The sequence below is a fragment of the Malus domestica genome, chromosome 13 (genome assembly GCF_042453785.1).
Source record: "Malus domestica chromosome 13, GDT2T_hap1".
Lineage (NCBI taxonomy): Eukaryota > Viridiplantae > Streptophyta > Magnoliopsida > Rosales > Rosaceae > Malus > Malus domestica.
The window spans coordinates 23,370,742-23,442,830 of record NC_091673.1 but is presented as its reverse complement, the minus strand read 5'-3'; the positions used below and the strand labels follow the sequence as shown (position 1 = coordinate 23,442,830).

The 72,089-nt window shown below is 37.4% G+C and overlaps 3 protein-coding genes across 5 annotated transcripts; 2 read left to right on the top strand and 1 right to left on the bottom strand.

Moving 5' to 3' along the window:
• Window positions 1-33,525: 33,525 nt before the first annotated feature.
• On the top strand, window positions 33,526-37,491 carry LOC114820530 (phospholipase A2-alpha-like). 2 transcript variants are annotated; one of them, XM_029091438.2, is made up of 4 exons: window positions 33,526-33,830; window positions 35,879-35,921; window positions 36,059-36,184; window positions 37,072-37,491. In XM_029091438.2, the coding sequence occupies exons 1-4, from the start codon at window positions 33,660-33,662 to the stop codon at window positions 37,245-37,247; spliced, it is 516 nt and encodes a 171-aa protein (XP_028947271.2). In that variant the 5' UTR covers window positions 33,526-33,659; the 3' UTR covers window positions 37,248-37,491. The 2 variants fall into 2 exon arrangements, with proteins under 2 accessions (XP_028947271.2, XP_028947272.1); XM_029091439.2 differs by lacking the exon at window positions 33,526-33,830 and adding an exon at window positions 35,423-35,757.
• On the bottom strand, window positions 37,407-40,577 carry LOC114820529 (F-box protein At5g07610-like). 2 transcript variants are annotated; one of them, XM_070810610.1, is made up of 3 exons: window positions 39,558-40,577; window positions 38,380-38,486; window positions 37,407-37,854 (listed from the first exon to the last, which is right to left on the bottom strand). In XM_070810610.1, exons 1-3 carry the CDS (start codon window positions 40,467-40,469, stop codon window positions 37,842-37,844), a joined length of 1,032 nt encoding a protein of 343 aa, XP_070666711.1. In that variant the 5' UTR covers window positions 40,470-40,577; the 3' UTR covers window positions 37,407-37,841. The 2 variants fall into 2 exon arrangements, with proteins under 2 accessions (XP_070666711.1, XP_028947270.2); XM_029091437.2 differs by lacking the exon at window positions 38,380-38,486.
• Window positions 40,578-53,245: 12,668 nt separating this feature from the next.
• LOC103414772 (F-box protein At5g07610-like) lies at window positions 53,246-54,836 on the top strand. Its single transcript, XM_008353144.4, has one exon. The coding sequence runs from the start codon at window positions 53,514-53,516 to the stop codon at window positions 54,669-54,671; it is 1,158 nt and encodes a 385-aa protein (XP_008351366.2). The 5' UTR covers window positions 53,246-53,513; the 3' UTR covers window positions 54,672-54,836.
• Window positions 54,837-72,089: the final 17,253 nt, after the last annotated feature.

Sequence of the window (72,089 nt, the reverse complement as noted above, 5' to 3'; positions counted from 1 at the left end):
TGAATCACCATTTAGTTGTAGCTAGCTATCTTCGAATTAATTGAAACCAAGACTACGTCAAAAATGGTTTCTTCAAAGTCAACCATCCTTTTGATTGTAGTTACCTTAAGCTACCATTTAGCTTATGAAGGTTTCATTATTTCGGTTCAAATGGTACTTTACCATTTCCTTGAGTATATATCATATATACACTCAATGTAGTCATAAGGATTTTCATTCTTATTTCTTTCGAATTAAGAGGTGCAACTCTATGACATAGTCAAAAAGTTCAAACCATTCAACTGAGACGGTTTATAAATCCTTTTCGACTACCTTGGAGCTTTTGGTATAGGAACTAGGTTGTTTATATTTGTTGTTTACTTTCTTGTCTCTTAAAGAACCATTCTTTGAGTTCTATCCCTCGTTCATTTGCTCTTAGGCAAATCACATTGTATGATTACAATGAACTACCCAACAAAACAACATTTGTTAATTGGTTTATAGAAGCGATATCCAAAAGTTAATTTAAGGATATCCCACAAGATTGTTATCAAACAAATATTGCTTATTAGCTCACAACCCCAAATCTTAACATGCTTGAGATTTGTCTTTCTTTCCAACTACATCTTATGGAGTCATGAAAAATTTGGAAGATCTTCTAATTGACAATCATATTGTTGTAGAAGTATATATCCTATATATGGGTAATAGATAACATCTAACGAACTAAATCTTATTCGAGTTCGTTCTTCTCCTTAATGGAGAAATTTATTATCTTATGATGCTTCTTTCCTTGATATTTTTCAAGGAGACTCATCTAAAGTGTTTCTTTTCCTTGGATCAAATCTAAGGAGGTAAATACTTTAGACGTCTTACTCATCAACTTACATTTCTTGAATTCTTTGAAAACTTTTGCAAAGTATTCGGACTTGTGTTTATTCAAAATAAACTATAGTCCAACCGAGAGTGATCTTCGGTGAATGTCATACAACATGAGTAGTATTATGTTTGTGGACAAGTGCCACTAACATCTAAGTGAATTAACCTCAACAACTTTGTGATTCTTTCTTCTTTCCAAAAGAATAAAGATTCGAACATTTCGCCTCTATACAATTTTAACAAGAAGGTATTGGATCCGGATCTAACGATCCAAAGCATCCATCTAAGACCAACTCTTAATTTATGTTTTAGAGGTATCACAACTTTAGTTGGGATTAGTCACTACCTTGCAACCTTTTGGGTTTTAAGCATCATTATATTCTAAACAGTTAACACTACCATATCATCTCTACTATAGAGACAATCAATTAGATTACTATAATCCAATCATTGATTAATAAAGAACAATGTTTTGTCAAACAAAACATTCATCCATCTCTACTATAGTGACGGAATTAAATTCCTTAAAATTGGAATGTAAAGACAATCTTTGGTTTTTCCAATTTCTTTGGTAGTTCATATGAGGAAGTAAGTACTATCTGCCTTCGCAGAAATCTATATTTTATTCACGTTCCGAATGTGAAGTACCTTTTCTTCTCTCATATATCTTCTACTTCTTATTAGTCACACTTTTACAACGATTGTAAAACATAGTTACTAATACGGAATCAAGCATTCAAGTAGAAGAACCAACTGTTTTGAACTATTCAAGAACAATTTACAACACCTTCGAAAGGTGTGTTCTTGACACTTGCAAGACATTTCTTACAAATACCCCTTCCAATGTCCATCCTTTCATAAAGAAAGTTTGTTCCCTTGGAGTTATTTTTATCTTCTTTATTTGACTTTCACCTTTGACTACATTAGTCATGGTCCCTAAACTCCCACTATCTCTCTTGAAACTTATTTCAATTGTGTTATACACATCAAACATTTTAGAGAGATTGTGTTTATTGTTCACTACATAGTTTCCAATAAACTTAGTGAACCATTAGGATAGGGACATAAAGGTGAAGTCCTAGCCTATTTTTCCGTCTCTAGAAGTGGTTTATCACTTCAACACTCAATGATTCAAAATCATCATAAGTCCATGTTGATGGACTATTTTTGTCAACCAACCATTATGTTCTAAACATAATTACAAACTTTCAAGAGTTGTTCAAGGCAACTCTCATTTCTTCATACAACAATTTGTAAGTGAAAAATCATGGCACATTAAGTGTCCATGCCTTTGTGCTTTCTTCTAAAGTTCCTTGTTCATTTAACAAAGAAACAAGCACTAGTGTTTGCATTGACTAAGGGTTGTTCAAAGCAACTCTTATTTCTTCATACAACGATTTGTAATTGAAGAATTATGACTTTAAAAGTGTTGTCCTCTTTATGATAGACTTTATCTAACATGTTCTTCCAATGATACATTATCAATAGGAAGATTGTGAGGATGAGACTACTTAGGTACATTTACAAGCCATTTAAAGACAATCTATGGTTTTGTAGTACCAAGTCCGGAAACTAAACTTTTGGCTTTTATTTGTCAAGTGTTGGATAGCGTTTGCAAATATATTGGTAAACAAACACATAACGAATATAAATTGATTGATTTTAAGCCATTTGATCCGGGTCTTTAAATCAAATAGCACCACCCACTATTTTTGGCAAATTCCATATCCCTCATTGGAATTCGAGAGTTTTGGAGGAAACTCTTAGTAGGGTATGGGAGACTCACTACTACCAAGCCCACCTCACAATGATATGATGTTGGCTAGCATTAATAATAATGAGAGAGTACGCTTACTCATTTGCATCTCTTGCAAGTACCCATCTTATTTGGCCTCTAGAGAATGTCACCTCACAATGATATGATGTTGGCTCCATTGCACTTAGTTAAGTCATTCCCACCATGCTTAGTTTGTGAAGGGGTTCAAGAATAGCCTTACAATGATATGATATCGGCCATCCTCGTTGCCTATACTCACCTCATCAAGTAACTCCTCCTGAGTATAAGCATGCACTTTGCACTCCCCCATGATAGGGTGAAGGCGGTGTACAAGTCATAAACGATTGGAGCTACCATGGTGGAAGGCCACGAAAGAGTGTTCAAAGCACTCTCACGCTTATCAACTTAATAATGGTTTGGTTGAGGGTTTTAGGTCTCATCACATATAAACATACATTTTAATCTTATTAAAACAATTTTGGTCCTATTACAACTATTGGTCCATTTGATTGTTTTAGTTGTATATAATACTCCCACTATGCTTATAAAACGGTTTTTAAAGCAAGAGTATATGATACTACTAACATAAGGTTTGCATTCATTGATGGACTATATAGTTGCCTTAGGGCCTTAGGATGACTATGAACCTTTTAATTAGATCCAACACGAGCCTTGTGTTGAATCTCGGTCTAGGGATGATGATTGATTTTAGTTACGCGTTTAATCATATTAAGGCGTGTTGTTCCTAGGGGCGTTGGACCCAACTACTCCAATTTCATGCATATCAAATAAAACAAGAAAAGGAGTACTTTAAAGTAAAGAAGAGCTTATGCTCTTTTACAACAATTGATCAAAATAAATTACTTTAAAGTAAAGAAGAGCTTATGCTCTTTTACAACATTTGATCAAATCAAATTACAACCAAAATCTAATCTACACATTCTCATGGTTCAAACAAATTTGAAACGGCCTTTCACATAGCTCAACTATCGTAGGCTTAGGTTCATAATCACCCTTTAATTAATTAACGCTTTAACTAATTACATTGAATGCAACATTTTCATTTGGTTTTTGTATCCATAAAATTGATTTAAATGGAGCTAAATGAAATGAAAATCCAATTCTCATTTAAAGAGACAAAACAATTTTGTTCTCAACCTAATTTGGGCCAATATGCAATTACCACAACCTTTGGGCTATATTGCAAAAACATAAACTTTTGGGGTCACTTTGTAAAAACACAAAAGTCCACTACTTCATGTAATTACAACTAGAACCCAAAATTTAAACAATGCAAAAACTTCATTAAAGGAGCAAAACAATTTTTCCTTTAGCGTTTTTGGACCTAAACGTAAAAACGTAAACTTTTGGGCCAAAGTGCAAATACACAAAAGTATCAAAACTTTATGTAATTACATAAAAGCCCCAAAAGTACTCCCATTGAGGGAGTTGCCGGTTTTGGAGAGGGAAATGAGTGATGTGTGTGTTGATTTGTGAGTTTTGACATAAAGCATGCAAGTGGTGCAAGTGGTGCAAGTGGTGTGTGTGAAAGGGAATTAATCCTTACACACCCACCAATAATTCTACCACCTTTCTAAACAAATATCTAATACATTTAAACATTAGAAAAACATAAAACATAAATTTTATGAAATAAATCAAAACTTTGAATCAAAACACCAAACTTTTTGTTATTGGCAAAAATGTCAAGAACAATGAAGAACATTCATGAAAAAACCCAAAAATTTCCATGAACATTTTTTACTCCAAAAACATCCCAAAACCATTCAAACTTTAGGGAAATAACATATAACCAAACTAGGGTACATAGGTGTTCCAAAAGTTACTTGAAAACACTTTTAACAAGTCAAACAAGAACCCAAAAATCCACCCTTTGGATTTGGCCGAAAATTCCCAAAAGCATGACACCAAATTTTAGCTCCAATATTCATGCTCATATGAACTACATCTACAACATTTGAGATGGCATATTTTCTAACAAAATTTACATTCAAAGAAACAAGAATAAAGCTTGTAACATATTACAACTTTTAAATCAAAACTATGAAATACAAAACCCAAAAGGATTCACCAACTACTAGACCTAGGCTTTGATACCACTTGAAGGATGATTTTGTGAAAACATGTTCATTTGAATAACATCTATAGCATGCATTTAACAATTAAAAGGCGGAATCATGCTTGCATGCATTCAAAAACAAAACATTACCCATGAAATTCAAAGCCTAGTAGATTGGTGAACCAAGACTCAACTCAAATCAAAGTGAGTTGAGAAATTTATACCTTTGTAGATTCCTCTTTGCATAAGCAAAGGCTAATCACCCAAGGAGAGGGCCTTCATTCCTTGCTTCTTAGATCCATGGATTTGGATGGAAGAATATGGTTCTCCAAGTTCCCAAAATTGAGAACCTCTAAGTGTCCACACCAAGGTTAGATTTAAGTAGAAATGAGTGACCTTGGAGTAGTAGGATTGCTAGCTAATCCCTCCAAGGGGGCCGGCCACTTTAGAGAGAAAGGAGAGCTTTGTGTTCTCTCCAATTTCCTAAAAGAAACCCTAAATGAATTTTAGGCTATAAAGTTCTTTATATAGTCACTTCTTTAGATGACCTAAAGAACCAAAAACCCTAATTCAACACACATGGCCGGACACATAAGGGATTTGGGCTTTTGGGCCTTTGTGAATCTTTATTCATTAAATTGTCATACAACTTAAGTCAATGGGCTTGACGTTCGAAGCCCATTGGGCCTTAAGGTCCAAAACTATCCCGAGGTCTTTAACGAACTTATTCGTTTGATTAATTAACATATTAATTAATCCTTGCCATAAATAATTAAACCATTTAATTATTCTTACTCATCTCCATTGTTTCTTCAATCTCCACCTTACACGGTGTACGATCCATTAGGTTCCTTTTAGCGAAGCAGTGGGCGATTAAAACTCTTTCAAATCGATTGTGAATTGAAACTTACTTTCAATTCTCCCTTTAGTGTTTATACACGTTTAGGGCTTCCACAAACCAAGAGTGACACCTAGCAGCATATCATGGTTACCCAAGCTAATCAGAAGAGGTAGAGAAACTATTCAGTTTAGGATTACAAATGCAATACGGTCTTTCTCTAATACAATACTCTTGACCACATTGTTTGGTTTGATAGTTTATTCATGTCTACTATCCAATGTGATTCGTGTGCTTATATGATTACCTTGAATGTGATTTGGAACGACTTTCCTAAATCTCATTCATACTCTGGCCAGAGATTCTAAATCATATCATAGAGTATTCTCCCCAAACGGTTTGAAGGTTAGAGATCCCTTGTTGTGCATTCACTTGCCTCCATAGCTAAGTGGCTTAACCCCAACTATGCCGTGGACACCCTCATGATGGAGTGACTTTGACATAATCAAAGATCAAGGACTTAACCACAAGACAACTATGATGCCTCAGGTCAAAGGACTACTTTGCATTATCCCAACCATGAGTTCTCATGTGACATGAATATGAGAACTCTTCGTTGATCGTGTTCAGTGAACTCATTCTCTATTGAGCACCTACGTACTTGTCTTGATGTCACACACACCAATGACTCGAGACTAGTCACTATCCCTGAGAGAAGACACAGCACGTACTGATCTTAACGGACTGTCAATGCCCAATTGGCAATCCTATGATCAGGAACGTTTAGGATGTGTCTACGAAAGAATGGTCTCATGAATCTAACTTCTTTAGATTGCATTCTCCCAATCACATATTCCTTGGACTTATCGTTTTGAGCATATAACATTTATATGAGACGGCTTAAACAATAATCTTTGCCCTTGATATTAAACTAGATTAGTTTAACATGTGAAATGTCCGTAAAGTATCATCATATGATTGGTTTTAGGGCACATTTCCAACAACTGCAAGACGAGTCGAATCCTGGCGCAATAAGGAGTCTCGGCGAGATTAATAACCCGGAAGTGAATCCGGCTCGATGAAAGGATAGGTTCAAAATCCTGATGGGAGCAAAAGTACTAGAGATGGTGTTTGATTAGAATAAGAAGTCCTAATCCGAGTAGGGTGTTAACTCGACCTAGAAGGTATCCGGTGCTATAAATAGAGAAGGCTGTGCATCGTTCAAGCCTTTCCAATTCAACATACAACTTTCCTGCGCAAACTCTCTCAACAACTTTGAGATTTTTTATTTTCTCTTTTCGTTGACACATTTTCCGTTGGCATCAGCAGCATTGTGAAAGCAACCGGTGATATCTTCAGTCGGCATAGATAGCTCTGTCGTCGTAGAATCAGCCGATCTCACAGCATCTTCCGTTGGCATCAACAGCACTGCGGCGAGGACAGTTGGTTACCAATCCAAGTCTCGGTCGAGAAGGATTTCTGAATCCTTATTGATTTAGGTCATCTCATTAGCCTTCTCAGCGAAGTGAGGTGTTACAGCTTACTGAGCTCGGCGCATTGCACGCCGAGTTATTTTATGATTGGATATTCTCAAGTGGGCTTTAGAGTTCGGCATTCAGACGGTCGAACCACATTCACTATTAAGACTTACATCCGCTTTGAGTATTTGTGCCCTTACACTTTGGTGTCGATTCAGCGTGAGTTTACTCTGACGAATACCATCACTGTCACCAAATCCGACAACGACGATTCGTGAACTTCGTAAGAATAGTAGCCTTGTTTTCAGGTTTGAGAACCCAAGAGGCCGAGACGTGTTCCTTCCTCGGTCGCAATCGCGAGACGCAGAAGTCAGTTGCGCACCCAACGCAACATCAACAAATTTTACTCCTCGGCTGAGCTCGGTCGACGAGTTGGCACGCCCCGCATTCACCGAAAGACGTAGTTAGCTCATAGATTACTCGGCCTGCGCGCCACGTAGGCTTGGTAGTTTTTAGGGTCAACAATACGATATATGTATCCGATCCCACACAATATCATCGTGCGAAATGCAACAAGTGATCAATTAGCACATTTTTATTATACCTTATTTTTTTTCTTTGGAGAAATTGTAGCAATGGTCTTTCAATTTTAATACAATTGGAGTAATGATTTCTCAATTAAAAATCTATGACCATTGGTCTCTTAGCTCATCAAAATGTGTAAATATAGTTTTTTTTCATCAACTCCGTTAGAACTTCTGTCAAAGTGAGTCACGCGCCATGCATGTGAGGCTAAATTAAGGGGCAAATATGAAAAACCAAATGAGAAAAATTGTGGTAATAGTCCCTCAACTTTAACCCAATTAAAGAAATGATCCCTCAATTTTAACCCATTTGGAGTGGGGGTCTTCAACTTTAACCTAATTGTAGTAATGGTCATTCCAACACAACTCATTTTGACAGAATTCTAACGGTGTTGAGGAAAATGACTTTAACTGCACGTTTTGATGAGTTAAGAGATCAAAAGTCATGAATTTTTAGTTAAAAGACCATTGCTCCAATTAGGTTAAGGTTGAGGGAGCATACCTTCCTTTGTTTTGTTGGCCATGCACAGGTGGAAACACCATTGTAAACATTGGAACAGGACCGGGTTTTTCACTACATAAACCCCATCCCACTCGGGATATCGACATGCCATTTTTCTCTCAAGTTAAGGTATAAGGTTTCTATCTCAATTAAGTGAATACATCAACCCTAGGATTAAAAATCTTAAAGGGAGTTGGTTTGTATGCTTAAAGTTCAAAAAGTCTTGTTTTCACCCAACAAACTCCAACACTTGGTCCTCAGAGGACTCTGACTCATCGAAGTTGAGATACTTGTATTAAAAATTGATTCTTTGATAATTCGATAATCTTTACAGACTCATACATGAGTTTGTTTTATACAAGAATAGGAAAATACGATCCTATATCTAAGCCTAGGAAAAAGTAGTTGCCTAGTTTACAATGCTACAAAAGGAAATATAATCTGTACAATCAATTAAGCATGATACATGGAGAATAAGAGATCAAATCTTTAGCTAACTTTACTCCCTTTTCTCAACAATCCTCCTCAAGTTGGAATGCATGTTAATGATTCCCAACTTGGCTTTAGTAAAAATATCAGCTGGCTGTTGTGAAGTTGATATGTGTGTATTTTGATCATGCCTTCTTGAATCTTCTCTTGAACCAAATGACAATCAATTTCTGTATGCTTTGTTCTCTCATGAAAAACTGGATTTGAAGTAATGTGTAGGGTAACTTGATTGTCACAATACAATTTGACAGGATGTGCATGCTTGATTCCCAAGTCTGCCAAAATGTATTTTAACCAAGTAATTTCACAACATGTCGCAACCATGGACCGATATTCTGCTTCTGCTAAAGATCGTGACACTATTGGTTGTTTCTTAGTTTTCCAAAACACTAATGACTTCCCAAGAAATATACAATATCTAGTGGTAGAGCGTCTAGTGTCTCGACACCTTGCCCAATTTGCATCATAAAAAGCATTCAACCATATTAAGCTTGTCGCTGAAAGAAATATACCTTGACTAGGCGAATGCTTAATGTAATGCAAAACTCTATGAGTTGCTTCCAGATGTGGTATCCTTGGCTTATCCATGAATTGGCTCAAGATATGCACAACATACGCTAAATCCAGTCTCATAATGGTTAGGTAGATTAAACTCCCAACAAGTCTTCGATATGATGATGGGTCATCAATGAAACTCCCATCATTTTTGCTAAGGGACACGTTTTGTTCCATGGGAAATGGTGTTGGTTTGGCACCAAGACAACCTGCATCCTCTAGAATCTCCAATGCATACTTCCTTTGTGAAAGTACACTGCCCTTGGTTGATCTAGCCACTTTAATGCCTAAGAAGTATTTTAGTTGACCAAGATCTTTTAATTTAAAATGCCGCTTAAAAAATAACTTCGTTGCTTCAATATCCTCCAAATTATTTCCTGCTAAAATGATATCATCTACATAAACGAGTACGGCAGTGAATGTACTACCTTGGGTACAGACGAATAATGAGTAATCGACTTTGGATTGTTGATACCCAGCTTGCTTGAGTGTTGTAGAAAGCTTCAAAAACCATTGTCGAGAGGCTTGCTTGAGACCGTATAGTGATTTGTGAAGCTTGCAGACACGTGTATCCCCCTTTTGTATGATCCTAGGTGGAAGGGCCATATAGACATCCTCATTGAGATCGCCATAAAGGAAAGCGTTATTGACATCTAATTGATGAAGATGCCAATTCTGAGTAGCAGCAGTGGCAAGTAAGATATGCACAATGACTAGTTTAGTAACAGGAGCAAATGTTTCATGATAATCTAGGCCCTCTATTTGACTGTAGCACTTGGCGACTAATCGAGCCTTATATCGTTCAACCATGCCATTGGGATTAAATTTGATTTTATACACTCACTTGCAGCCAACAAGTTTCTTTCCAGGAGGTAGAGGTTGAAGACACCAAGTTCCATTAGCTTCAAGGGCAGCTAGTTCTTGTTGCATTACAAGACGCCATTTAGAGTGTTGTATAGCCTGCAAAAAAGAGTTTGGCTCCTTCTCAATAGAGATGGAAGTGGTAAAAGCATGATGTGGAGGTGATATTTGATCATAAGATAGAACATCTAACAAAGGATAAGAAATACCTGTGGTGCGAACCAAAGCAGAGGTTGATGATGAGGGGAAACGAGAGGGAATGGACACTTCAACATGATATTCTGTAAGATAACTTGGAGGATGTGTAATTTATGTAGGCCACAATGGATGTGTTGGAGCTTCAATAGATGGAGGAGGTGATGGTGGTGTTACCTCAATGGGAGGAGACTCTGAGCCATTGTCGCCGAATGGAGACAAATGAGGAGTAGGGAGAACCGTATCATCAATGTATGTTGTGGTATCATAGGTAGTAGGTAAAACAATAGATGAATCCATGGTTGAAGGAGGATGAGGAAAAATGTGCTCATAAAAAATAACATCTCTAGAAACAAAAATGTTACCCGTATCGAGATCGTAAAGATGATATCCTTATTGGCCATAAGGGTAACCAAGAAAAATACATCGTAAGGCACAAGCATCGAATTTAGTGGGACGCTTGTCATGAGTGGATGCAAAACATAAACATCCAAAGACCCTCAAGTGATCATAGGCTGGTTGTTCGTGGTAGAGGAGTTCATATGGTGTTTTTCCTTGTAGCATTGGTGTAAGAGTACGGTTAATGAGATAAGTGGCAGTTAAAATGGCATCTCCCCAAAATTGTTTCAGCAAATGTGCTTGAAAAAGAAGAGCTCTAGCAACATTGAGAAGATGGTGATGCTTCTAGGAACACAATGTGTTTGGTGGATAATGCCCTTATTGGAATAATATTTGGCCATGGTAAACTCAGGACCATTATCACTGCGAAGCACTTTGATCTTAGCAAAAAATTGCGTTTCCACAAAATTAATGAAACTGGTTAGGTACTTGAATGTTTCAAATTTTTGGTGCATTAAGTAGACCCAAGTGCATCGAGTGAAATCATCAACTATTGTGAGAAAGTACCGAGCCCCATTATTTGTAGCAACATGATAACCACCCCAAATATCAACATGAATCATTTCAAAAGTTGCATGAGTTTTGATAGAACTGGTGAAAAAGGAAGAACGAGTATGTTTAGCTAAAGGGAAAATTGAACAACCATTAATCTCACAAAACTCAACGTTCTTAACATAATGTGAGATTAAATTTAAAATTTTATTTGAAAGGTGCCCAAGGAGTTGATGCCAAAGGCGAGAAAAAGAAAGACAAGTCTTGATTATGCCAACTGAATTACACATAGCCTTCTCTGTGATATTGAGGTAGTAGAGTCCTCCCTTCTCAGTTCCCGTCCCAATTATCATCCCCAAGCATTGGTCCTGTAATACACAGATATTCTTAGCAAATATAGCGATATAATCTGAATGATTTACAAGTGCGCTAATGAAGATCAAGTTCAATTGGAATGAGGGAACACAAAGAAAATTATGTAAGGTCAGATGATGGGAGAATTGAATGCTCCCCATATGTGTAATAGGAGCTACTGTGCCATCAGGAAGGCGCACACTTCGGTTCTTCACTAGTGAATAAGTGGTGAACAAGCTAGCTGAACATACAATATGATTTGTTGCTCCAAAGTCCAAAATCCAAGCTATATTTTTCCATAGTGCAATACCACGAAATGATTTACCTGAGAGATTACTGATGGTAGATGAACCACCAACCCAGTTAGCCATAGAAGGCGATTTATTGTTACCAAGCAAGGTCAACAAATTCTGGTATTAGTCTGGTGTTAAACTGATGGGACTAGACTGCAGTTGTGCTTCCTCCTTGGATTGAACATGATTGACTATGAAAGAGAATGAACATCGGTCCTGAACATCTCCTTTTTCTTTGGACTTCTTGAGCTTAGGACAATAATCGATCGTGTGTCACGCATGTTTATATGGTTTATATGCATACATACACATACACACACACACATACACAATATATTGGAGAGTATAATTTATATTTTAATAATTTTTATCCACAAATTATGGGTTTTTTTATTATTTAAAATCTCATTAATATAAACAACTATAAATTTCAATTTTTCATTTAAAAAAATATAGTAACCTACATAGAAATACATTATCACACTAATTTTAGGGACTTCGATAAAAAATTAAAAACCAACAAGGTTTCAGTCGAAGAATATTGGTAGTTAGGGACCAGATCCAAAGTGTCTCTTAAATATAATTTCCCATATTCTAATATGTAATTACTTGTTCAATATCTATGGAGTCTGTTTTAAAATCCATAGTTTCTGAGTTTCGGTTATTTTAACAGACAAGATCAATCTTTAAGCATAATTCCTTTTCAAAGAGAGAAGAATATTGGTCTGAAATTAGATCAATTATAAACCAACAAGAGAGCATCAGCGAGGGAGAGGGTGAGAGAGAGAATACGACAGAGAGGGAGGGAAAGCATGGAAGGGAGGTGCGGAGGAGTTGGAAGTGAAGTTGATGGGGATGACAGCGACAAGAGAGGGATGGGTTTGCCGATGGTCGGTTGGACTGGTGTTTTGTGTTTTGATTTATATTTTTAGTTTTCTTTTTGTCAAACCTGAAAATAATATCTTTAAATTTATGTTACTCCAATATATAATATATTGATGCACAAAATCAGTGAGGACTTTGGTACAACAGAAAGTGTCAAGTTTGTGACCTTCGCTAGATTGCTCCGGTCACTAGTGTGGATAAGTATGCAAATGGATAGAGACAGGGAAGCAAACACAAGATGTACGTGGTTCACCCAGATTGGCTACGTCCACGGAGTATAGGAGTTCTCATTAATTGTGAAGGGTTTACACAAGTACATAGGTTCAAGCTCTCCTTTAGTGAGTACTAGTGAATGATTTAGTACAAATGACATTAGGAAATATTTTGAGAGAATGATCTCTATTTATAGAAGAGAGTTTCTAGTTTCATTCTAACATTGACACATGTCGTGTTGTGATTGGCTTCTGATGTTGACACGTGTCGCACTATGATTGGCTTCTGATGTCGACACATGTCGCGCTGTGGTTGGCTTCCTGGTTGGAGGAAAACTCTTCTGGGTCCTTGACGGTATAACGTTGACCGGTGCTCAGTTGTTTTGAGATTGGTCAAGTATGGTACAAACAGTGCTTCCCTAAGTTCCCGAGTGAGGGAAGCTCCTCGGTTAGGGACTTGCAAGATCCAAGCCATTGAGTAATCACGAAACTTCTAAGTACCGAAGTGTGGTATTATTTTCACTTGCCTTATCTGTCTCATATGTAGATGTGGCATATTCTCTGGAAGTACTTTTCCTCTATCCAAGGGTGTTATCTTTAACCGATAAAGATGCACAAGGTAATGTATCAATTTTACTTGAAGCTTACTTGTAGTTTTGGGCTTGGTCAAGTGTGACCCTATAGTAGGAGTCCCCAAAGTCGCCGAGTTAGGAGATTTGCCGAAGGAGGTAACAGATAAGGTAAGCAATCAGACTTCCAAGCAAGCAACCTGGATCGGAGGTTCGACTTCGGCTTCCAGTTGATTGTTCTCCTTCTCCTTGTGTCGTAAACAGCAACAAGGATAAAGAGAAGTAAATGGATAAGAGATGATATGAGATACTTTTACTTTTGAAGAAGTAACTTTCCACAGGCTTATTCTTGAACTGGGCTGGATGATTTTATGGTTTCCTCTAGAGTCTAAGGCCGACTCAAGAATTTGAGGGTCAAAACAAGTCCATCAAATCTAGAGTACGTTCGACCCTGATGATATGGGATACTTTTGTTGTTGACAAAGTAGTGGATGTATCGGCACGTGTTCTGTTACGCTTGTCTCCATATGCTTCCTTGTATCCTTCTCACTTGCCTTATCCGTTCCTCAGGCAAATGTGGTATCTTCTCTGGAAGCATAAGATGTTGAAGATGAGTACTCGAGAGTAATGCCAGCTAAGTAATCAGGTAAGGGGTTCCAGGTAATCAGTTCCTGACTGGAAGCTTGATTCCAAGTGCTAACTAATTGCACTCTTTCTCCTTGTCTTACAGGTAAAAACAAGGCCAAAGGAAAAGACAGGAAAAAAGCATGATATGGGATACTCTTGCTTTTAACCCTGATGATATGAGATACTCTTACTCTGGTGTGGCTTGTTTGCAGAAGTATTATCGGGGGGAAAAAAAGCTGAGTATTTCGAGAGACTCTACTGAGAGTGCCCTCTCTGAAGTAAAGAAAAGTTGAGCATTTTTTTTTATTTGCAGGTCTTCTTGGCTGTGGAGGATGAAGGTCGACATATACAGGAATTGTCCCAACAACGAGTGGTAACGCTGTTCATTTACCTTTATCGGTCATAGCAATGTAGTGGGAGCTGTAAGATTCACGTGTTTTCACTTTGTCATAGCACTTTGAAAAAGTAGTCTGTGGTATCTAGAAAGCTGATGTTGCGTGTGAAGATTGCAGACAAGCTTTATCCAAGGAAATCTAGCTCTCGAAGTTCGGAGAGCAATGCCTCTTCGGTTTTCAAACAAGCAATCCTGTCGGGGATCTGGCTCTCGAGATTCGGAGAACGGTGCCTCTTCGATTTTTAAGAAAACAATCTTATTGGGAGTCTGGCTCTTGAGATTCAGATAGTGGTGCCTCTTTGATTTTTGAGCAAGTAATCATGTTGGGAGTCTGGCTCTCGAGATTCGGAGAGATGTGCCTCTTCGATTTTTGAGCAAGTAATCCTGTTGGGAGTTTGGCTATCGAGATTCGGAGGGTGGTGCCTCTTCGATTTTTGAGCAAGTAATCCTGTTGGGAGTCTGGCTCTCGAGATTCGGAGAGCTGTGCCTCTTTGATTTTAAGCAAGCAATCTTGTTGAGAGTGTTTTCTCGAATGTGAGTAAAGGTTGGGCATTTATGCCAATCTGCCTTGCCACGGAGCACGGAGGTTGACACACATAGGGACTTTCCAGTTATCAAGCAGTGCTGCTGTTCCTTTACCCTTATGGGTAATAGTCAGGTAACTGGACCTTCAAAATTTATGTGTCTAAACTTTGTCAGAGATCTTTGGCAAAGTTATCTGTGGTACCCGAGGAGCTAATGTTGCATGTGGGGATTGTCGACATATTTTACTCAGGAAAATCTGCTTCTCGAAATCTGAAAAGTGGTGCCTCTTCGATTTTTGAACTAACGACCCTGTTGCCTTTTCTTTTATAAGGGCACCAATTGTATGCAAGAAGTACGTTCAGAGAGTTATTGATTGTAGGAATTTTCCCCTTATTTTTGTACTTCAGAGATTTATTGCACCTCATTTCTCCTTCATCATTTCTGAGAATGTCTGGCTCATCCGACTGTCGTTTTGACTTGAACTTTGGTGAAGAGGTAGGCATGCCCTCTAAAGACAACATATGGCGCCCATCCTTCTTATCCCCTATTGGTCCTCTTACCGTTGGGGACTCTGTGATGAAGAATGATATGACCACTGCGGTGGTGGCTAGGATCCTTCTCACTCTCAAAGATAACAAACTACTCTCCAAACGGTCTGATGAGTTGGCTGTTAAGGATTCTCTGGCTCTCAGTGTTCAGTGTGCAGGTTCTATGTCTAATATGGCCCAATGCCTATTTGCTCGAACCCGCCAAGTTGAATCATTGACGGTTGAAGTGATAAGTCTCAAATAGGAGATCAGAGGGCTCAAGCATGAGAATAAACAGTTGCACAGGCTTGCACATGACTAAGCTACAAACATGAAAAGGAAGCTTAATCAACTGCAGGAATATTATGGTCAAATTTTACTTGATCATTAGAGGTTTATGAGTTTGTTCCAAAGGCATTTATTGCCTTCATCTTCTGAGGCTGTACCACGTACTGAAGCTTCAAATGATCAACCTTCGGTGCCTCCTCCTTCTGGGGTTCTGCCCAGTACTGAGTCTCTGAATGATCACCCTCCAGTGCCTTCTCTTTCTGGGGCTCTACCGACTGCTGAGACTTCTCCTTTGCGAAGGCTCCCTCTTGTTTGTTTATTTTGACTCATGTATATGTACATATTTGTAACTTATCGGAGATATCAATAAATAAGATTGCTTCATTTCAACATATTGAGTTAAATACACCAAAGCCTTCTTCACTAAGTTCTTTGAATCTTTTCTTTTGTTGAAGCTTGTATGTTGAAGCTTTGTGAGTGAAGCATGTAGGTTGAGGTAGTGTTCCCTTAATTTCCCGAGTGAGGAAAACTTCTCGGTTGGAGACTTGAAAAATCCAAGTCATTGAGTGGTCGTGAGACTTCCGAGTATCAAGGTGTAGTAGCATATGGTAGGAATCCCCCAAGTCTCTGATCAAGGGAGTTGACGAAGGAGGTGTCTTGCAAGTAGCCAAGTTTCCAAAGTAACAAAACTTCACTATTTTCCTTTCTAAGTGGTAGCCCAAAACTCCTCTTTCATATATATTTGTTATGAAAGTTGTTAGGACCAAAGAAAAGGAGGCCTAGGCATTTTTTTTTTTTTTTTTTTTTTTGAATTTTTGAATTTTTGAATTTTCGAATTTCCGAAAAAAAAATATATATATATATATATATATATATTAAACTTTATAGGTGAAGCATTGTAGGTGAAGCTTTGTTGGGTACCATGAATTGATTTTGCTTCACACTATTTTGATCAAGATAGTGTGAAGCTTTTGTGTTGAAGCTTTGTAGGTGAAGCTTTTGTGGGTGAAGGTTTTGTGGTGGGTGAAGCTTTTATAGGTGAAGCTTTTGTGGTGGGAGAAGCGTTTGTGGGTGAAGTTTTTGTTGGTGAAGCTTTTATGGGTGAAGATTTTGTAGGTGAAGCTTTTGTAGGTGAAGCTTCTGTGGTGGGTGAAGTTTTTGTGGTGGGTGAAGCTTTTGTGGGTGAAGCTTTTGTGGTGGGTGAAGCTTTTGTGGGTGAAGCTTTTGTTGATGAAGCTTTTATAGGTGAAGCTTTTGTAGGTGAAGCTTTGGAGTTGAAGTTTTGTAGGTGAAGCTTTTGAGTTGAAGCTTTTGTTGGGTACCATGAATTGATTTTGCTTCACACTATCTTGATCAAGATAGTGTGAAGTTTTCGAGAATTTGTAGTTGTCCTCCATTGATGAAGCTTTTGTTGGTGAAGCTTTTGTGGTCAAGATAGTGTGAAGCTTTTGTGTTGAAGCTTTGTAGGTGAAGCTTTTGTGGGTGAAGCTTTTGTGGTGGGTGAAGCTTTTATAGGTGAAGCTTTTGTGGTGGGAGAAGCGTTTGTGGGTGAAGTTTTTGTTGGTGAAGCTTTTATGGGTGAAGCTTTTGTAGGTGAAGCTTTTGTAGGTGAAGCTTCTGTGGTGGGTAAAGTTTTTGTGGTGGGTGAAGTTTTTGTGGTGGGTGAAGCTTTTGTGGGTGAAGCTTTTGTGGTGGGTGAAGCTTTTGTGGTGGGTGAAGCTTTTGTGGGTGAAGCTTTTGTTGATGAAGCTTTTATAGGTGAAGCTTTTGTAGGTGAAGCTTTGGAGTTGAAGTTTTGTAGGTGAAGCTTTGGAGTTGAAGCTTTTGTTGGGTACCATAAATTGATTTTGCTTCACACTATCTTGATCAAGATAGTGTGAAGTTTTCGAGAATTTGTAGTTGTCCTCCATTGATGAAGCTTTTGTTGGTGAAGCTTTTGTGGTGAAGCTTTATTGGGTACCACGAATTGATTTTGCTTCACACTATCTTGATCAAGATAATGTGAAGCTTTTGAGAATTTGTAGTTGTCCTCCATTGATGAAGCTTTGTTGAATTTCCCAATTTTTTTTTCTTTCTTTTTTTTTGTACGTAGTTCACCCAAATTGGCTATGTCCACGGAGTAGAAGAGTTCTCATTAATTTGTGAAGGGTTACACAAGTACATAGGTTCAAGCTCTCCTTTAGTGAGTACCAGTGAATGATTTAGTACAAATGACATTAGGAAATATTGTGAGAGAATGATCTTTATTTATAGAAGAGAGTTTCTAGTTTCATTATGACATTGACACATGTCATGTTGTGATTGGCTCCTGATGTTGACACGTGTTGCGCTATGATTGGTTTCTGATGTTGACACATGTTGCGCTATGATTGGCTTCTGATGTCGACACGTGTCACGCTGTGATTGGCTTCCTGGTTGGAGGGAAACTCTTCTAGGTCCTTGACGGTATAACATTGACTGGTGCTCAGTAGTTTCGGGATTGGTCAAGTATGGTACAAACATATTATAAATATGAGATTTACATTTAACGTTTAGGGTAAATTACATAAAATTATCTCAACTCAGATATGCACCTATGGATTCCCCCTCACCCTCCCCCCCGGTGAAACTTCCCAACACCCTCCTACCTTATCTCCACCGCGTCCCACCCAACCCTCTCTCCTTCGATCCTATACCCAAATCTTCAAGTCGGACTGCAACCATGAATTTCTTCAAGTCGGTCTTCTTCGGCGATCCCCTTCCCTCCGACGATCTGCACCCAAAAGCCCAGAACGATGGCGTCGACCAGAACCTAGGAGGTGGCTTTGCGCACCGTCAAGGATCTTCCTAGTTCGCTCGAGGTTGGTGTGTCGATGGCTCAGGATAAGAGATTAAGTAGCAGTGAGGTGGTGAAGATGGAGGAAGAGAGGCGGTGGTGGGGTGGTGAAGGAGGGTTTTTGGGGGGAGGGGGCACAAGTCGATGGGGAAGATCTATGGGTTTGGTTTTTTGGTGTTTTTTTGTTTTGTTTTTTAATTTTTTAATATTTAATTAAATTTTTTATAAAAATTAGGTCCCGTCTCAAGCCACGTCAGCATTTAACGGAGAAATTGACAGACAACTGACTGAAGGTATGGCATTGCAACAAATTCGAAGATAAGGTATGACATTGAAATTTTTTAAAGACAAGGTATGAAACTGTTACTGACCCAATAGTTGAGATAGTTTTATATAATTTACTCTAAAGTTTATCACGTAGAAAATTTTGAATGTATAAATAGTGTCACTCAACAAAGTTGAATGACCAATTAAGCTTCACACAAATTTTTTTGTTGAATAATTCTACGTTGATAAGAATAACGAAACTAAATTCATAAGAAAATTAAGCTTTCGGACCTGGATCTAAAAGATGATGAAAGAAGATTTCATGTATATGTTTGTCTAATGACCTACTCTCACGTGAATCCCTATTATTTCCTCAATCATTCAATTTTTATATCCCTTCTGCCTCAATTGCATATATTGTCAAACATGTAATGTTTGCCCGCGAAGCATATCCATGTTTATTTTGTTTCTTATCCACGCGCAAGTGTAACACATTCACTCAATTCACACAAAATGAAAGAGGATAAATAATGTGTTATACACATTGTTTGAGTAACAAATTTTGGACGACCTATCTAGCTCATCGTTTATGGTAGTCTTAAAACACCAGAGTTAAATGATCATTTTTTTTTTAAAGAAGTCGTTTATTTTTATTTTATACAAGCAATAGTGAGAGAAGGAAGATTCAAACTTGAGACCTCCTTAAGTGAAATGTAAATGTCTTAACCAATTAAATTTTAGGGTTAATCTCAGTTTACTACCTTGAAGTTCGGTGATTTTCAACATTTGGTACATGAAGTTTTTTTCATCCTAGAGTCATACCTCAAATCTTAATTTTGGTACAATTCATACATCCATTATGTTGAGTTTTGGTTTCAATATTTGTTGTATATCCAATTCTTATAGAGAGCCAAAAGAAAGCTACAATAGATTGTAGGATAACTACACAAACATAATCCCTAAAATCTGCCCTAACAAGTGGAAAAGCAAAAACCAAATTACAAGTAAAGAAGCTTTTACAAGTAACTAAGAAAGATTGATGTAAGGTGAATGACAAGCTATGGAAAGGTTGATGTAAGGTGAATGACAAGCTATGGAAAGGTTGATGTAAGGTGAATGACAAGCTATGGAAAGTGAGGTTGATGACTCATACCTTTAACTCCTTAAGAATCTTGGAGAGGACCTCCTTGTCACTCTACTGCACTTCCTCGCCCATTTGTGACTCTTGGGGAATTGGGGCAGATTTCTTGGTGGCAAGGGGCCCTAATTATAAAAAGAAAGGAGAGAAAAATTCAAAACTCTTAAGAATCAAAATTGAGAAAGAAGAAAACCAAGGCTGGGTCACTTACTGGCAGATTTTTGTTTCTTCCTGCCTGCTTCAGTGGTAAGGGTAGAGGATGACTTAGAAGCTTGGGAATTATGAAACATAGTCATCTTCTTTGTATAAGTAGCTTTTAGGGCAGGTAAGGCAAGCTGAGCTTGGGGTTTCTCCTCGGGCTTGAACTTCGACGACTCCACCACAGAGGGCCTTGCCCGACGAGGAGCCCTCATTTCTACTTCGGGCCCAACCTCAGTTTTTGACTCACTAAACAGCAGCTTCTTAGAGGACCAAGGCATCAACAACCTACTCTTCTTGCCCGACATCCATTTCCTCAATGTTGCCTTGGGCTGTAAAGATAGAAAATGAGTTAGCAAACCATAAACTATAAAGGTATGATGTAGAAAAGGAAAACAGAAGCAATGCGATTTACCTATAAGTAGAAGCTGGTTCTTTTGGTTAATAGTTTCCTTCTAGCTTTCGAATTCGTACTTTTTGGGGATAGACTTGAAGAAAACTTGCCCTAAGAGTCTATCATGGGCTTCCCTAATGTCTTCATCATATCTCTTTGACCACCTGGCCTTCCATCAACAGCAATTCTCAACTCTTGATAAGATTAATGACTACTCCCATTGATCAAAACTTTCAAGCACCCCCATTCGAGCAACATGTAACTTAAACTCTCCAATAGGTAAAGCTTTAGTTAAAGGATCAGCCAGCATCTGAGTTGTACTAATATGTTGTACCTTAATCACTCCCTTCTAACCTGTTCTTGGACTGTGAGAAATTTTACATCCATGAGCCTAGAAGCCGAAGTTCTTCTATTATTCTTTACAAAAAACACAGCTAAGTAATTATCACAATACATTCACACAGGTCTCTGTACTGAATTTATGATCTTTAAGTCTGACATAAAATTTCTCAACCAAGCAACTTGCTTCATTCCTTCAAGACAAGCCACTAACTCAGCCTCCATAGTCGAAGTGGCAATAACAGTTTGCTTTGCACTCTTCCAAGAAACTAGACCACCATTTAGCTTGAAGATATAACCACTTGTTGACTTCTTATCATCCACGTCACCAGGCAAATCCGAATTTGTATACCCTTCAAGTTCCAAAGTTCTGAAACGGCTGATGCAATTCTGATGGTGACGAGGTTAAATTATTTTTTGGTTTTAGCTAGCCTTGGTAGTTTGTTTTGTGTTTTAATAAATATCTTTGTGTTGGAGCTCAATACTTCATTTGTGAAGTTTTGCAGTTTCAAATTATAGTTTGAATTTTAAGATTGGATTTTTTTGATGCTTTGTAAACAGTTTGTCTATTTAAATCAGATCATTGTGAATTGTTCTTTTAATTAGCATTGGCTAATTTGCTTTCTTTTGTGATACATGGATCCTTTGAAATGTGGGAGCAATTTAGTGTTTGATCATGAGTTGCATTTGCAGATTGGGTACATGTGAGCTTTGAATTAATACTGCAATTTTGTTGTGTGGTTTATAATTCTTGGTTTCAGTATTTTGAAATGCAAAGGAACATTGGTCATGATGGTTAATTCTTGATTAATGTTATGTGATCACTTCTTAAGATTGGTGATATCATGTCTGAAATAAGTCTCATGTTTAAGTGGGAGAATGTAAGAATATGAACATGAGACGGAATGTTTTGGCATTGGTATTGGAGTCCAATTGGTATAAGAAAACCTTATAAGAGTTGATGAATTACTCCTTGTTAATGAAGGAGTTAGTTTCATGTTAAAACTGATATAGGAAATGTAAGCAGTTTCTTATATGGATTTTAATAGGGAATCCTTAATATAACATGAGAAGGGTTTTATACATATATATATATATATATATATATATATATATATATATATATATATATATATATATACAGGGAGCTTAAGGGGAGGAGGGATCCCCATTTTTTCAAAAAAAATGGGGATACGCTCCCCACCGTTAGATTGACTTTAATGAAATTGTGTGGTTGAGATTAAAACACAGGCCATAGAATCTCAACCACAGGATTTCATTTAATTCAAATCCAACGGTGGGGAGCGTGTCCCCATTTTTTTGAAAAAATGGGGATCCCTCCCCTTAAGCAATTCCTATATATATATATATATATATGTTGATCCTGCTCTCACAGATTATCGCTCATATTAGAACTAAACCCTATTCAGTTTTGAGCAAACAACAATCTGACAAAGAGGAGAAGATTCACAGTTTGCAAGTTTTCGGTTTTCTGTATTCATGGCTTCATCTGGTGCAAGTTCTTCAAGTCAGTATGCTGCAAGTTTTTATTGGTTTGAATTTTGTGTATTGCTTGGTTGTGATTTGAGTGATTTGAGTAGCTTAATCAAAGTATGTGGTATAAATGTTTTACACAAGAAACTTATACTCATTAGTAAGCATTTCAATTTTTTACGGACTGATTGCGTAAATGTTTGATTGTCAAATAGTAAATGATGACTTAATTTAATTCCAGTTAACTGAATTTGTGGAGAAATTCTGGGTTCAAAACTCACGACAAGGTTAATTGCATTCAATAAGCTAAAAAGAATTTGGGCCTTAAGAGTGTAATGGATGCATTATAGGCAACAACGTTGCAATCTAGCCCATATGAGGTTTTTGACCTTGAGGCACTCCAACCCAGGTAAGAAGGTGCTAAGGGCCTTATGGGAGGTCAAAATAGCCCAACCCAAGTCGGGGCAATGTATAAACAGAGAAAAATAGAAAAAAAGTTCATGTAGTATAACCATTAAAAAAAAATTGGGAACATTTCGGAATGTTTTGATCTGAATAATGCAATCCAATTTCCATCCAATATTTTCAGAATTTCAGACTTAGAAATTTTCGAATTCGTAAGCATTCGAATTCGTAAGCAATGATGAAATCGGAAATTTGAATGCAACTTGCACGCCTAGCTATATGTATTCTTGGATCTACTGCCTCACGAGTTGCATCAGCCGCCTGTCTACTTGCTCTTTGCACTGCAAGCTTCTCTTCCAATTGTCGGGTGCTAAGCGATGCCTGAGAAGTAGATGTCCTAAAGGTCACCAACTCAACCAACTCCCACACTGTGGATCACCTTATGGGGCTAAACACTTGGTACATCTATATAAGGATATGTACTCCAACATCTTTATCAGGTACTAGGAGTCATCCAATGAAGTATCCTCGGGATATTGATTTTCCGATTCCTCAATATCTTTTGCAAAATTTGAAACAAAATTTAATTTTAGACTTACAAATTTGGCCTTCCAAGTCTCATTGGTTCAATTCTAGTTCTTCTTAATATATGTTATCTTGAATGTATCAATCTCTAAAAACTAGAGAACCCCGCAACAGGTGGAAATTGGCTTAAAAGATAATCATAATGAGTCTCTCTTATTAGTTACTTAAATTCTAATAAGATAAAATCATAATGACAGATTTTAAAGAAACGCACATTCTAAATTACTTGAATAAGTAATTGTGAAGTCTAGATTTAGTTGTTTGGCTTTCCATGTCAAAAGTTGTAAATGATAACACACATGCTCCTAGATAGTTTGACGATTACAACTCTATTTTGGGTTTATTTTGCTAGATTATGTGTCCATGGGCAGTGGCTGAAGGACAATCATCAACACAAAAGGTTTGCTCATTCATGTGCACTTCATGCATAAACCTGAGTTCATTCTGTCAAGTTATGTTGTCTGGTAAAAACTTCTTACTGTTGTGCAACTGTCTGGACGCGCATTTTAAGTCAACCCACATGGGCTTATTGACAGTGTCATTCTGAGGTTGAAATCTCAACCTTAAATTTGTTCAGATCGTGTTCTGCATTAACAAGTGTCCTTTGTCCTTGTGTGGACTAAAAACTTGCAGCTCCCATGTTAAAAACCTAATTGCCTTCCTTGTTCAATTGGCTATAATATTTTGCATTGTTCAAAAGAGTGTGTTGAGCTTAGTGCTTCGTCTTTTGGTCTTATTAGTTGCCCTAGCCGCAAAACTATTTTCATCCATCAACACCCAAATCTTTGTATATCAGGGTCACTGTTCTAAAAATCCCCGCCTAGTGCCGTCTAGGTGTTAGGTGGCTAACCACCACCCCAATTAATGCATAGGTGTTTGAAAATTAAGAAAATGTGCATAGGCCTGCTGAGGCACCCATATAGTCCGTCTAGACCCGCCTAAGTTGTGACTCACTTAGATTGTTCTTCTGTTAACCAAGAAAATAATCAAAATAATCAAGACTAAAAAATAACTGTAGATCACATAGTTTAGCTCTTTATATATGTGACATCTTGGTGTTTTTGTTTGTGATTAGCTAACAACCTGTACTTAGTTGACTAGTGCGTGTGTCTAGTTAGTACATATATTTTCAAATTTTATTTGTAGGATAATCTTCCTGGTACCAATTTCAATAATGTCCTAAAAAACATGACAATGTTTCTTTAAAAAAATGCCAAGGTCAGAAAATAATGAAGTTCAAACGCAAAGAAGCTGGAAATTCATATTAACAAATGCAGCTTAAACTACAGAAAAAAAATTATACAAAATGAAGTAATGCTATTAAAAAACATGAACTGAAGGGTATTCCTCACCATTTGGGTACATAATTATATTTTTCTTTTGATTGCACATGTTTAACAATAAGGAGAGGTAATAGATGCAATCTATAGTAATAACTTGATTGTCGTAAAACAGATAGTAATAACTTCCGCTGTACAAAATTGTGCTACGAAAATCTTGTATAGGATGAGATATGATTGTACAAATATATTATCAGGAATAAAAAAAACAACACTATTTAAACATACAAAACTTACATGTTAACATGCTTTTTAATATAGTTGAGTTCTACATATAATAGTAGGGGCAAAGGGCTCGTGATACCCCATTTTCTTGATCCAGTTTTATGTGTAAGAATAATACTATTGTTATAAAATATAGGATATAGGATAACCAATAATAAACTTTTCATTACATATAAGAGACTAGGTTGCATGACACGTGGCAAAAAAGTTCTTAAAAAAAATCTAGTATAAGATGAGATATAAGAAATGAAATAATCATCATAATAAACAGTTTTGAAATCTAAAGAGATATCCCCATATAAAAAGAACAGAAAAAATCTTAGGGTTTGCTTTGTTTGGCCTCATTGTCTTTCACTAAACTGAACTAGACTAATTATTAGTATAGTCTTGTGTTTGTTCCATGGTGGAATTGTGTTTAATGAGATTAAATAGGACTTGCCTACACTAACTCCTTCACTAGAATGTCTTTAACCCAACCCCCCAAATACCACGGTACTGCTAAGACCTTCCCTTTATCTCCTTCTCATCCCGTCTTTTCTCACGAACACCGAGAGTCACCATCGGCTACACTCGCCAAATTTGGCGAGATCACATCACCACTCTTCTCACCCAAAACCTCAACTGCAGAACCCACTCTCTCGCCGTTGTTTGATTCGAACGAGACCCCAGAATCACCACCATTGTCTTGCCATTGTCCAGATTCACCCCTTATCTCACCTGGGCCCTCGCCGGTAGACAAAGATAGAGAGCTTGACAGGCGACGACCATGGCGAACGCCCACCTTGGGTTCCATTAATTTATTGGAAAATTTCTTTTTTGGTTTGAGAGTTCTGAGCTTGAAAGATTTATTGTAAAATTTCGAATCAAGTTTTTCTGAGCACGAAGTATTTGATTTTTTTTTTTTTTTTTTTTGGAACGGGAGATTGGAGTGAAAATTGTGGACAACCTAAGCTTAAAGGATTGAGATTAAGGATTTATTGGAAAATTTTGAATTGAGTTATATGAGGTATTTGAGTTCTGAAGAGGTTTCTAGAATTTGTGGGTGAAAAATGTACTACTGATTTTCGGGAATTTTGTTCTAATTTAATTCATTTGAAACGTTATGAACTTTAGAGCTTTGAGCAATGAGTAGCGGTGAAATTATGCCATGTGGCTTAGCAGTTGAGACAACTGTTTTTTTTTTTTTTTTGTGAGCCCTACAACAACCCTCGTATGGGCTTCACTTGCCCAGATTAACCGTGCAATGCACTTTCCAAAGACAAAAAAAGTTGAAACGTGGCTGACTCAGCCAAGCCAGCAAAGCACGGTCATTGGTTGGGCTTTGTGTGGCCCACCACTTACCCTCCTAATTTTGGACCGTTGGAGTAACTTTTTAAAGTTTTTGGCACTTGCCCTTGCCGAAATGCAATGGGTAGATTTGCCCTTAGATATGCTCTTATAGTTTAAAACATGGAAATTATTTCTATGTATTTTGTTTATTTTGTTTGTGTATTCCTCTTTTAATTTATTCAATTTAAAGGCTAAAAAAAAAAAGGTGTGCAAAAGAAGCAAAAGGGCTGTGCATATATCATTTACTGTTACACCAAAAATCTTGATATCAAATCCCTAATCAACATATATGAAATAGGGAATCATAATTTAGGCACATAAAAAAATCATAACTAAGTGATAGGATACTGTTAATTGTACAAAGAATAAGTTTGTTAATTGCCAAGTGTCTTGTAGCTATTGGGTCAATGTTTGTTAGTTAAAGGATAATGTTACTAGGTATGGATAATGGTTGTTAGATATTGGTGGGATTCTCTGTTGGCCTTAGCTTGCAAGTCTGATATTAATACTAGTCACTTGTGCAACGCAAGGTTATGATTTGTAATAGACAATTGTGAAGTAATACAAGGAGATATTAGCATACAAGTGAAATGTTAGAACAAAGGTTCTATTATTGGTATCAGCCAATGACAAATCTCCACGTTTCCCTTCTTGTATGACGCGAGCATCTACATGCGCTAACACCATGGATACACAAGTAACAGTTCTTGAAGGCTCAATTTTGAAAATCCAGTCCTCCATCGCAACGATTTGGTTGACGATGCATAATCTTTCCAATGTAATTGCATCAATGGAGTCTCGATTCGCAGCCATGGAATCTTATTTTTCTGGTGCTGATCGTCCTCATCGTGTTCATTCGGATCATGGTGATTCTTCAAATCCAATTAGGAGTTCTGAAAAGACCCTTTCTAATCCAATTGCTTATATTGGTCAGCGGTTTCATCATCAAGATTCATCTTTTCAATCCAGGCCACTGCTCATCAAGCTTGAATTTGCCCGATTCTCAGACAGTGAAGATCCATTGGCATGGGTTTATCGTGTGGAACGTTATTTCGACTATTTTACCATTGATAGCAATCAAAAAGTGTAGATGGTATCTTTCCACATGGATAATGAAGCTTTGTAGTGGTTTCAATGGAGGAATTGCATCAAGAATTACCCAAAATGGGAAGATTTTGTTCAGGTGTTCTATAAGGAGTTTAGGCCTTCTGAATTCAAAGATTTCACCGAAGCTTTGGTTCAGTTGTAGCAATTAAATTCTCTCAAGGATTATGTCTCGGAGTTTCGACGATTGGCGAATCAAACTAAGAAGATTGGCCTAGTAATGTTGAAGAGCTACTTTATTGGCGGATTGAAACCAGAGCCACGTCATGATGTTAAGCTGCTTCCTTCTGATGTGCACGAAGCAATTGCTTTGGCTTTTCAATTGGATGCCAAATTAGTAAACCCCAAGGTTCGATCTTTTCCCAGATATTCTAACTTTTCTACCAGTATTTTTACAAATCCAAAATCATTGCTTCTGTTATTTGGTAATAGTCTCTCTTCTAGCACTAAGTCTAGGGCTAGTACCATGAGGAAAATGTCTTTTGAAGAGCTTTAAGATTGTTGCAAGAAAGGGTTATGCTATTCTTGTCCAAAAAAATGGGTGAGGGGTCATGTATATTCCAATCAGCAATTACTGTTATTAGATGTGTCTGCTAAAAGGTTTGGTGATATGGGTTGTGAGGATCAAGAGGTTTAACTTGTTGAGATCACATCATGTGCAGTTTATGAGACATCAGCTTCTCAGCATATTCAAACCATGAAGGTGTCTGGTTTTATTAAAAATTGTTCTGTGATTGTGTTCCTTGATTAGGGTAGCTCCCACAATTTTATTAGCTTGAATGTTGCAAAGAAGTTAGGATAGAAGGTTGATGCTACCAAAACTTTCGATGTTATGATTGCAAATGGTGGTACCATTTCTAGTAAAGGGTGTTGTCCTCAGGTTAGATTGTAGATTTAGAATTATGAAGATATCTCTTATTTCTATGTGTTACAACTAGGAGGCTGTGGTGTTGTTTTAGGGGCTCAGTGGCTCCGAACTTTATGACCTATTCTTTAGGACTTTGACAAGCTCAAAATAGAGTTTAGATTAGAGCAGAAGCACTACTGTATATCTAGTTTCCTTCCTCTTTCACCTATGCCAACTGCTGCCTATCATGTAGAAAAATTGTTATCTCAGGAACTCTTAGGTATGGTTTTGTTCTATATTGACTCTAAGACACAAGTGGTAGTAACAGGGGATTTAACAGACATTCAAAAGGCTGAATTGGATGATTTATTGTCTCAATTTGTTGTGGTTTCCAGACACCAACCACTCTACCTCCTTCTCGATCTCATGACCACAAAATCCCACTTTTGGAGGGAAGCAAGCCTACGAGTACTCGACCTTATAGGTATGGTACTTTACAAAAATCTAAGATTGAAAAATGCGTTCAAGAATTGTTGAATTCTAGTTTTATTAGGGCTAGTAACAATCATTTTTCATCGCCAATATTGTTGGTTTAAAAGAAGGACAATAGTTGAAGGATGTGTATAGGTTATAGGGCTTTCAATTTGTTAACCATCAAGGATAAGTATCATATACCATTGATTGATGAGTTGCTAGAAGAATTATTTGGTGCTGATTTTTTTTTCAAAATTGGATTTGCATGCTGGTTACCATCAAATTGGAGTTCATCCTGATGACAATAAAAAAGCAGCTTTTCGTACCCATGATGGCCATTACAAATTCCTTGTAATGCCATTTGATCTCATAAACGCTCCAGCCACCTTCCAAAGCTTGAAGAATGAAATTTTTAGGCCATACTTAAGGAAATTTGTATTGGTTTTCTTCGATGATTTTCTAGTTTATAGTTCTTGGGAAACACATCTCCATCATTTGTCTTTGGTGTTTCTCATTCTGGGACATAATCAACTTTTTGTGAAGAAGATCAAGTATGATTTTGGTAAATCCCAAATAGAGTACTTAGGCCATGTGGTTTACATACAAGGTGTTGCTACAGACCCATCAAAGCTTCAGTCTATACAGGATTGGCTGATTCCTTTATCTATTAAAGCTTTACGGGGGTTTCTTGACCTCACAGGTTATTATCGAACGTTCATCCTTGATTATGGGAGGATTTGTGGGCCTTCAACTGCACTTACAAAAAATGATGCTTTCAAGTGGACTAATGAAGCTACGGTTGCCTTCCAATCTCTTAATGATGTTATGATTTCCCTTCAAGTTCTTTCTTTACTTGATTTTTCTAAGACTTTCATTATTAAAATGGATGCTTCCAATACCGGCATTGGTGCTGTTTTACATCAGGAGGGAAGACCTATAGCTTTTACAAGCAATGCCCTCGACCCTAAAGCTCAAGCTATGTCTACTTATGAAAGGGAAATGCTCACCATAATTCACGATATCAAGAAATGGCAGTCTTACATTCAAGGAAAGCACTTTATCATTAAAACGAATCATCACAATTTGAAGTTTTTCTTACAGAATAGAGCTCACACTCATTTCCAGCAAAAGTGAACATCTAAACTACTTGGGTTTGACTACGAAATATAGTATAAACAGGGCTATGATAATGTTGTTTCAGATGCCTTTTCTAAGATGCATTTGGAGGTCGAGTTAGCTGCCATTTCATATCCTTATATGGGTTGGTTGGATGATATAAGGAGGCATGTGGAACAAGACCCTTGGATTGTCCCAAAAATTAAAGAATTGTCATTGTCCACTGATGGAGCTTCTACATCCATAGCTAAGTACCATTTTGACAATGGTTTTCTTAAATATAAGAGAAAAATTGTTTTGAGCCCATCTAGTTGTTAGAGGGATAAGGTTTTTTATAAGCATCATTGTAATCCAGTAGCAGGTTATTCGAGTTTTCTCAAGACATACAAAAGAATTTCCAGGTCCTTCTATTGTCAAAGAATGAAAACAGATACCATGTAGTGGGTGGCAACATGTCAAGTCTGTCAACAAAACAAGAATGAAACTATTTCCTTCTCTTGGGTTACTCAAACCCTTTCCCATTCTTTCCATTGTATGGATAGACATAGCCATAGACTTCATTGTGGGTCTTCCTCCTTGCAAGGGTAAAACAATTGTCTTCGTGGTAGTAGATCGACTCTCAAAGTATGCTTATTTCTTACCTATCTCTCACCCTTACACTACTCATTCTGTAGCTCAAATATTTGTTGACCACATCTTCAAGCTCCATGGTATGCAATCAACAATAGTGAGTGATCGAGATCCTATTTTTCTAAGCTCTTTCTGGAAAGAATTTTTCTCATTGCAAGGTTCCAAGTTATGTTTGAGTTCGGGTTACCATCCTCAGATGGATGGTTAAATGGAGGTCTAGAAACATACTTACAATGTTTTTGCAGCCATCAACCTAAAAATTGGGTTCACTGGCTTTCTTGGGCAGAATGGCGTTACAATACTACCTTCCATACTTCTTCAAAACATACACCTTATGAGGTTGTTTATGGCCAACCTCTTCCTGTTTGCCTACTTATGAGTCGAGTACAATTAAACTGGATGTGGTTGATCGTAGCTTACAAGAGAGAGGCAGAATATTGTCCCAACTTAAGACTAATCTCGTTGATGCTCAAGTGAGAATGAAACAACAAGCTGATAAACACTAAAGTGAGAGGTGTTTTGATGTCGAAGATATGGTATTTCTTAGACTTGTACCTTATCAACACCAATCTCTTCCTAAGCACTATTTTCATAAACTTCAGCCAAAGTTTTATGGGCCATTCAAAGTGTTGGCAAAGGTGGGTTCAGTTGCATACAAGATTGATCTTCCTGCCACTTCAAAACTTCATCCAGTCTTTCGCCTGCTTGAAGAAACAATTGAGTTCTGGAATTGTTCTTGTAGCACCATTGCCCGTGGTAACAGAGGAGGGTATTTTGGAAGATTATCCCATTGCCATTTTGCAACAAAGTGATCAGCCATGGTACTTCCCCTGTCACTAAGGTTCTGATACACTAGAAGCATCATTAAAGGAAGACGCCTTTTGGGAAAATTATGCAACATTCAAACAAAGGTTTCCTACATTTCAATCTTGAAGACAAGGTTCATTTTGAAGGGTGAGGTAATGATAGGATATTGTTAATTGTACAAAGAATATGTTTGTTAATTGCCAGGTGTCTTGTAGCTATTGGGTCAATGTGTGTTAGTTAAAGGATAATGTTTGTTAGATATGGATAATGGTTATTAGATATTGGTGGGATTCCCTGTTGGCCTTAGCTTGCAAGTCTGGTATTAATATTGATCACTTGTGCAACGCAATGTTATGATTTGTAATAGACAGTTGTGAAGTAATACAAAGAGATATTAGCATACAAGTGAAAGGTTAGAACAATGGTTCTATTACTAAGACACAAAAAAAGGTGTTCATGCCCCTTTTCTTGTTTATCACTGAAGGAGGTTGAGGTTCCATTCTAAACTTAATTAGAAAAATAGGTAGTAGCCCAACTCTAAAGTGGTGGGTTTGAAAAGCCGAACCAAATTCGAAAAAATCAATCCAAAAATCACTTAACCAAAAAAATAATAATAATAATAATAATAATTGAACAAAAGTGAAATCTTTTGGTTCGATTTCGATTTCGATTTCAATGGTTCAAAAATTGAACCAAATTAAAAATTTATTTATTTATGTTACGTATTTGTTTTTCAAGCTCAATTTCAAGTCAACCATCAAACTAATTTTAGGCCTACATATGTTGAAAGCTGAACTTCAAGCCCAATTTATCCGTAGCCGCATCTTCCTTCTCTCCCTCTTCTTCCTTTATCATGGGCCCGTAACATGTTTTCCTTGGTAGGTCTTGGTCACAGGGTGAGTAGGAATAAACTAAGTCCAGAATAGGCTTGATCATTCAATGAAGGTTAAATTAGATTAATAGTCCCGTAGTAATAGGTTAATCGAAAAATAGTCTCCGTGGTGAAAAAAACTTGGATTTAAACCTTTGTGATGAAGTCCAAGATTTAATCCAACAGACATCCCACCCCGTCTTTTTTCCAACTAACCCCAAGTAGTCCATAAGCCCCAAAACCCCCATCAAATTGTTGTTGAACGCTGACAGGCTGACAGCCACATCGGCTCCGACGACTAGCAGCGTGAAGCCACTGAACATTAAAGTTGAATACTTTCATTTTTTTCAATTTTTTGAACAAGAGATCGTTTAATGGATGAGAGATCTTCTTCTCTCTCCGATTTTTCCACTCGGGCGTGTGAAATCAGCTTCTGGTCCAATCAGATTCGGTTGCTGAAGCAGAAATGCTTCAACTCCCGCAGATAACAGAGCTCTTTGACTCGATTCTTCAGATTCAGCTCTCTGTTTTCAGTTGTAGAAAAATGGATGTTTGAAAACTGGTTTTGATTTCGAATCACTCCTCACCAACATTCAAACCAATCTCACTACTACCCAACTTCTGTAGATCATCCCGATTCTCCGTTTTCAATCAGATTGCAAAATTGTTTAAAAAAAATTCAGATATGATCTTGAGTTTTGTCATCTCTTCAATAAACTCCAGGTGTTGGGTTTACCGTTTAAATCAAAATTCCTACAAAATTAACAAACCAACAATTCAATTAAAGTTCTCACATAAGAAACTTTAAATGTTACTTCAATTGTCTAGTGCTGCAATAAAAGAATCTAGTCGTTCAAATGGACAAAAGAGTTTTGAATGGAATCGATGGAGCAAAGAATTCATAGCTTTGGATGAATGATAATTTTTCCCCTTCTGCTTATGAAGGCTGAATGGGTTAATGGAGTTTACAGAAATGTTAATTGTGGGTTTGAATCCTGACGAACTTCATCACGAGAGTTTAAATTCGAATTTTTTTTATCACGAGGACTATCTTCCGATTACCCTATTAGCATAGGACCACTAATCCAATTTAGCCTTCAATGAAAGGCATATGACATTTCAATCGCGTTAAATCAGGTTGTGAATTTAACCTAATAGGGCGAGGAAATGGCGGTCTTTAAAAAGTAAAAACAACCAAAAAGGTCTTTGCTTTACTATTTTAGAGAAGATTACGTAGCCAGCCAAAACTTGAGGGACATCGCTAAACATATTGATCACATATTTCTGGATAGTTTTCCGTTTGGAGCTTCTAAAAATGGATGGGCAGGGACTATTTGTAGATAGAGAGAAGCAAGATACACAAACATGGCAATGGTTTTATAGAGGCATATATTTCCATAGTTGAAAAGGATTTTAGAAATAAAATCCCTACATAGAAGGACTTGGGAGTTCTTCCTTGAGGTCCTTCTATGCGACTCTGAGAGAGGCTTTCCCATAATATGACCATTGCAGGAACCACATCATCTGATACAATGGGCCTGAAGGGTGGTGTTATTCTTCTCGGCTTTATCGCCTTTGCTTTGTTTTCTTGCGTCGATGGTTTATCCGGCGGCGAACATCTTTTGGGGGAGGTTGTCCGTCGTAGCATGGCTGAGAACGACACCGCCTGGGTGAGCAGTAAAGTCTTTACGTTTCAAGACAAATATTTAAATATTGGATTTCAATTAACGTGATGATGTTTAATTTATTCGTGTCCGTCTCTAACAACTATGGAACTATATTGTCATCTACCGTGTCATTTGATGACTAAATTATTTTTTAAAAAGGATAATGCTAGGGAGGTCAAATTTTTTAAATCAAATGATGTGTTTGTTGATGATTGAATTATTATTAAACGTTGATTAATGTGCTTATCTTTTATTGATGACACATCATTTAGTTTGCAAATTTAGTTAAAAATGTTGATCTCCTTAACATTACTCTTTAAAACTATTAGGGTGAAAAGTGTAGTAAGTTGCATTAATATTGCACAGTTAAAGAGCGTAGACATTGCATATTGTTCCACAATCTCCTAACTAATAAAATGAAAGAAAATTTACATTAGAACTGTAATAAACCACAAAATATATGCTTCATATCCCATAGTTCCCTAAATTTTGTATTTATTGTAAGCGGTGGATTGTTCGGATGATTAAGACATTATTATTCAACTCACTGCATTTCTGAATTTAAACCCACCCCTGGATCGACCTACCGTGGTCTGGGCAAATCACTTTTGCATCCTACTATCCAAGTTCCAATATGCAAAATTAGAAGTTGTACACATGTGAATGGAGTATGATGAAGAACAAGGAAAATGGAAAGAGAATCTACAACTTGGCATAAAGTGGAGGTTTGCAGCAAATAGTACGTAGAGAAGCAAGTTGTAACTTGGCAACAAGGAATTGTCCAAAAACAAAACTAGTCAACTAGGAAAGTTTTATGTCCTCCCCCTTTTTTTCTTTTTGACAGGGATCCCACAACTACTCACAAATATCTATATAAGAAAGTTACCAACAAATATCTAACAAAATATTATGCACAGAGGGATATGATAACACAACATTTTTAAACTCTTACATACCCATATTTAATTGTGTTTCATGTTTTTTCATGTTTTTCTTTAATTTATTCAAGACGACAATCAATATAAATACAAAAAAACAAAAGTGTTTAGAAATCACCTCCCATGCACAAATAGAAAAATATTTTTAAACACCTGTTTGATAATCCCTTTATTAACTGAAAAATCTTTTGTTAATTGTTTTTAGCTTTCTAGTGTTAAAAAATTATTTAAAAAATACAACTGTTGCCAAATTTATTAAACTCAAAAAAGTAGCTTTCAGTTTCAGTTTAATTCTATTTTTTTAATTTTAAAACAAAAACTAAAAATTAAAAAGAAAGATTTTCAAACGACCATTAAGAGAATCACATTTTTATGAAAAATGATTCACATTTTAAACTACCTATGTCAATCACATTAGAAAGTTAATTGTATATAAAATATTCTTGTCACATGACAATGTTAAAACAATCCAGTTATGAAATGCCATGCATGTGTCTTGCATAATCAAATATGACAGTTCGATGAAAGTTTTTCTCTGCATTATTTTTTACAGCAAATGTGTTAGTTACTACATAATCTAGCTAATATAGTTAAAAGAAGAAGTTAAAAGGAGATTAAAATGTGTGTATAATTTGGTGAGAGGTGTGAACAACACTCCAAAAACATATCACGAGTCATTACAAGACAAGGCCAACCAGCCTCTTTCTTCCCGTGCAGACAACAACCTAGCTTCTGCCTTCTGCTAATTATTTCCACATTTCTCTCACTTTGTCTGCCACTTTTTCTACCAAAAAAAAAAATCACAGCATTTTAGCAAAACCAAGCCCTCAAATTTCAGTGCTTTCCTTGCTGAAGTGCTTTATCCAACCATGGTTTTTAATCAGTCACTGAAGTTTGTTCTTGCCCTCTCTTTTCTTGTCCTTTATTTTAACTCCATTAATTTGCATGCCCTTAACATTGGTGTCCAAGCCACAGATGCCTCCATTGTTCTGGTTTGCTCCTTAATTACCATGTTCTTCTTAATAATCTATTTACTTTTAATATTTTTTGGGTTCCCAATTGCTTTCAAATCATAACTTGTTCTCCCTTCCCATAAATTCTAAATATTTGCAGAGTAAAGATTGCAGTAGACAATGTGAGTCAGAGTTCTGTACAGGTACTGCATTTTATTTAATTAAAATTTGGATTTAGTTAATGAACTGATCAAATTATGTTTATACCATTTTTCTTTGCCAAATTATAAGGAAATTAATTACATTTTTCTTGAGTTTAATTTTGTTTTTGTAATGACAGTGCCTCCATTTTTGAGATATGGGAAGTATTGTGGGCTTTTATACAGTGGATGCCCAGGGGAGCAGCCCTGCGATGGCCTAGATGCATGTTGTATGAAGCATGATAACTGCGTTCAATCGAAAAACAGTGCGTTCATTTTCTTAATCCTTACAATCTTTTTACAGTTTACTGTGCTCTGAGATTATTTATCATTTTGTTTTCGTGGGTTAGAAATATTTTTTATATACAACAAAAGATATTCAAATCCGGGTGAATCGACAACACATGCGTCCTTACCAATGTAGTTATGCTCACGTCTATGGGGTGCAAATTTGAATTAGCGTAGGAAGATTAATTAAAACTGTAGCATCAAACACTTCTGTGTTGGTAGAGAAGATATTTATATGAAATAGTCATATAGATTATAAATCGGGGAAGGAGACACTTTGATGAGCTTTTTCAAGTGTCGGGGGTGTAAGTGTAATATTTAAAAATTTTTTGTCAAACGATAGATTTGTTAGAATAGGAAGCATACGAGGTTTGAACTTACACCATCATACAAGAGCAACACTCCTCTGCACCACTGTGATAAAATGCCACTTGCTAAGCCTAATATTTAATTACGTGTTTCATGTTTGACAGAACCTAAATGGGGTGTTTGTGCACATGATCCATACTGAAATCTAGCGCACGTCTTTTAGTACTAAAGCCAGGAATCCGAACACATGACCTCATATGCACTAAATTATTTGAGTTACAAATTCATCGCTTCTATTTATTTTCATTTTAATCGGGTTGTCTATGAGAACAACTTGAATGCAACAGGTTCACAGTTGCATAGTATCTCGGTCTAATTAATAATGCAATGTCAGTGTGATGAAAAACGTTTACATGGTATAATATTGTTGAACCGAGACACCATGTTACCGATAAACCCTTTCCGTGGAAGTCTCTTTCTACGAGAGATTAGATTTGCAAGTGCAAATAGAAGGAAAAGTAAATAATGGTGGTATTTTGTTATGTTTGTGGTGCAGATGACTATCTAAGCTCAGAGTGCAGCCAAACGTTCCTAAATTGCATGGCAGAGTTCAAAAACAAAAGAGGGAAAACGTTTAAGGGGAACAAATGCCATGTCGAGGATGTTGTCGAAGTTATAACCCTTGTCATGGAGGCTGCTTTAGTTGCTGGAAGATATCTCCATAAGCCGTAACACCACAGCAGCTAGCCTCTATCCTCTAGTCATTTCTAATTGTTTCACAATTTCGTTTTCCTTTTTCTTTCTTTTTCTCGTGTTATTTCTTCTTGCGTTTAATAAAAAGAAAAAACAAATTTCATTCAGAATTCTGTCTTCGTCATGGAGGAGGAAAAATAGAAAGAAGTGAAAATTGTAAATTACATATTTATACTTTAAATTAAATTTTGTAGATGTCCAGGTTGACATGGTGTTTGATCAATTTCTCTAAAATTCCACACCATGAGACACTGATTCCAACAAATAATCAAGTCCACTATAACTCAAAAGTGCCTACTGCATATATATGTATTACCAAATAAGGAATAAAAGTATATTTAGGAAAACCTCTCTAATTACCTGAGCTACTAGGCTTAGATCCGCTCTTCGCCTTTGCAGCTCTTCCTGAAGAAGCATCTGGGCCATCTCTATTAGCTAGTGAACTTGCCGCTCTTGCCGCAACTAATTCGCATCTGGGTCATCTCTATCGGCTAGTGAACTAGCCGCTCTTGCCGCAACTAATTCATCTAGGGCCACTCTCTCAGTTGGTTAGCTAGTGTCAATGGCCATCTGCTATCTTTTAAGTCTATGAATGACATAATTGAAACATTGAACTCACGATTTCATCTTTATTTTGGACTTCAAATTCAATAAATAAAATGAAAACAACCAACAAGATAAACAGGTTGTGCAGGGGAGACAAAAATGGTGTGTGGTTACCATAAGGCAGCATACAATTCAAAATACTAGACATTAAGCAACTGTAAATTCATAAGTAGCACGATATAAAGTCAGTAATAAGTTGAGTCAACTGTTTATGATACACAATCTCTGAATAAGAAGATTTCAATTCTTAGACAACATATAGATCTTGAAACTTTTCAGGAATGCTATTAATTCACACGAAGTTCGTACAGATCCCCACACGAGTAAAGTACACCGACCACATATAACATAACTCAAGTTCCTCTAGAAATAGGATCTAAAAAATTTAATGATAACTGTTATTGGGACTCCAGTACAATTTCTCCCTTGTACGTTAAAAACCAAGAGTGCACAATGACATTTTTGGAGTGCTAGTGACTGCTCCTATTTGGAAATATGGAGTTACCTAGATGACCAAGCAAACCCTGACCACGAATGAAAGACGTTGTAACTTTCATGCCCAATATAATCCCAAGGTGGATCATTATATCTCAATTCAAACCAGAACAGTACCTACAGCATTAATAAGACCATGTGTCTTAGTAGCAAAAATCTATCAAACTTTTAATACTCAAATCAACAACTAAGATCAAAACATCAGCAAACATTAAATGTATAAAAAAGAATCTTGCAGTTCCAAATTGTAACGAACTCTGTATCTCAGTGCCATATGCCGACAAATCAGACCAGGAGATCTTGAAAGTGTATACCTACGATGTAAGGTATGACATTGCCAGTTATTTTTAATAACATGACTTCATTTTCCCTTTGTGGTAAGCAAATGAATAAATGAAGTGAACCGGGCAAACTAGCCAGGGTTGATATCCAATCAGAAGCTGGCATATTGGAGGCAGAAGATTTAAGCAAAATGGAGCAAATCTGTAGTGGATTGCGTGCAGCTCATGTGCAAGGTAACACATCGAGAACATGAAGGATTATTAAAGATACTGGAATTTCCCTAACAAGAGGAAGTAGATTTAGTGACGAATGTACATTGACTTACACGAGCAAAGTTTACGCTTTACGACAAACATTCATGCAAAACACGAAGTGCATTCATCCAAAGTAACCACAGCCAGAATCTCAACTTGGACCGCTGATTATAAATGGAAATCTGAACAAACTAAAGCTAAAGGTATCTAATCGCCAGTAACCAGGCAAAACCTGAGTGAGTCTATGATTGTAATAACCACAAGTAACAGATCCATTAATAGTTCTTACATCCATAAGTTCAAGGCAGTAATGAAACAGAAGTATCACTAGAACGATATCAAGTACATAAGTACACAGAATTTGGTAATACAAAACATTCTTGATTCTACAACCAAAACCAAAAAACAGAACAACAGCAGGATAGAAATACCATCATACACAAGCCAAAGTGTCCATATGTGCATAAGCAGATTGCCATCGAACTATTAGAGACCTCTTGGTGTAAATGTTTTTGGGAGTTAAGTCACAAACTTTCTTATCCCTAAGATTATAAGAGATGACCTTACAGGGAATGTGCAGCAAAATAGACAAATCATGCTCATCAACAAAAACAACAACAAATGAGTAGTAGGGTTCAAGAGGGTTGCAAACCATCTCCGGAAATGCAGAGCTTATGGCATTAAGGTCGACATTGTACTTGACAAACCAACCAGAGTAGTCCTTCTCCATCTCCAGCACCTCAAATTGCGAAAGTTGCGGCCTAGAAATTTCGATAAGATGCAAATGGCCACAAGACTCCCCAAAATATCTATGCCATCGGTAGCCACCGTGACCCGGCGGACTTGGCACAGTCCTGAAACGATGTTCATCTGTGTCATAGAGCAAAACCTTACTTGCATCGCCAATCCAACTAATTAGTCCATTGCAGTGCACTCCACGGCTGAAGTTCATATCGAATTTTGCAGGGAAATTAGCCCGAAAAACCTTCCAACTTCGGGTCTCAGACAAAAAGACCTTAAATTGGTAACCTCCAACTGACTCAGAAATGGTACTAACGACGACAACCTTGTAATGAATCGATTTCGCAGGATCGAAAGCCAAAGCGACACCCGAAACGGTTGTCGATTTAGTAGCAGCTGGAAAAAAGAACGTTGAGAACTTACTGGTTGTGGGATTGACAACGTAGTACCTTCCGGTCGTGCTGAGGGAGGAGCAGCACAGGAGCAAGCCGTTGCAGGACTGCAGAATCTCGACGCCCCGTGGGTCGCCGATAAAATTGAGAGGTTTGGAGCGAAACCCAGATGGATTTTCGTCGTTGCCGAGAGAGGTGAAGAAGATTTCTTGAGATATTATGGTCCGGGCGAAGAAGGCAGAGACCTTGGAATTTGGGTTTTGGAGGGCATGGCGGTTGCAGAAGTTGGGGCCGGAGATAAGAGCGAGCCAGTGCTTGGAGACGGATTTGAACCGGAGCAGAGATTTAGGGGGCATGCAAAGAAGGATATGTGCAAGGAGGTCTTCGTTGCTGGCTATGGTTTCAGCTGCTTCGGGACAAAGACTCTCCATTTTCCTAAGGTCTTTTTCTTGTTCTATCCGACGGTAAGCGGTGCGATGCGGTTTAGTTTCGAGTTTTATGCGATATAGATTAAAGGATTGTAAAGTTTAAAAAATAGACTGCTTCTATGTAAGTTAAAAAAAAATATAACGAAATATCATTAAATTTGATACTTTTTACTTATAAATAAATAAATAAATAAATAAAGTATGTGATCATCCATTAACGTAATAATGTATTTTTATGTAATTATTATATTTTAAAAATAAAAATTGAAGTTTGTAGTTATATTTGTTTATATTAATGAGATTTTAAATAAAATTCATATTTTGTGGAATTAAAAATATTAAAGGAAAATTATACTCGTTAATATATTATATAGTAGTAATGGTATCGAATACCACTACCACAACAACAAAGTATTTTCCCACTAAATAGGGTCGGTTATATGAATCCTAAAACGCCATTGCGCTCAGTTCTGTGTCACGTCTTCCGTTAGATTCAAATACTCTAAGTCTTTTCTTAGAGTATCTTCCAAAGTCTTTCTAGATCTTCCTCTACCCCTTCAGCCCTGAACATCTATCCCGTAATCGCATATTCTAACCGGAGCATCAGTAGGCATTCGTTTCATATGTCCAAACCACCATAATCGATTTTCTCTCATCTTTCCTTCAATTTCGGCTACTCCTACTTTATATTAAATATTCTCATTCCTAATCTTATCATTTCTCGTGTGCCCATACATCCAACGAAGCATTATCATCTCCTCTACACCCATTTTATGTACATGTTGATGTTTCACCACCCAACATTCTGTGCCATAAAGCATTGTTGTCTTATAAAAGTTTCCCTTGAGCTTCAGTAGCATACGACAGTCACACAACAAGCCGGATGCATTCTCCCACTTCATCCATCCAGCTTGTATTATATGGTTGAGGTTTCCATTCAACTTTCCGTTCTTTTGCAAGATAGATCCTAGGTAGCGAAAGCGGTCGCTCTTTGGTACTTCCTGATCTCCATTTGAGCCTCCGTTTGCACTGAACTTGCAGTCCATATACTCTGTTTTTTACTAACTTAAGCGAAGACCTTTAGATTCCAACACTTCTCTCCAAAGGTTAAGCTTTGCATTTACTCCTTCCTAAGTTTCATCTATCAACATTATATCGTCTGCAAAAAGCATACACCAAGGAATATGATCTTGAATATATCATGTTAACTCATCCATTATCAATCCAAACAGGCAAGGACTTAAGGATGAGCCTTGATGTAACCCTACAGTTATGGGGAAGCTTTTGGTTTGTCCTTCATGAGTTTTTGCGGCAGTCTTTGCTCCATCATACATATCTTTTATAGCTTGGATATATACTACTCGTACTTCTTTTTTCCCTAAAATCCTCCAAATAATGTCTCTTTGTTACAACCACCCCCCTCCATATTTTCATTTTATTTCTATTTTCCCCTAGAACATATTTTAAATCTATCAATTTAATCCCTTATTCTCTTTTAATCCTAGCCGTTGATCTAAATTCCCTATTGCTTCTAAACTGCCAAGTGGCAGGTTCTCTAACTCTCTTTTCTTTCCCCTCTGCCTGAGTGTTCCCTCTCGGACATCTTTCTCTCTCACGGGAACCCTCAAGTTCCAAGAGCTTCGAGAACTTTTGTTTCTTTCCTCTTCGAAAAACAAATCAAACCTAACAGTTTAACCTCATATCTAGAATCCTTGGAACTTGAGGAACACAACTATAACCTTGCATGCGTCGATATAACACCTTTGTGTGTTCTGCCATTGAAGCTGAGAGCTTTAAACCTCTGAAACTCGAACTCAAGCAAGGCTCACTACTCTATTTCTATTTTGTTGAGTTATTCTCAGTTCAAATGAAAGTTCTAATCAGTGCATGCCTTATATTTTTTGTTTTCCAGAACCCGGTGAGAAAACCCTACGAGCTCCGAGATCCACCCAGTCATTCTTATCCACAATTAAGACTCTCTATGGTATATTTTCGTTCCCATCATTTCAGTTATCTTCTCTCTTTAATTTGGTACTTCGTTTGAATGTTTATTTTCACATTTGCCGTCGACCGGAGCTATAATAGCTCCGGTGTTCTTCCCTGACTGCACCCAAGCCACCCAGGCCATCAGGCCTTCTCAAACACCCACGGGCCTTAGCCCAGCCCAGTTTCTTATGTCTTTTATTTGATTATTTGGCATGTGGGCCGTGCCCTGCATGGGCCGTGCATGTGTGTGGGTTATGTGTGTGTGTTTTGGGCTGTGCATGTGCATGGAGTGTGTGTGTGTGTGTTTTGGGCCATGCACATGTTGTGCGTGTGTGTGTTGTGTGAGTGTGTGTCCGTGTGTCCGTGTGTGAGTGTTGTGCCCATGTGTGTGTGCATGTGTTGTGCACGTGTGTGTGTGTGTGCGCTATGCATGTGTATGTGTGTGCTGGTGTGTGTGTTGTGTTATGTGGGTTTGGGCTCAAGCCCAAACCACCACCACTTTTTATTCCTAAACCTTTCCAAAACCAAAACCCTTTACCTAAACCCATTAGGCCTTAACCATTCAATCCAAATCCTTTATTTTTATTTAGTTCAAGCCCAAATCCTTCAGAAAATCCTTTTATTTATTTACTACCTCTTTGTGCTTAGGTGAAGTTGCTAGTGAGGAAACTCTTAATCATTTTTCGCACAATTCTGCTGCTACGGAGTATCTGTGAGTGGATCATTTCTAAAATTTGCATAATTTCATAGTTTAATTACATAAATTAAATGCATGCCTTACGAGTTTATGATTTGATTTTATGTTAAGCATGTTTATTGAATATGTTGATTTTTGTCTCGTGCTTTTGGTGAGGAATTAATTGTTGGCCTATATTGAGCTATATTTTAATATATCATATTTTCTATAAAAACCATGGTAGACTATCTGATGAATGACAATAGGATGCTAGAACATGTTTTAGAAACCTCTCTTTATAGTATAGACGATGGATGACTTTATACTATGAAGTGGTTATTTATAAAAGGCGTAACTATTTGTGCGTACCTAGTGGACACTATGCCGCCTAGGGCTAGGATCTGGTGTTGGCAGATAGGCCGAGAGAAATAATCCCTAGCTACAGGCTAAGGGACACGGAGTAGGCATTGGGTCGGGAGTTAGTAATCTCTGGTTACGGGCGCAGAGACCACGGTGCTAGCATAGGGTCGGGAGATATATTTATTTCAGTGATCTTACTAGTAGTACATCACTTGACAAGACGATCTGTGAGATGTTTGGTATTTTATTTTCCATGATGACTTTTAAGATATTTTTGGCATGCTAGGGTTTTCAGTAAATCCATCACTTATTATGCTAGTAGTTTTCTTTATATAAATTGTGGGGGTGAGTATATTGATAACTGTTTTATTATTATTGTATATATGAACTTGGTCCACTCACCTTTGTTTTACGCCCCCATTCAAGTCTTAGAAACGAGGACTACGACACAACGTACGAGGCATTCCCTTACTAGTAGCAATCTATCACTCACTTGTGTGATATCTTGTAATGATCTTTCCTTTAGTGATCTTGTTTTAGAATGTGTTTTGTGCACTCTAGACACTTCCTTAAACTTTTTTTATTACTATTAGATTCTAATGATTATTCATGCTTATGTTCCTCCTAATCATTACTCTAGTATTCAATAAATGGATTTCATCTCCCTTAGGTGTCGGCTAGCACGTGCCTATCCAGGTATTCGGGGAATATCGGGGTCGGGACGTGTCACTCTTGGGACCTTATCATACGTTTTTTCTAAATCTATAAAGACCATGTGCAAATCCTTTTCATATCTCTATATCTTTCCATCGATCTTCGTACGAGATAGATTTCCTCCATGGTTGAACGCCTTGGCATGAACCTAAATTGGTTGTTCGAGACCCGTGTCTCTTGCCTCAGTCTATGCTCAATTACTTTCCCCTAGAGCTTCATTGTATGACTCATTAACTTAATACCCTTATAGTTCATGCAATTTTGTACTCGTCCTTATTCTTTTAGATAGGCACCAAAGTGCTCTTTCGCCACTCATTTGGCATCTTCTTTGTTTTCAAAATCCCATTGAAAGGGTTTGTGAGCCATTTTGTACCCGTCTTTCCCAAGACTTTCCACACCGTATCAGAAAATTTTGATTTTGTACATTACCGTGTTATTATTGACTGGCACAAAATTCATATTGCACGGTTGGCACGGTAATTTGGCAAAAAGTTACACCCCTTGTGACATATGTAGTTTATTTATGAAACTAGGATTTTCAATTTTGATCGAGGAAGAGCCTAGTGACAGTATATTGTGACACAACATTGGTGCAGGCTTTGCTTGGAGTTCAGGTGAGTTGACTTTAATATTATGTGACAAATATTTTGAATATTTCCTTTGTTATATACTTTGTGTGTGTAACATGAAGATACAAATGGTTATTATTCCCTTGTTATATACTTTGTGTGTAACATGAAGTTACAAATGGTTATTACCTAGTTAATATTATGCTTTATGAAATGCATATGTATGAATATTTGAAATGATTGCGAACTAAGAGGGCTAGTAGACAACTATTATTGTTGTGTACTTTCTTTCTGGTTCCATGAGAGTGTTTGGAACCCTAGATGTTTATCTTTCTTTATGGTTTCATGAGTTGATCTGAAACTCATGTGAATACCTTCATTCTAGGTATGCCATGAGAAAGTCTGGGCCTAGAATTCTTTATGTCAGCCATGAGAAAGTCTGGGGCAAAAATTTCACTAGCAGTAACTATGAAACATTTCGAAATGCAATGTCTGTATCTTTCTGTTATCGAATTGCAATGAGAAATTTCGGAATCCAGTGTGTATATGATTCCATAAGTGTGTTTGGAAGGGTATTTATCAAATATAGCCAAATATTAGCCCCTAATTTCAAAAATATCATTTTTTTAATAAAAACTTTCAAATATATCCAAAATATCACTTAAATAGACACAAACACCCATATGTTTTAAACCAAATAAATTAAAAAACCAAAACCCTATTAGATGAAGAGTTCTCACGGCTAAACCTAAAAAATGGTGGAGACCCAGTGAAGGCATTGACTGTTGGTGGAGACTTGTGTATCCCTAAACGAAGGTGAGTGTAGATGGTTTAATGTTTTGCATTTTTCCTCGTCTACATTTTCCCTTTACTTTTGTAGTTTCTTCCTTCGATTGAATATTTATGGAATAATGAACTGTCAATTTTTACACACCTTTGCATTATTAAGGGTGTCGTTCGTGTCCGAATTCTGTTTTGAAGGTTATCACTGACAATGGTAGTGAATCAAGAAATCTGTTGTGTTCTTAGAAAGTGCAAAAAACATATTTTGAAGGTTTAGATAATAGAAATTCTTATGGTGGTGCATATTAGAAAAATTAGGTTTCTTTTTGTCAATGGAAGATTGACAAACCTAATACCATTTGTCAATCTGTTTGAGGAAAGCTAATTGAAATTCATTTAGTGTATATTAGAAAAATTAGGGTTTACGATATAGAAAATTTCTTTCTTTATGTTTTTATTCTTCTTATTTTGGTCTACAAATTGTCAATTAATTGTACTAATAAAAAAATGAGAAAATTATTAGGGAAAGTACCACTTGATTATCGCACAAGAATCTTTTAATCAACAACTAATTATTTGTATGAATTAAGGGTATTTGTGTCTATTTAAATGAAATTTTGAATATATTTGAAAGTTTTTATAAAAACTAACATTTTTCAAATTAAGGGCTGATATTTGGCTATATTTGATAAAACTTTGTTTGGAATGCATAATGTTGTGATTGTTAGCCTACCAGCCATATGATTTTATTATATATGAAACTAGGGGTAGGCAAACAAGTCCTGAATCTACAAGTCAGGGTGGGTTCATGTGGTTCGGGGCATCTAAAGACAAAATGGGATGGGTTGACAAAATTAGTTGGGCGGGCGGGTCCAAAAATCTGTGGAAACGAGGGCTCGCCCCGGACCGTTTATGTCGCTCCTTACTCGAAGGCCAAGCTCCTTTCAATGTTGCAAGGCCATGGTCCAAGAAAAACAAGTATCACACCAGCAAAAGCCCAACTTTAGTCCCCAATAGAATTGCCAAACTAAATTAGCAGCTGATCGATTTCAAGGAGGATTAGGATAGACCTGACAATTTCTTACACGACCTGTTAACACGACACGTAAACGACACAAAATTAACGAGTTTTGGGTCAACACGATAACTAATCGGGATGTTATCTGGTCACACGATAAGAACATGTTAATAACGGGTCATTAACAGGTTTACATGAGAGTGACACGTGGATAACTAGTTTCGACACGATAAGAAAAAGGTTATTTTGATTATTTTAATTTTTTAAACTACTAGAAAATTTACTATAAAATACAATAGATATAGTTGATATGTATATATTGTTTATTAATTATTCATGTATTATTTTTCTATATAAATTTAAAAAATTTAAGTGTTATTTATTTATTTATTTTTATAGCATACTATATGTAACATCCCATATCGTCCAGGAGAGTGGATCTTGTAAGCCTTATATGTATATTCCCATCTCTACCTAGCACGAGGCCTTTTGAGAGCTTACTGGCTTCAGGTTCCATCGAAACTCCGAAGTTAAGCGAGTTCGCACGAGAACAATCCCATGATGGGTGACCCACTGGGAAGTTCTCGTGTGAGTTCCTAGAAACAAAACCGTGAGGGCGTGGTCGGGACGCAAAGCGGATAATATCGTGCTACGGTGGAATCGAGCCCGGGATGTGATGGGTGCCTGGGCCGGGATGTGATACTATAGGCAAAGAGTGAGATTAACAAAATTATAAAACACATTAAAAATACAAATATCAAATAATTTAAAAATACCAAATGCATTAAAAAATTATAATAATTAATTTACAAGTGCGAAAAATGTGAAAAAAATATGCAAATGCTCGTAATACTTTGAGGATGGGTACATCGTCGTTTGAATTTTTTAAAACCATGCAAACCCTCATGAATAATATTTTTACGGGAGTTCAAAATGAATAAAATTCATAATCATTAATGTAAGTCTGAAAAATGTGAGAAATACTCGTGATTGCATCCTCTACGCTTAAGCGATGGTCAATGTTCTAAAAAACACTAGACGCTAGTCGGGTGGCGGGCTTAGGCTTAGCCCCTAGGCGGCCAAGTGGGGTATAGGCAAGCGCCTAGGCGGATGTAGGTAAATTTCTTGTATATCTTGTAAATAAGTGCATATTGACACTTACAACAAATTAAACTTGTATGAAATCCAAGGATAAGATAAGAAAAGAATAATAAAATGCAAAAAGAGTATCCAACAAGTCCAAAATTTAAAAACACATTAAGCATATATGCCATATAACCGTAGTGAGAAGTATTGTAAGATGACACATATACAATAAGTTCACAATTTAAAACCACATAAAATGCAAAATAGAAGGAAAATAAGGAAATATAGTAATGTAGATAGGATTTTTTTTATTTTTTAATTTCAAAAAAAAAAAAAAAAAAAAAACCTTCTAGCCGCCTAGCACCGCCTAGAGCCCAGCCGATTTTTCCAACCAATTTGCAAGAAAACGCCTCGGGTCACCACCGCCCAGCGCCTAGGTGCCGCCTAGGCCCTTTTTTAGAACATTGGTGATGGTTATATGGTCATTTAGATTTTTAAAACCCTCCAAATCTCATGAATAGTATATTTTTTTATTTGAGTGCAAAATTAATAAGATTAATAATAATTAGTGTAGAAGTGTGAAAAATGTAAAAAATTATATATACAATCACTTGTAATGACAAGCTTTACAACTTTCATGAAGGGTCAACTCCGAAATCTAACACCATAATCCATAAACCTTAGATTTGAATTTAACCGTCCATTGTTGTTTACACTTTATTCTACTCACCGAATTTCATTTTTTAGATTTTCTTTTTGAAAAGTGATCTTTTAGCAGATGTAGAAAAATGAACGGTTCGGATCGTTGATATGATATTCCGATATTTATGGTTAACTAAAATATGAGTTGATGTTATACAGTTTCTAGAGACTTTATAAACTTCGAGCTATATTTTCACTAATGGTAAAACTCTGAATGTAATATCAACGATCGAAACCGTTCAGCTTCCTGCATCATTTAAGAGATCATGTTTTCAAAAAAGAAAATCCAAAAAAAAAAAAATTGGTGAGAAGAATGGAGCGTAAATATAAACGACAATCAACAGTTGAATTTAGATCTATAGTTTATGGATTATGGAAAACCTTACTGAAAACATTGTCAATATAACTCTTGAAGACAATATATCAAGCTAAAATTCCAATACCATTTCCCTTGGTGATTGATGAAAATTGAAAGGTTTTATTTTTATTGTAAAAAACATGCAAGGTTCCATAACTTTGAAATGCAACTCTCTTCATTTTGCATATCTTTGAACATTTGTATTTTGTAGTATACACTAGACCTGTAAACGGGTCGGGTTTATTGGATTTGAGTCGGGTTCAACCTGATATGTTAATTTAACGGGTCATTCGAACTCAACCCATTAAGCTAACAGGTCATCTGAATCCAACCCATCATCCGTTTCATCCGTTTCACCCGTTAACAATTTTTTATTTTTTTTTCACATTTCATCCAATCTGCAGAAAGACTCCACTGCCTACTTCGAGGCAACGCACATATAACATTTTGACCGCCATAACCATCTCTCTCTCCCCTCATTATATCTCTACCCACTTGCCCCATTTGCCCACATTTGCTAACTGCACTCGTTTCTCTCTCTACCTCTCCAGCGTCTCTCTCTTACCCAATTTCAGTTCCGAAATCCACTGTTCTTCCCAAGACTAATCAAATTACTGGGTTTTTGCTTAATTTATCTACAACACTTTGTCTGAGTTGAAAATTTTGGGAATTTGCCAAGGAATTGAGCTCTGTTTCAGTTCAATTTGCCGCTTAATTCAATGGAACCAACCAGAGCAACCGTACTTAGATCCACTTTATCAGGACTTGAGTTTGAGTCCCTCCAATTCCGAGAACAAATCCATCGACTCATGACAGTGCCGAAGAACGCCAGCTCCTTCACCGTGCTTCTAGAACTTGCGTTGACCCAAGCCATGGAGCTCCTCCACCTCTTGACGGAACCCGACTCTGCTCCGCAGTTGACTGCTGTCTTAACGAGTTTTGCGGGATCACCCAAAATGTCCTGTTATTTAATAGGTTGATTCGTTAACTATCCAACCCGTTTATCACTAATTCGAATACCAATTTTAACAGGCCGGATCGAGTCGAATTAAAAATGGCAGGTCTAGTATGCACTGATGTTTTTTTTAGGCTCTTATTTTGGGGTACGTAAACTTGAAAGAGAAATATACATATATATATTTGGCCAAATTGGATTATTCATCCTGTGGTCATAGGAAACTTGCATAATGACCCCCGTGGTAAAAAAATTAGGAATTAAACCCCTGTGGTCAAGAATGTTAGCAAATTTAGTCCAAAAGTAAGATTTTTGTTAAATGACTGTTAAAAGTATAGGTAAAACTATATTTTCAGTTCCAATTGACATTTAAAATAAATAATTTTTTTATAACAATTAACAAAAAAAATAATGCTTATTTTTTTAAATAAAAAAAAGCGCCAATTCAAATTCAATTGGAACTGAAAATACAGTTTTACCCCAACTTTTAACAGTCATTTAACAGAAATCTTACTTTTGGACTAAATTTGCTAACATTCTAGACCACATGGGTTTAATTCCTAGTTTTTTCACCACAGGGGTCATCATGCAAGTGTCCTATGACCACAGGGATGAACAATCCAATTTAGCCTATATATTTTAATGTTTTGAAGTAATATTTATGTGATAATGTGGTATGTATATACTAATTTAGTATTATATTTTACATTTATTTTGGGTCAAATTATGTTTTCTTTTTCATTATTTATTGATTTAAATATATTTTTCTTAATGGGTAATGAGTCAGGTCATATTACTTGTTTATTTTAACGGGTGTTACACGACACGACCCGTTAAGCTATCGGGTATGACAAGAAAATGACACAAACACGAGAAATACGACATGAATGTCAGGTCTAACCAGGATCCCTAGTAAAGGGGCATCGTGCGGTTAACGTGATTATCCAAAAGTTACAGAGATGCATGAGTAACACAACTAGCGCAATTATTGAACCTAAGATCTCTTACTTACAAGTGAAGAGGAATACTACTAGACCGTAGTACTAAGTGGCAAAAATAAGATTAGTATTACACTTTGCTTTGCAACCCTTCTCAACACTTTAAACAAATCCAATCATTATCTAATTTTAATCCAATAAATTCCATCCCAAAATTAAGTATAATATTTTAAATCGTCATTTATCACAAATCAATAGCATTTAAATTAAACCCATCATTCACTTTTAATTAAAAAAAATTGTCTTTCACTTATGCATTGGCAGATTTATTCCCCTATTCTTCTTGAATTTCATATGTTAATGATTCCAAATCTCAAATTTATTGAATAAAGAACAATAAGGTTTGTAAAACTCTATTATCCTCTCTAAAACATTTGTTTCTATTCTATCCTATTACTTGAGTTTTAGGGTTTGCAAATTTTTAATAATTATCTCTATTGAATAGATAAAATTATCTATGGATATGTTAATTTTGACTATTTAATTATTTGAATGTATATTATGATGTTTTGTATTTGTAATTTTATAACCACTATTTTCTTCTTTTATACTTGTGTGAGCCCCTTCTCACAAGAAATCCCAACTCCACCACTGGTGGTAACATTATCGGGACTGAAGCCATTGGTGAGCATAAGATTGAGTACCTGGTGTACGGATCCCAGTGTCTCATCCCATTAAAGAAAGATGGAATCACTGAGTATCAGGTGAGAACGCATGGTGAGTTTTGATCATGTGACTGAAAAGAAAGATGGAATCGTTGACGGTGGATATTGAGGCGTAGGATTGGAGGACGGCGTTGTGGACGCGGAGGTCGAGTTTTGTTGCGGAGACGATGGAGGTGAAGATCCTCTTGGCGTCGGAGATATGCGGGTAGGTGAAGGGATTGCGGAAGGCGGTGGGTTCTGGGTATTCACGGAACCACTCAGTCTCAGTCTCTAACTCCTTCAACCCCATAATCTATTAACAAAAGTTAAAAAATAAAAAAACAACAAACCGTGGACCCGTCAGAACCGGCCATTTGAAACTGATCCGGTTAGGGCCTGATTTGGTACTGAGGCGAATCTTAAAAAAGTGGATATAAAAAAAAGCTGAGAGTTTTTTTGTGTTTGGTAAACATTCAGGTTCAGCTTTTTTTTCACAGTTTTGGGTGAAAAAAAAGTCAAAAACACAAAGGTGCAAAACCCAGCTTTGAAAAACCGGTTTTTTTTCACATCTGTTTTACATAAAAGTTTATCAAACACTATAATACTGCTTTTTTTTTCTTTTTTCAAAAGCACTTTTACAAAAAAGTTTACCAAACACTCTGCTGCTTTATTTCACAGCTGCTTATTCTCACAGCATAGCAGGAGCAGTTTTTTTTCAAAGTACAGCAATACTAAACCAGCCCTAGGTTTGGTTTCATTTCTAAAATAACAAGAATCGCCCTTCTCGTCCCGTTTCATTTACAAACAGGTCCAGTCTGGTCTTTTAAATTACATATGTTGTAAGCGAGACTTTTGATTTTTGCCAAAAACGAATTTGAACCACATTATAGCTCACTCCTCATTCCTAATATCTTTGTTAAAAAAAAAATTACATATAATTTATTATTGTCACCCACGTAAACTTCGCAGCTTATCCAAGTTTGCTTTGGTCGGTGCGCCATTCCTGTGGCGCAGGGTTGTTTTGCAAAGTTACAAGTAGCAGTTAGAGAAGATGTTTTGATAGGGTGTAGAAGTGCACTCGAAAGTAGGTTTGTTCTCATTTTCTTTGTAATTTTATTTCTAGGGGTGTGATATCCACACACCCCTTTTTACTTCTCCCACACCTTTTTGGTTTTTGGCCGTCGGATCGGATGAATTGAAGAAGATCAACGGACAGAAATTAATAAGGGGTGTGTGAGAAGTAAAAAGGGGTGTGTGGATAGCACACCCCTATTTCTACTGATCATCTGATGTATTATCTATGTGTCCGAATTGACTCTATGTATTATTATACCGCTATTTTCAGCTGCCACGTGTCAATTCCTGTCGTATCTCGGGAACAAAGCGTTACAAGTTTCATATACATTAGGTTGTGAGCTGTGACATTGTTGGTGACGAATAATGCGGTCAGAGAAACAACAAAAACAAATGATTATAAAAGCAGAAGGAAAATAAAAGATAGCTAATAATGCAATCACATGTAGTTTGGGATCCAAGTAGGGATTGCCATTTTGCAATAATTTGATTTAAATATTAAAAGAGAAAGGGAAAATTTACACTTAACATATTTCTCAATCTTCATAACATGTTTCATGTGGTTGCCTTGTGGCCTTTGCATCTGTTTATTTTAGGCAAATTTTTATATTCATACACTATTCTTTATTTATTTGTCATTGAATTAAATGAATTAAATAAAAACAATGATTAGAATTTAATAAGAATTTGTGAGAGTAAAAAATGTACATGTTTATCATTTTCTTTTTTTATTCACTCCACCATCCTTCTACTCTTTCTAATTAAAACATATAGTCAATGGCAGTTACAAGTTGGAATAATTTATGTACAAAATAATTGAAATTCCATTAAAACTAAAGTTTTCCCAGATCGCAAATTGAAGAGGAGGAAGACAATTCTTCAAGGGAGAGGGTGTAAGATGGAAGGTATCACGCACATGTCAGCAAAGAATTTTGAACTTTTTAGTGAGTTTGAATAAAAAAACTTGCATCTCTTAAGCCAATTCTTGCACAACTGGCCATTGCCAAGTGCAAATACTTTTTCAACGATGGTTATTATGCTTATCTGTTGCATATATAATTGTATCCCTATGCCAATTAACGGTCTCTTCACAACTGCTGATGTGATCTGAAAGCACTGAAAAAATGGTGGCTTCAGCTGAGGTAGTAGCTTGCAACGAAGACCTCATCACATTGATCCTCCTACGCTTGCCGGTGAAATCGCTTCTCCGGTTCAAATGTGTCTCCAAGAAGTGGCTCTGTCTGATCTCCACCCCAAATTTCTCTAGCCGCCACCGCAGACTTGCCTCTGCATCCATCCTCTTGTCTCAAATTCCCGGCCTCATCAGCCACCTATCTCTCAATTGCAGCAGTTCAGAGAAACCCTTTTCGTCTCTTGACTTCATTGATGATTCTGCTGGTGTTAAGTTATTGCAGTCCATCAATGGCCTGGCCTTGGGGTGTAGCTTTCACAAGTTGGGAAAACCTCGTAGCTATTACGTCTGCAACCCTTCAACAAGGCAATTCTTGACGCTTCCTCCACCTAATGCTGAGGGTCATGATTCGTTCGCAACTGTTTTAGGTGTTTATTTAGCTTTTGATTCATCCAAATCACCTCACTACCAAGTCGTCTGCGTTCTAAATTGCTCTTTATCAGCAGCACACGATCGGTACCAAATTCAGATATACCCATCCGAGACTCGAACTTGGAGGCTTTGTGGTTCTCCTTTTGCGTCCCCATCCGACATGATGTTTGAAACTGGGGTGCTTTGGAATGGTGCAATACATTGGATTAGCCCAACGGGAGCTACATTATGTTTTAATATCAATCAAGAGCACATCGGATCAATGCCTAGTCCTCCATCAGACGAGCACTGGAACAAAAGAAGGTTCAGATATTTTGGTGAATCCGGTGGCCATTTGCACCTTGTTGAAATTTATGGTCCAAGCACCACTCAATTCCAAGTCTTTGAATTGGAGAGGGATTACTCAAAGTGGATTTGCAAGTACCAAATCGATATTTCTCCTATCATCGATGCATTTCCGGAGATGGTTAGAGACTACCTTCACCCCCATCACCATGATTCTCTGTTTTACGCGTTCGTTTTACTTTTTGTCCAAGAAACTGAAGAGGGCTCATCGCTGTTGCTGCACATTCCTGGCAAGTTTATATCTTATAATCTTAGAAATAAGAGCTTCAAGGAGATTTGTGGTTCTGGTCCAAAATCCACCAAAACAAATACAGCATTACATATTGGATGCTTTCATGCTCATCAGTTTATAGAGACTCTTGCTAGTGTTTAAACATTAAAAGATGTCAATTTGCCTCCACTTACTGTTTGTACCGTTGAGATTAATACCATTGGAATGTTCAATAATTGTTATGCCATTTGAGTATTTGAAATTCAGAATGTAATGATTTTCCTATTAGTTTGAGATTCATAAATAAATTTCCACCCTAAAATCTCCTTATATTGGAAAGTTGCAAATTTGAGATGTAAAATACTACCTTTACGCCCTATTTGGGAAATATATATTTTAGATTGTAAGTTTGTATATTTTGAATTCTATTTGAGATATGTATTGAGAAATAATCTTTTCATTGACTTTTAATAATCATACAACCTGTATATATGCAAGTATATGGAAAGCACTTAACAAACTTAGTTATCTATCCAATATCTATCCAATATCTAAGTAGGATCTTTATTACCTACATTTACATTTATACCCTCAATATCCCCCTTCAAACTGAACTGAGGTTGCCGAAGAGCAAGTTTGGACCGGAGAAACATAAATCGTGATTTGGACAGAGCCTTGGTACAAATATCAGCTATCTGATCCTGGGAGCAAACAAAATGCAGAGAAATTTCATGAGCCAAAACTTTTTCCCGGATGTAGTGATAGTCCAATTCAACATGCTTAGTGCGAGCATGGAAAATGGGATTCTTGGCAAGGGAGATAGCCGATATATTGTCACACCACAGCTTTGGTACACAGGGTAGTTGAAGACCAATATCAGCAATAAGTTGGCAGATCCAAGATAATTTGGCAGCAGTGTTAGCCAATGGTCGATATTCAGCTTCTGTAGAGGACCGGGCCACGGTGGATTGCTTCTTAGCACTCCAACTAATGATAGAATTCCCCAGAAAAATGCAAAAACCACCACTTGAACGGCGATCTATGGAGCAGCCTGCCCAATCAGCATCGGAATAAGCAGTGAGAGATGGTGGTAAAGAACTTTTAGAAAACCAGAGACCACACTCAATGGAGCCCTTGAGATAATGCAGAATGTGTTTCACAGCTTAAAGATGGGAAATGCGAGGACAGTGCATAAACTGACAAACAAGATTCACTGCAAAAGAGAGATCGGGCCTAGTCCATGTGAGATATTGAAGGGCGCCAACAAGAGATCGATATTCAGTAGGATCATCCAAGAGAGGAGAAAAGTGATCAAGGTTTTATGTACTCAAGGGAGTGACACAGGGTTTGGCACCATCCATTTTGGCCTTGTGCAACAGGTCCAAGATGTATTTCGGCTGAGAGATGAAAATACCCTTGGAAGAACGCTCAACTTCAATACCAAGAAAATAATGCAAAGAACCAAGATCTTTGATAGGAAAGAGAGCACTATTTTGATCAATAACATGCTTGCAGGTTGAGGGAGAAAGGCCTGTGACAAGAATGTCATCAACGTAGACAAAGATAAACACCAAGTGAGGATCCTTTTTAACAAACAATGAATGATCCGATTTTGAGCCAACGAATCCCAAGGAGAGTAAGGCACCATGTAGTTTATCATACCAAGCTCGAGGAGCTTGTTTGAGACCATACAACGATTTATGAAGTCTGCAAACAGAATCAGGTTGTGTAGAATCTTGAAACCCTAGAGGTTGTTGCATAAACACAGTTTCTGTAAGAGTACCATGCAGAAAAGCATTGCTAACATTAAGTTGGTTGAGAAACCAATCATATTGAGCAGACAAAGTGAGTAAAAGGCGAATGGTGACAGGTTTGGCAACATGGCTGAAAGTCTCTGTGTAGTCTAGCCCTTCCTGTTGATGAAACCCATTTGCAACCAATCGGGCCTTATACCGATCTATAGAACCATCAGGCTTGCGTTTGATGCGAAATACCCACTTGCAACCTACTAGATTTTGCAAAGGAGAATAGGGAACCAAGGACCAAGTACCATTGTTGAGAAGAGCATTGAACTCTTCTTGCATTGCCTGTCTCCAATGGGAATATTTTGATGCCTGATGATAGGTGGAAGGAACAAAGTCAACACTGAGATGAGATGGAAGAGTATGTTTAGTGGCAAGCAAGGCTTTAGGTTTGAAGATGCCAGATTTGGAACGAGTCTGCATAGGATGAATGTTGAGAGAAGAAGAGGACAGTGGTGAAGAAGAGATATGTGGGTGTTGGGATGGAATTGGTGCAGAAGAGGAATTTGGTAAGGAAGATGAATTTTGGGAATGATATATATGGAGTTGTTGGGATGGAGATGTAGATGGGGGAGGAGATGGATGTGGGAAAGGAGAGGTATGAGGTGATGATGGCTTGGAAGATTGAAAAGAGTTGAATATGAGATGAGATGGGATGATATGTACAGGTGAGGAAGATATAGACTGAGAGGATGAGACGGGTAAAGGATTATGAAAAGGGAAATTGTGCTCATCAAATATGACATGCCGGGAAATATAGATTCGGTGAGATAAAGGATCCAGGCATTAATACCCTCTGTTATTTAAACTATACCCCAAGAAAACACAATGTTTGCTCTTTGGTTCTAGCTTAGATGTAGTGTAAGGCTTCAGCCAAGGAAAGCAACTACAACCAAAGACTTTGAGAGAAGCATACGCTGGAGCTTTCTTGAATAAAGATTCCCATAGAGAGACATTATGTGCAATAGGCATCCGGTTGATAAGATAAATGGCTGTAGAGAAGGCATGATCCCAATATTGATGGGGAACTTTAGATACTGTCAATAGAGTACAGGCAGTTTCAACAAGATGTTGGTGCTTACGCTCAGCACACCCATTTTGCTCAAGAGTGTGAGGACAGCTGAGTTAGTGTGTAATACCATGGTCAAGTAAGAACTGTGAGAACTTGGAGCTTAAGAATTCACCACCAGAATCTGAGCAAATAGAAATAACTTTGACACCCAACTTATTTTCAATAAGAGACTTGAAGTGAACAAATGTAGAAAGAACATCAGACTTGAACTTCAGAGGATAAAGCCAAGAATACTTTGTATAGTCATCAACAATTATCACTTAGTATCGAAAACCATGTACAGAGGAAATAGGAGCTGGTCCCCAGACATCCATGTGAAGAAGCTCTAAAGGCTTGCTTGTAGTACAAGAACTAGAAACAAAAGGAAGCTTAGAGCTTTTGCTTACAGCACAATCGGAATAGAAAGTGTTATTCATAGTACGAGACATAGAAATACACGAAGTAGAGGCCAATTTATTTAAAACTTTGGTAGACGGATGGCCAAGTCTATTGTGCCAAAGATCATGAGAAGCCATTGTTGTAGCAACAAACAAGTGTGGAGAACTACGAGCAGGAGACGAAGTATGAAAAAGGTAGAATCCATCACGAACTGGTCCACTAAAAAACATCTTCCCCGAAGAAATATCCTTCACAGTGAAGTGAAAAGGATAAAGATGCATGGAACACCAGTTGTCAAGAAGAAACTGATTCGCAGATAATAAATTTTGCTTTAAATCAGGCACATGAAGAACATTTTTCAACTGAAAACAATGGTGATCAGTATTTAAAGAAGAAGAACCAGAGTGATGAATGGGCAAACCTTTACCATCACCAATGTAGACCTGCTCAGGACCACGATAAGGCTCAGGATTTTGCAAATTTGTGTAGTTATTAGTCATGTGAGAACTGGCGCCAGAATCAACAAGCCAAGTGGGAGCAGATGAAGTAGGATTAATATGAGCAACCATAGCAGAGTGAGATGAAGATCCAGTGTAGCTAGGATTCATGTGCTGTGGACAGTCAAATGCTTCATGATCATATTGACGGCATATTTGGCAAGGAGTGCGTTTGCCAGAGAAAGAACGACCACCACGAGAAGAGCGCTGATTATTCGACCGGTAATATGTGCGTTGAGAATTGCCTCTGAAATTACCCCTGCCTTGGAAATTTCTAGGGTTTGAAGAACTACCACGATTTTGAGAGTAATTAGAAGAACGACCTTGAAAGAAAGGCTATGAAGAATAAACCGGAGCAGTGTAAGCCTGAGGAGCCATAGATGGTGGGGGAAGAAGACCCGTAGAAGAATTAAATGCCTGGAAATGAGCAGTGAGAGACGATTTCTTGCGATTATTCAACTGAATTTCTTTACTCAGAAGAAGGCCATGCAATTTATCAATGGTAGTCGATCCGATGCGAAATTGAATAGCATCAACAAAAGAATGATACTCCGATGGTAGTCCATGAAGTGTGACAGAAATGAGCTCGGAATCGGCCACTGGAGCTCCAGCACTTGCAAGAGCATCTGCGATTTCCTCAATTTGTTGGATGATGTGAAAAATAAGTTAACACACAAAATTAAACCCTCTTTTTGACAATTGTAGTATGGATGTAAGTAGGGTATCGTTCTAGGCCGGGGATTAGGAGGGATTGCTAATCTATTCTAAATTAATTTAAAAATATTAAATAAGACTCAAGGACACAAAACTAGGCTAAAAACTCTAATAACTCGAAACACACTTAGGATAACTCAAAATAATGAAAACAATCAAATTAAACACTAGGAACTGAAATGGACGAAAATTAAATTAAAAGACTAACAATAAAGAAAACTAACTAAATAATATAATTTAATAATGGATGGGTGTTTGGTTTTGATGAAAAGTAAATTAAACTTAATTAAATTACAGAATTGACAAAAACATAAAATTAAGGTAAAATGATAAATGACGGACTAGCTAGAGGGTTCTTCTCCACACATGACACATATGCAACCTAAATTGATTTTCAGTTGTTCTTTCAATAAATTGTGAATCTCAAAACTCCAGATTAACCGTGAACAGCACTTTTTTAATCTTCAAGTTTTCCTTAAGTTATTGAATTGGACGGGAAAACGCATACAACAATTCAAAACATTCTTCAAAAGTCCCCTACGTGAAAAGCACAATAGAGATACAATCAAAGATCATTAAACTTTGTGAAAACTATAAGCATTGACGAGGCATTCGTAACTATGAAAAGCATGATACTCTTGCCAAGAATTTACTTAACGTGATTGTGACTAGCAACCTTTACTACTTGTGAAAATAAGTTCATAACGATTAGGTGAAATTCACTTATATTCTAGCATCAAATTCATGCATGTAAATTAAGCGTGCACTCTCAACCAACATACACAAATCAGTTTTTATACGAACGGATAAGTAAATTGAAATCACAACTTATGAAATCACAACCGAAGGTAATCAATTCATATTACAAATATATTCATGGTTTCGAATTAACCTCTAGCCAAAATAAAATTAATTACACATTATTAAAACAAAAATAAAATAAAAGTTTAGAAAGATTAAACCGAAAAAGAGGTGAAGATCTCTGTCTGCGTTTCCACTGAGCTGCTCTCTCGCTGCCTTTTCCGCGTTTTCATGCTTTGCGTCAGTCTCAGCTGCAAGGGCAGTTTCCCCCGTGCTCACCTCTCTCCATACTCACCATGCCGTGCTCACCTTTGGACTGCTTCTTTCCCCGCGCCTGTCCTGCCCTCTCTAGTCCGTGCCTTCCTTCTCCTCTGCGCAGTCCTCGGGCAGCTTCCCGTGATTTCCCCCACGCCTGCCTTCTTGTTTCTGCCTTGTCTTCTTTCACCCCCGCATGTCCTGCCCTTTCACCTGCCCTTTGACCTCTCTCCTGCTTCTCCCTTTTTCGCTGCCAAGGGCAGCTTTCTTCCCCCTATCCTGCAAAGCCCCCCCGTCCTCTCCGCTTGTCTCTGCGAGCTGCCCAAAGGGCAGCTCCTTTCTCCCCCCAGCTGTGCTGCAAGGCAGCTTTCTTTTATTCTTTTCTTTCTGGCAGCCTTGCTGCCTTTTTCCCTTGGATCCGTAGCTGTCTCCCACTATTTATTTCTGTTTTCTTTCTTTTCTGCCTTTCAACCCCGTGAGTCTCTCACTTTCCTCCTATTTTTATTCCATTGTTATGCCTTTCTTCCTGCCACAAAACATGAATCATGATGATGTTTCAAACATCATCATGATTTATCATTATTATTATTTTTTTTAATTAATTTTATTTAAAAGCTGATCTACACAGACAGTTTGACGAATTTATTACATAAAATTTCACTTGTTCTATTTTTATTTTCTTTGCATAACAAATCCTATAAACACAAAAATAACGTAAATAGCTCAAAAATAAAAGAAACTAACTAAGAAAAGACGAGTGAATTCGAAGTAAAAATATATATATAAATATGATCCGATCAAATACCCCCACACTTAACTTTTGCTAGTCCTCGAGCAAAACAAAGAAAATAAGAACAAGAAGTAACAAGAAAAACATTAGCTTCCCTCTATGTGACCCTCATAGAATTTCATTCAAGAAAACAAATCATCAAGAACCATAGCTAGCATCAAGGAACTAATCCAAGTTCATCTTCCTTATTCAAATATTAGCAGTAATCTTTGAATCATCCTTGAAGTGTAGTGTGTGAGATAGCCATGCTAATGCAATTTCAAGTTTTTATTTTTAAAATCATCATATGCAAACTAGTAACATTCTCACGGGATATACACTCAATCACACATGTGTTTAGTTTTAATGTGTTTCGCTCAAAGAATCAAATGTGAAATTTCTACCATAAGCTTGCATAAAGATCTCATCTCCACAATCATAATTGCAAAACTTAAATCAAGAGGACTTTTATTGGATGTAATGAGGTTTAGGGATAGGGTTATTGAAACGAAAGAATAGGAAAACACAAGTTCCAATCTACATTGAAAGCGATTCTTTTCTTTAGATTTATAAGAACTCAAGCTCTCCAGCAATTCTTCTAGCACCTCCAATCACACCCTTAAACTGAAACTTTAAAAACTTTTTATTTTCTTTTTATACAATCTTTCTCTTTTCTTTTTCTTTTCTTCTCTTTTTTCCCTTTTTTTTTTTTTTTTTTTTATACAAACATGAAATACCCCCACACTTATTCTTTTGCCAAACACCTTCAAAGTACTTCACAAACGTTTCTCATAAGACAATTTCGCATTGCTCGCTTGGAAAGGGTAAGGAAAAATGTTTCAGGTATAAGGGTAGACATATCTGGTGATAAGAAATAAAAGGCTCAACATACACGGCTCAAATTGGCAATCTAATGATATCATTTTTCTTTGGGAAACATGGTTATTTGGGCCATGGTGGTAAACCTAATGCCTCTATCATTTCCAAGTTCATGCAATCAATGACAAACATTTCGAAAGATCGTTACGCAAGTTCTAGAGATGTATCTCACATAAGTTCATCACACATGAAAGAATAGGAGTGTATGAAAAATGCACACACTTTCAATCGGCTCAAAAACTCACATAGGATGTATATGGTCACTAAATTCACATATGAAGCTTTAAGTCATACTTTAGTTTCACATCAACAAGGCTATGTGCATTTGGTTTTTCAAAGATGATCAAACATGTACAAAACTAACAAGAGAATTAGGAATTTCATAAAACACATGTTAACTAAGTTCTTGATAATCGTGATTCAAATTTGATCTAATTATATCATTGGGTCGGGAAACTAACAAAAATCTAATTCAAAACAATAAGGGAAACAAGACAATATTTTTGGATTTTTAAATTTTCCGAAATTTTTTTTTAATTTTTTTTTTTTTTTTTAAAGAAAACAAAACTAATTAAGAACACAAAAAAAAACAACAACACAGAGACAAATGAAATTCTGGAGATTTCTACCCCCACACTTAAACTTGACATTGTCCCCAATGTCAGAAAACACTATAATGCAAAAATAAATAAAATAAAATAAATAAATAATAAGAAACAAAATAACGCAATTGGACTGAAAACTTCCCTAATTTGCAGTAAAATCAAGCGATGACCCCCAAGCTAAAATTCTGCAATCAACTTCAAGGGTGGAAATAACCAAAAGTTCCTGCAAAGAAAAGGAAAAATTCAGTTAAGTACGCAAGAAAATTAATTAAAAAAAATTGCAAACGAAAAATTGAAAATTACGATAAAAGATAATGAATAAAACTAATAAATAATCATTGGTCGTGCTTGTTGACTTTCCACAGCTTTCCTCTTGAACAGGGTGACACTTAGCTTTTCACTTGCAAGTGATGATTTTATGATATTGTACGGCGAAGCTTTGCTCTTTGGTTATGTTGCAGTTCCTTATTTGTTCTCCAAGCAGATGTGGCAGCTTCTCTAGTTCCTCAGTTCGGACTCCTTCCGCTGGGATGATTGTGCAAGCTGCATTCTTCTCTGCTTGTTTCTTCTGCACAACGGGCAGGCACGAGGGAAAGGTGTTGGTCCTTATTTCTTTCTTCAATCTTTCCAAGTGCCCACCTCTTGCTTTCTTTCTCCTTGTCCCTAGCTGAATTGTCTCCACATGCTTCGAGGTCTCATTTTCACCTCCCTTACTTGTCCCCCAAGTAGATGTGGTAGACAAAACGGAAGCATAAGATGAAGAAGATGAGTACTCGAGAGCAAGGCTAGGTAAGCAATCAGGAAAGGGTTCCAGGCAGTTGGCTCCAGATTGGAAGATTGATACCAAATGCTGGCTGATTGCTCTCTTTCTCCTTGTCGGAAAACAAAGACAAGGAGAAGGACATGGAGAAAGCATGATATGAGATACTCTTGCTTTCAACCTTCATGATATGAAATACTTTTGCTTTGAATGGGTTGTTTTCAGGAGTATCCCAAGGAATGAGGAACACAGAGTAACTTAGGAGGATTCGTTGGGAATGCATTTTCGGAGATGAAGAAGTGTTGAGAGGGTGTGCTGAGAGAGTGTGCTTTTGCTGTGGAAGGCGAAGGTAGAAACTTATAGGACTTGTCTTCACAACCGGAACTGTTCTCTCACTTAGTGTCGGCAGCCGGTGGATGGGTGAAGAATACAAATTACGCGCTTTCTGACAAAGCTGCCCGTAATTTCCGCAAAGCTGATTCCTCATTGATATCTGTAATCGGCGCTTCGAGCTCTGAGCATCGTCGATTGTAGAGGTAGCATGTGACACGTGCGGATAAATCTGGAAAAGAAGATTTTCCCGTGGGTTGAAGCCCAGCTTTTGAGAAAGCTAGCGTGTCTTTGACTGTTGAATTTCCCTCTTCGATTTCTGAATTGGTGCTTCGACAAATTGCCCGAGATTTCCGCAAAGCAATTTGCGTGTGACAAGTGACGACACGTCTGGACAAATTGATCTTTTGAAATCCGGGGTTCGGCTCGTGGTTTCTGAGCAAGCCCAGCCTTTAAGAAATGAAACGCCTCTTTTGAGAAAAGAATCCGGCTTTTGAGAAAGGAAACTCCTCTTTTGAGAAAAGAATCAGACGTTTGAGAACGGAGCCCCGACTCTTCGATTTGCGAGAGGACGCTTCTCTGAGGAGCGCCTCTTTGATTTCTTCCTTTTTATAGAGACGTTAAGCTTGTTCCACAACACACTTGAGTACCCTCCTGTAAACACTCCCTTCTTGCACTTGTTTAATCTTGATCATTCCGACTCTCTTCTTTCTTTACCACCTCTGAAAAATGTCTGGCCCTTCTGATCGTCGTTTTGACTTGAACATTGGTGAAGAGGCAGCTCCGCCTTCACCAGACAACATATGGCGGCCATCCTTCATATCCCCTACCGGTCCCCTTACCGTGGGGGATTCGATGATGAAAAATGACATGACCGCTGCGGTGGTGGCCCGAAACCTTGTCACTCCCAGAGATAACAGACTGCTCGCAAGGCGGTCTGATGAATTGGCGGTCAAGGAGTCTCTGGCTCTCAGTGTGCAGTGTGCGGGTTCCGTATCCAACATGGCCCAACGCCTATATGCCCGAACCCGTCACGTTGAATCCTTGGTGGCTGAAATACAGAGTCTCAAGCAAGAGATTAAAGGGCTCAAGCATGAGAATAAGGAATTGCACAAGCTTGCACACAGCTATGCCACCAGCATGAAGAGGAAGATTGACCAGATGCAGGACACCGATGGTCAAATTTTACTTGATCATCGGAGGTTTGTGGGTTTGTTCCAACCGCATCTGCCTTCGTCTTCTGGGGCGGCACCGCGTAGTGAAGCTCCAACTGATCAACCTCTGCCGCCTCCTCCTTCTGTGGCCCCGCCGACTGCTGAAGCCCCGCCTACTACTGAAGCACCACCCGACCAATGAATACTATTAGTTTACATCATTGTAAAATTTTAATTTAAATTTTTTTTTTTTTTTTTTTTTTTTTTTTTTTTTTTTTTTTGTATTTTTTTTTTTTATCATTAATTTTAAATTTTATCTTTTTTTTTTTTTTTTTTTTTTTAATTTAATTTTTTTTTTTTTTTTTTTTTTTTTTATGTAAATTAATGTAAAGAGACTTTGGTTAACCTTCCCCCACACTTAAACTAAGTAATACAAACTCACAGAAATCAACCAAATAACACAACTAACTAAACAAAACAAAATGAAAGCAGCAAAGATAAGGGTGTAAAAATGCAAATCTGATTGGGTTAGCGATTCCAAAGTCTCCCTTCGTTGAATGCTTGGGTTGCCTCCCAAGAAGCGCTTGATTTAACGTCTTTAGCCGGACGCATCTTTCCTTTAAATTTCCCTCAGCTCCATTTGTGCCTAAAATCAAAGAAAGAAAAATAAATCAAATATCAAAAGTAAAATACACAAACACCAATATAAACATAAACAAAAACAAAAATAAAAGGATTAGCAAAGTTACTAATCCCCGGCAACGGCGCCAAAATTTGATGTGAAAAATAAGTTAACACACAAAATTAAACCCTCTTTTTGACAATTGTAGTATGGATGTAAGTAGGGTATCGTTCTAGGCCGGGGATTAGGAGGGATTGCTAATCTATTCTAAATTAATTTAAAAATATTAAATAAGACTCAAGGACACAAAACTAGGCTAAAAACTCTAATAACTCGAAACACACTTAGGATAACTCAAAATAATGAAAACAATCAAATTAAACACTAGGAACTGAAATGGACGAAAATTAAATTAAAAGACTAACAATAAAGAAAACTAACTAAATAATATAATTTAATAATGGATGGGTGTTTGGTTTTGATGAAAAGTAAATTAAACTTAATTAAATTACAGAATTGACAAAAACATAAAATTAAGGTAAAATGATAAATGACGGACTAGCTAGAGGGTTCTTCTCCACACATGACACATATGCAACCTAAATTGATTTTCAGTTGTTCTTTCAATAAATTGTGAATCTCAAAACTCCAGATTAACCGTGAACAGCACTTTTTTAATCTTCAAGTTTTCCTTAAGTTATTGAATTGGACGGGAAAACGCATACAACAATTCAAAACATTCTTCAAAAGTCCCCTACGTGAAAAGCACAATAGAGATACAATCAAAGATCATTAAACTTTGTGAAAACTATAAGCATTGACGAGGCATTCGTAACTATGAAAAGCATGATACTCTTGCCAAGAATTTACTTAACGTGATTGTGACTAGCAACCTTTACTACTTGTGAAAATAAGTTCATAACGATTAGGTGAAATTCACTTATATTCTAGCATCAAATTCATGCATGTAAATTAAGCGTGCACTCTCAACCAACATACACAAATCAGTTTTTATACGAACGGATAAGTAAATTGAAATCACAACTTATGAAATCACAACCGAAGGTAATCAATTCATATTACAAATATATTCATGGTTTCGAATTAACCTCTAGCCAAAATAAAATTAATTACACATTATTAAAACAAAAATAAAATAAAAGTTTAGAAAGATTAAACCGAAAAAGAGGTGAAGATCTCTGTCTGCGTTTCCACTGAGCTGCTCTCTCGCTGCCTTTTCCGCGTTTTCATGCTTTGCGTCAGTCTCAGCTGCAAGGGCAGTTTCCCCCGTGCTCACCTCTCTCCATACTCACCATGCCGTGCTCACCTTTGGACTGCTTCTTTCCCCGCGCCTGTCCTGCCCTCTCTAGTCCGTGCCTTCCTTCTCCTCTGCGCAGTCCTCGGGCAGCTTCCCGTGATTTCCCCCACGCCTGCCTTCTTGTTTCTGCCTTGTCTTCTTTCACCCCCGCATGTCCTGCCCTTTCACCTGCCCTTTGACCTCTCTCCTGCTTCTCCCTTTTTCGCTGCCAAGGGCAGCTTTCTTCCCCCTATCCTGCAAAGCCCCCCCGTCCTCTCCGCTTGTCTCTGCGAGCTGCCCAAAGGGCAGCTCCTTTCTCCCCCCAGCTGTGCTGCAAGGCAGCTTTCTTTTATTCTTTTCTTTCTGGCAGCCTTGCTGCCTTTTTCCCTTGGATCCGTAGCTGTCTCCCACTATTTATTTCTGTTTTCTTTCTTTTCTGCCTTTCAACCCCGTGAGTCTCTCACTTTCCTCCTATTTTTATTCCATTGTTATGCCTTTCTTCCTGCCACAAAACATGAATCATGATGATGTTTCAAACATCATCATGATTTATCATTATTATTATTTTTTTTAATTAATTTTATTTAAAAGCTGATCTACACAGACAGTTTGACGAATTTATTACATAAAATTTCACTTGTTCTATTTTTATTTTCTTTGCATAACAAATCCTATAAACACAAAAATAACGTAAATAGCTCAAAAATAAAAGAAACTAACTAAGAAAAGACGAGTGAATTCGAAGTAAAAATATATATATAAATATGATCCGATCATTGGAGAAATTGAGCAGCAGTAGATTCACCTTTTGTAATGGTGCGCAGACGCGATCGAAGATTATGAATGTGAGATTGAGAAGCAGCAGCCAATCGGGACTCCAATTTCGCCCAAAGTTCGCGAGAAGAATTAACTCCAATAGTGTAAGGAATTAGGGTTTCAGACAATGTGGAATTTAGCCAGATGAGAATGTTTTGATCATTCTCATACCAAGAAACATAATCAGGATTGATGAGAGACATGCGATTGCTAGAATCATCCAATAGCATTTGAGGCGGCGGTGGCGTTGAGCCATCAACGATGCCGGTGAAATTGTAGCGGCGAAAAATAGGAGCAAACAAAGCACTTCAAGTGAGGTAATTAGTAGTGGTAAGCTTAATTGGTACCATAGATCCAATATTTTGAATGGTGATGGAGGAGGTCACCGGATGAGAGACCGTGACAGAGGATGGAGGTGGATGACCATGAGTAGTAGAATCTGACGAAGAAGCAGGAGCCGCCATTGATGCACAGAGTTAGGGTTTGGGAGATCAAGACGACGATCGTAAGTAGAAGGAAGGAAGAAGAAAGGTCGCAAGGCGGTAGCGTGTTTGGATCAGGTCGTAAGACAGAAAGCGGTTGATACCATATTGAGAAATAATCTTTTCATTGACTTTTAATAATCATACAACCTGTATATATACAAGTATATGGAAAGCACTTAACAAACTTAGCTATCTATCTGATATCTATCCAATATCTAAGTACGATATTTATTACCTACATTTACATTTATACCCTCAATAATATGATGGGAGTTCCGCTTAATTGGGAAACCCACTGCGAGAATAAAAAATGCTTCAAGAATACAAAAAAAAATGTGTTTCTCTAATCGCTACAAGGGTGTCATGATATGTAAGAAAATAGGACTTAGAAAAACAGTGCCTAAAGGTGTACGAGATTAAAACTGTGTTCTTGAATCATAGAGAAAAATGTCCTTAAAGGTGAAATATGACCACCATAGTACCAACGCCATGAATGCATTACAATCCAATACTTCTAATGTCAATACTTTCTTAGCTAATATATAGTATACGTCAAGAAGCACGTAATTGGTGCACCAATAACCTTCGCCCATTCTATACTTGCAAGTTGCAACATAATAAGCTGGTTTAAGAAAAATGGTGCATCAACTATTGTATGACCTAGTCCAAACCCTTCCACCCTCAATATAGGCGTAAAAAAAAAAAAAGCAAAAAAAGAAAAAGAAAAAAAAGAACAATTACCTGCAAGGTTAGACTGTTTTGGTGAAACAATCAGCTTGTCTCTTTTAAAAAAGAAAAAAGAAAAAAGAGAGCAGTTAAAATTGGTCCTAGTTGAATAAGTTCAATTGAAAGAAGATGAATAAGTACTTTGTTGTATCATAGATTGGGTCTCAATATTTGAAGAGAGAGAAACGTTGTTTTATGAAAATAATTGTTCACCTTCGCTAAGAGGATGAAAAACTCTAACTTCCCTAGTAACGTTATTTGAATATTCTTACAATTATGTTGACAAAAAACATCACTCTTTAAGCATGCCACACATGAATCGGCATTTACGTTTATTTTATAGTCACATATTATGTTTTTAGTATGGCGCAAATCACATCGTTGTGCTTCTATTTCTGTTTTCATATTTTTAGTTGAACATCATCGTATCCAAAGTGAAACTATGTGTCGTCATTATATTTATCTATGTGACATGTGGATGCACTACATAAGCTACCACACATGCATATATGTACAGTTGCACACTTATTCATGTTCTTATGGATAGAACGTGTATATAATCTTGTTAATGTTGTAAACATTGAAATTTCGGTGAAATAAATGTTGACCAATAATTAAAATTTCAACGTTCACGTGTCACATAAATTTTACACGTAGCATGTGATTCAACGAAAAATCGAAAATCATCGAAAAAGTAATCAAACATGACACATGTCAACACCTGACATAAATGATTTATTTCATTTGAATATTATATTCAAAATTAGGCCTTGAAAAATTCTATAAATACAAGGTCATTTCATTCATTTAGGGACACCAATTCACATCACACCAAAACCTTGAAGCTTTGAAACTCTAAAGCTCTCAAGCAAATCCCGAAAGATCAAGAAAGCTCTCTTTGTTCTTCGTCAAATCCTCCTTCAAGATCAAGCCCTGATGACCCTTGAAGAACTTTCACCAATTCAAGATCAAGCCCCGATGGCCCTTGAAGAAAATGTTCATCGTTCATCATCCGTTCATCATAAGATCAAGCCCCAACGATCCTTTGGATCAACAACATCAACAAATCCACACATCCAACCGTTCTTCAAGATCAAGCCTAAAAGCACTTGAAAATCCATTCATCAACTGTTCATCAAGATCAAGCCCCAAAGGCCCTTGAAGATCCGTTCATCAACAGTTCTTAAAGATTAAGCCCAAAAGCCCTTGAAGATCCATTTATCCATCAACCTTCAAGATCAAGCCCAAAGGCCCTTGAAGAAACTTCCCTCAACCTTCAAGATCAAGGCCCAACAGCTCTTGAAGAAACTTCCAACCGTTCATCCAAGATCAAGCCTCGACAGAGATCGAATTGCATATCCACAAAACAACACCTTACAGAGATCGAATCAGATGAAACAAATTAGAGAACGATTGTAACCCTAAAATCATTAATACAAAATATTATTTTGTACACTTGTTCTTGTGTCATTCGTTGCAGGAAAATTCTTATTTAAATATTTGGCACGCCCGGTGGGACAATATCTACCTCTCATCTATTTCTTCGTTTAAGGAATCCAAACACACCTCATAATCAATGGCATCAAGTAAGGGATAAGCCGTTCTCACAACCACCAAGGGAAGGATCCTGAGCACTTCCGCCACAAACGGACAATCTATTGGCACCACAACTGCTATTCAAGATGCCACTTCAAAGTTGGTGCTGCTAAGGGAGCAAGGGGAGCATCAAAGGCGTGAGTCTGTCATTAACCTAACCTCACTGGGGGCACCGAAGCATGCTGCTGAAGCGCATAAGATGACATCCCAAAGCGGCCAACGACGTTCTTCGTCAGCATCCTGGATGTCTGAAGGAAAGTCACGTCTCTTGGTTGCACAAGTCATGACCATTGATGTTACCTCTATTGAAGAACAACTGGCTCAAATAAATGAAGCAATTGCAAGGTTCACAAGGACTGCGGAGGAGAAAGACTTGCAAATCACCGCACTTATCAATCGATTAGAGGCGCAGCATGACAAAAAAGTTGACCGTGACCCAAAGGTTGATCCACTAAAGAGAGAAACTGACGAAGAAAATGAGCCTCTAGTGGAGACAGTCAAGGAGAAGCGAGACCAAGCAACGACACTAATAGGTTCTCTTTCCATACAACATATCCAGGACATGATTGCCAACACCGTCAGAACACAGGTTGAAGGCACTTCGCAGAATGCACTGCTGTACTCAAAGTCATACACCAAGATGATTGATAGCTTGCAAATGCCGACGAGGTAGCAACCACTAAAGTTTATACAGTTTGATGGAAAGGGAAACCCAAAGCAACATGTCGCCCATTTTGTCGATACTTGCAACAATGCAGGGACTAAATGAGACTACCTCACAAAGTAGTTTGTCCACTCTCTAAATGGGAATACGTTCGACTGGTACACGGACCTAGAGCTTGAGTTCATAACAGCCGGGAGCAGTTGAAGTGGGAATTCCTCAATCGCTTCTACAGCACCCGCCACACTGTAAGCATACTGGAGCTCATAAATACAAAGCAGTGGAAGGATGAGCCAGTCGTTGACTACATCAACCCATGGCACACTCTAAGTGTTGACTGCAAAGATAGACTTTCAGAAACCTCCTTGATTGAGATGTGTGTTCAAGGCATGCAGTGGCGATTACACTGCATCCTTCAAGGCATTAAACCACAGACCTTCGAGGAGTTAGCCACCTACGCCTATAACATGGAGTTGAGCATCGCCCATTATGGGAAGAAAGAATTGATCGCCGACTACAAGAATGAAAAAGTTTTTGGGCCAAAGGTGGAGAAGGCTGCGTGGAAATCCACCAAGGAAGCAATGACGGTCAACAGAGCTCCCATCAAAATCTCTACACGAGGCAAGACGATTCAAACCGATGCTTTTTGTGATCAAGAGATGCGTATACGTACTTTAAAGGAGCTTAAGGAGAAGACTTATCCATTCCCCGACTCTGATGTGGTTGCCATGTTGAAAGACTTGCTTGACAAAAAAGTGATCGACCTACCTGAGTGCAGACGGCCAGAAGAGATGAATCGTACTAACAATCCAAGATACTGTAAATTCCACCGCTTCATCAATCATCCGACGGAAAAGTGCTTCGTGCTAAAATATCTCATCATGAAGCTGGCTCAAAAAGGAATCATTGAGCTAGATCTTGACGATGTGGTGAAGTCAAATTATACCACCGTCACTTTTGGCTTTGTCGACTCAAAATCTTCACCTCAATCACTAAGGGCATGCTCCAAAACCATGCTAGTCAAGCAGAGTGAAGTTGAGGGATGGACTCATGTCACTTTGAAGAAACTGCACAAGAAGCATACGTCTCCTCTACAAGTTCACCAATCGAAAAAGGGGCAAAACAACTATCATCAACCTCCGAAGCGATGTGAAAATGTTGAGGATGATGAAACTTTGACACAAAGATCATCCGTTGCCATCACGATGCACGATTTCTTCCCCAAAGACTTCTTCAATCACTCGGTCAAGACTCCTTACAATGAAGATTGCAAGGAATGCCTCTCCAATATCGTTTGAAAAATTCACAAGCTCCTCGTTCGCACGAGCCTAAAAGGTGACAACCAAAACTCCTTGTTCGCA

Bases quoted from the DNA above. Each gene is read 5' to 3' on its own strand.
- LOC114820530 (XM_029091438.2), top strand. From the start codon at position 33,660: ATGACCATTGCAGGAACCACATCATCTGATACAATGGGCCTGAAGGGT. The intron at 33,831-35,878 runs GTGAGCAGTAAA...AAATATTTGCAG, and splicing joins CTGAGAACGACACCGCCTGG to AGTAAAGATTGCAGTAGACA. The intron at 36,185-37,071 runs GTGCGTTCATTT...TTTGTGGTGCAG, and splicing joins CTGCGTTCAATCGAAAAACA to ATGACTATCTAAGCTCAGAG.
- LOC114820529 (XM_070810610.1), bottom strand. From the start codon at position 40,469: ATGGAGAGTCTTTGTCCCGAAGCAGCTGAAACCATAGCCAGCAACGAA. The intron at 38,487-39,557 runs GTTTGCAACCCT...TTAATGCTGTAG, and splicing joins GCTCTGCATTTCCGGAGATG to GTACTGTTCTGGTTTGAATT.
- LOC103414772 (XM_008353144.4), top strand. From the start codon at position 53,514: ATGGTGGCTTCAGCTGAGGTAGTAGCTTGCAACGAAGACCTCATCACA.